The 69,803-nt window shown below is 46.2% G+C and overlaps 7 protein-coding genes and 1 pseudogene across 7 annotated transcripts; all 8 read left to right on the plus strand.

Moving 5' to 3' along the window:
- Nucleotides 1-1,857: 1,857 nt before the first annotated feature.
- On the plus strand, nucleotides 1,858-3,174 carry LOC125342749 (annotated as a pseudogene).
- Nucleotides 3,175-12,341: 9,167 nt separating this feature from the next.
- On the plus strand, nucleotides 12,342-15,794 carry LOC125342750 (taste receptor type 2 member 14-like). Its single transcript, XM_048335060.1, has 4 exons — nucleotides 12,342-12,360; nucleotides 13,970-14,094; nucleotides 14,263-14,386; nucleotides 15,421-15,794. The coding sequence occupies exons 1-4, from the start codon at nucleotides 12,342-12,344 to the stop codon at nucleotides 15,792-15,794; spliced, it is 642 nt and encodes a 213-aa protein (XP_048191017.1).
- Nucleotides 15,795-19,478: 3,684 nt separating this feature from the next.
- Nucleotides 19,479-20,402, plus strand: LOC125342751 (taste receptor type 2 member 125-like). Its single transcript, XM_048335061.1, has one exon. It carries the CDS (start codon nucleotides 19,479-19,481, stop codon nucleotides 20,400-20,402), a length of 924 nt encoding a protein of 307 aa, XP_048191018.1.
- A 3,657-nt stretch (nucleotides 20,403-24,059) lies between these two features.
- On the plus strand, nucleotides 24,060-28,817 carry LOC125342752 (taste receptor type 2 member 14-like). Its single transcript, XM_048335062.1, has 6 exons — nucleotides 24,060-24,097; nucleotides 26,040-26,043; nucleotides 26,337-26,483; nucleotides 26,652-26,775; nucleotides 27,810-27,957; nucleotides 28,793-28,817. The coding sequence occupies exons 1-6, from the start codon at nucleotides 24,060-24,062 to the stop codon at nucleotides 28,815-28,817; spliced, it is 486 nt and encodes a 161-aa protein (XP_048191019.1).
- Nucleotides 28,818-43,434: 14,617 nt separating this feature from the next.
- Nucleotides 43,435-44,358, plus strand: LOC125342753 (taste receptor type 2 member 14-like). Its single transcript, XM_048335063.1, has one exon. It carries the CDS (start codon nucleotides 43,435-43,437, stop codon nucleotides 44,356-44,358), a length of 924 nt encoding a protein of 307 aa, XP_048191020.1.
- A 5,556-nt stretch (nucleotides 44,359-49,914) lies between these two features.
- LOC125342755 (taste receptor type 2 member 19-like) lies at nucleotides 49,915-50,841 on the plus strand. Its single transcript, XM_048335064.1, has one exon. The coding sequence runs from the start codon at nucleotides 49,915-49,917 to the stop codon at nucleotides 50,839-50,841; it is 927 nt and encodes a 308-aa protein (XP_048191021.1).
- A 1,636-nt stretch (nucleotides 50,842-52,477) lies between these two features.
- LOC125342756 (taste receptor type 2 member 7-like) lies at nucleotides 52,478-53,754 on the plus strand. The gene has a single exon (XM_048335065.1). It carries the CDS (start codon nucleotides 52,813-52,815, stop codon nucleotides 53,752-53,754), a length of 942 nt encoding a protein of 313 aa, XP_048191022.1. The 5' UTR covers nucleotides 52,478-52,812.
- Nucleotides 53,755-59,824: 6,070 nt separating this feature from the next.
- Nucleotides 59,825-60,838, plus strand: LOC125342757 (taste receptor type 2 member 117-like). Its single transcript, XM_048335066.1, has one exon. It carries the CDS (start codon nucleotides 59,825-59,827, stop codon nucleotides 60,836-60,838), a length of 1,014 nt encoding a protein of 337 aa, XP_048191023.1.
- The last annotated feature ends 8,965 nt before the right edge of the window (nucleotides 60,839-69,803 follow it).

Consider the following 69,803-nt stretch of genomic DNA (forward strand, 5'->3'; position numbering starts at 1 on the left):
CGCATCCCTGACTCTTATTCTGGATTGGAGCCTGGAAGGATGGGCCGGGAGGAGGTTGCCAATGTCTTTTCTACAGGGTGTGGTGTGTTATCTGTGCAAAGTTTTGGATGAATTTTTTTTGTGGGGGTGGGGGGAGTGTTTTCTTTGTGCTGGGATCTTTCTGCAACGGGTTAAAATGCAATGGGGAAAACTGCCTGAGAGTCTGTGGTGGGCTTCTAATCACTGATGCCTTGCTGTTGAGGAAACAGGTTTTATTCTTACCACTATCCGAGCAGAATTGACCACACACAGTCTGTCCCGGGGACTTGGTAGTGCAGGGGCATGTCTGCCCCTTTTGCGACCAGCCATGGTGTGTTCATTTCCTGTCCATGTTGGATGTAGCATCTTGGGGGTGAGGGGCTGTGTTTGCAGCAGGCCTCCTTCCACTTTTTCTGCTCTATCTGCTCCTCCCTCGATGATCTGGGAACACCGGTGACTTAGCATTTCCCCACCGTGCTAGTCTGGTTTGGTGGTTCATTTTAGTGCAGCTCTGGTGTTAGTTGGGAGGCTGGTTTGGTTGGAGGTGAGACAAGGAAGGCTGTGAGACTGGAAATCCTAGCATCCATCTTTCCTGTGTGGACATTTGGGCTGCCATGTACTACTCTTGTCTGGTCTGAGGATGGTACACTGTCAGATGGTGTGATTCTGGTGCTACCACCAGGATGGCACAATGGTGGATATATTTGGAAGTGGGTGCATTGGCTATATGGAAAGTAGAGACCTTCCTCCTGGACTTACAGATTTTGTGGCAGATATCACATGTGGCTGCTCTGTTGTGGCAGGGCCCTTTGTCTGACACGAAGGTCTCTGATTTTGGCAGGTGTGAGGTGGGAAAGAATTTGGAGATGAGAGGTTCTGGCGGAGGAGTGTGCGCTAGAACATCTATCAGGACAGGAACATTCCAGAGGAAAAACAGGGGTCAGGGTTCAGAGCAGATTTGCTCGTCAGTGTTGGCAGACTCAGGAACAGAGCTTGAAGTGCTTGGTCATCGTGCCAGGAGTGCCTTTGTCTGAGCCCTTTTCATGACCTTCTCAGATTAGATGCATGAGAGAAAATGTCATCCTATGTAAGAAAAATATCACCTGTGAACTCACCAGACACAACCCACGCCTAGGTGAAGGAGGAGCTGAGAGTGAATTCTGGTGGTTTGTAATGGAAGGGCTGACATTGCGTCATGAAGTCTCTGTTCAGGTTCTCAGCACCTGGGGGTTGGGGGGTGGTGAAGCACCTCTCAGTAGTGTGTATATGAAACTTAAATATGCCAACAGAATGCCGGTTTCCACACACTAAAACCTGCTGTGATCTGTATCCATACTTCATGGCTGTCCCCACATTAAAAAAAAAATAATGGTGGATGTGGTTGGCAGGCATGAACGGAACCCACAGCGTCATTAAATGGTTTACAAAATGTGTTGAACACTGAATTATTAATTCCAAGTTACTAACATGGATGAACACAAATCAGAGAGAAGTTAAACACAGGTAAATTGCAAACCATGAAACAGAATATACCTTAATTTGCATACTAGAAAACAAGAATGCAGCATTCAGTTTAGCCATGGCTATGAAGCACATTAGTTGGTGGGCAGGGTGCTTAAGTAAGAATTGATCTGAGCTGCTTTTGGAAGGCTGTTTTCCAGGAGACAGAGTTGAGCTCATTCACTCCCACAGGGCGATGCATGGAGTTTTGTCACAGAAGTTAACAGGTGAGAACTTCATTGCACACTTGTCAGTCCAAGACATGTAAAGCTCTGAGTCAACCCAGGGGAAACCACAGCCTGTGATACTGGGCCTCACTTTTTTCCTGTTTGCCCAGCCATGCTAACTTTCTTACACATTACATTCAGGATAGCAGTGGCAGAATATGTTCTTGGGAATGCTGTGGATGCCTTCATAGCTCTGGGGAACTTCCTTGAGTGGGTCCAGAGATGAAGGATCTCCTCTGTTGATGCAATTCTCACTGCTCTGGCTGTCTCCCAGATTGGCTTGCTCTGAGTCATCATGATATATGAGTCTGTTGTAATGTTCTGTCCCATAGTATGCAGGGGAAAGACCAGACTGGTGTTTGGCATTGCTTGGGCAATAGCCAACCATTTAGCAGCTGGATGGCTACTGTACTCATCATATTTTATTTTCTCAAGATAGCTAACTTTTCCAACTTGACTTTCCTTCACCTAAGGAGACGAGTCCCGCGTGTCATTGTGTTTGGCCTTTTGGGGACTTTGGCGTTTCAATACCCAGAAGAGGCTTTAGAAGGTGACAATGGTTGCGGCCGTACAGGGAATGTTCCTGATCATCTTAGGTCTGGTGTTCCTTGGGGGAAATTTAGGAAATGGATTCCTAGCCTTGGTGAATGGTGTGGATTGGGTCAGGAGGAGAAAGATCTCTTTCACTGATCTCATTCTCCCTACCCTGGAAATCTGTAGAATTGGGATGCTTTCTACAACATTCACAGGTTTGCTGATAGGAACACCAAAGCCGTGGTTGTGGAACATGGAGAAAATATCAAGGACAAACCTTTTAACGTGGGTTGTGACTGATCCTTTCAGCATCTGGCTTGCAAAGAGCCTCAGCACCTTTTTTTTTTTTCAAGATAGACAACGTCTCCAACTCCTTTTTCCTTTATCTAAAGTGGAGAGTTTGAAGAGTGATTTCCTTGATGATTCTGGGCTCTCTCGTCATCTTGTGCATCAATGGTTTTCTGGTGAACACAGCTATCAGCGCTTGGATTGTTGCGTCCAAAGAAACGCGTCTTCTCTTTCCAGTTCAGAGACTTCAGTACTGGTTTCCTCACATGTTTTTATCTGCATCAGCCTTTTCCTTTTTATACCATTTGCCATGTCCTTAATAGCCTTCGTTCTGCTAATCTTCTCTCTGTGGACACACTATAAGAAGATGCAGGACTGTGGCCGGGGTCTTCGAGATGCCAGCACCAAGGCCCATGTGAGAGCCTTGCACACAGTGATTGCCTTCCTCTTTCTGTATAGCATTTTTTTCTTCTGTCTCATCATACTGATTTGGAACCATAAATTTCTGGAAACGGATCATAACATTTGGCCATCTAAAGTGGCTGTCATTGCCTTTCCTTCATTCCATTCTTATGTCTTAATCTTGGGGAAGAGCAAGCTGAACTAGGCCTTCTTGGACATACTTCAGTGGCTTGGGTTCAGGGCCAGAGACCCAGGTACCCCAGGACCACTGAGATGACTTGGGGATATGTTTGAGTCATCTAGACAGCGATCACTTCCTAAGAAATCTGTGTACCTAATCCATGTGTGCTTCCTCCAGATTCCTATGTTCCGTGTAATTCTGAGAATTTACAGATGAAAGGCTTGGGGTTAGCCCTGTTCAATCCCATTACAACTTTCCTGGAATGTATTCATTAATAGTCACTCACAAAATGACTTAACATGCAGTAAGTTTTTATTGTAACCTGATTTTAGTGGGCAGTCATTAACTTCGATGTGATTTGAGAATAATTAGCCTATAAAATAAAAGAAACTCGCATGAGGGGAAACCCTAAAATATGATCACGTCAAGTCATTTCAAGTCTAAAATCGTGCTGAAATGTCAGGTAAGAAATGATGCATAACAGAGTTCAATGCCCCAATTCCATTGCTTCAAATGGAAGAGCTGCCAGCCCAGGTTTTTTAGGCTTTCCTCAGAACCACAAGGTTTTGTAATCTAGCGTCGTGCTGGGTATTGCTAGTTTCCTCATGAAGAATTCCCAGTCCATACATAACAGTAGCACAAAGAAGTAGTCTGTATTTGTGGGCTGGTCATGTTGGTGTTGATGCATATATGTGTGTCAGTGTTTGTGTCTTCTGCACAGTAAAAGATATGTGTAAGCACAAGTGATCTGCACTTATCTTAGCAGGGTCAGTTTTGTGGAACCCTCCAAGAAAATAGAAAATATTCTGAGAAGAAATGTTTGGAAAATGCCGGGCCCCCATTTGCATTCTGTAAGCAGTAACGAGGCAGTCAGATCCACCACAGATAAGCAAGGTGAAGTTGTGCATTTCTGCACAGCTTGTACATTAGGTGTTGAATCTTACAGGCTGGCATTTGAATTTGATAGATTCAAATTATGCAGATTCGATGGGACAAACTAAACACCAAAAGCATGAAAGTGAATATGTGTGCATTTGCATGCTAGCAAATGAGAGTTCGACTTTCCCGTAGACACCAGCTATTAGAGCTGTGACCTTTGCGAGGGATGAGATTCTTGTGGTCCATTGTGGTAATTTAAAGTTCTGCTAGGCATTGTACCCAGAAAATGGAAAACATAGAAGGCTATATTCACTCTAGGAGACGTGAATAATCTCACTTTGTTGCATTGGGGATCTGCCTGTGGGTGGAGACAGTTCTGGAAGATGCAGTGCTCTGATCACAGAGTCTGAGACACCCCCCCCCCCCAGTCCCAAGTCCCCACGGCCATGCTGCCCTCTCCTTGGTAATCATGTCCTCCTTATATCCATGTTGGAGCAATGACAATCTGCAGAGTGAATCATTGCCCTTGCTTTGTCTGGCTGCTGAAACAATCAAGTGATTTGACTCTTACCGTCAAGGAAATAGGAAGTGGAAACAGTACTTCCTGTGATTTCTGAGGCAGGTGAGATGCTGGGTGAAAGAAAGTAATGCTGGCATCATTGAATTCTGCATGGCCAACATAGTTCTTGCTGCTAGGAAATTGGTATGACCATTCTTTCCCCTTTATTGCCAAGTGAGGTACAGAGGGGTTATGGTTTCATATATACGGCAGTGAATACATTTCTTGTTCAACTTGTTGCCACTTCCCTCATTTTTCCTCCTGCCACCCCTTCTCCCCATCCCCCTACCATGAGTTGTACCATTGGTTTACACCAAATGGTTTTGTAAGTGTTGATTTTGGAATCGTTTGTCTTTTTTATCCTTTGTCTCTCGATTTTGATATTCCCTTTCCTTTCCCTATTTCGAATACATGCATATACAGTATCCAGGGTATTCAGATGAGATACAATGATAGCGGGGGTAAAACCAGAGGAAGGGAAAACAAGAGGAACAAAAAAAAGGTACAGTTTCACATGACATGTTGAAAATAATTACAAAAATGATATAACACTTGTATCCACAATGTGGAGTTCATTTCACTTAGCATTATTTTATGTGTTCATAAGTGCCTAGCTATTGGGCTCCTGTGATCCTCTGCTGTGACTAGCCTAAACCTTTACTAATTATTCCCTATGTTGGAAACCAGTATCTGTGTTTCTTTGGGTCTGGCTCACTTCACTTAGTATAATTTTTTGGAAGCCCTTCCATTTCCTTACAAATGGGGCAATGTCATTCATTCTGATAGAGGGTTTGCCATGAGAAATCATGCTTCCAATTTTGAGTTCTACTCGATGGTCCAAGGTTTCACACAAGTTTGTGATCCTAGGACTGTCTCTCGCGAGGAAATGCAGAATGCAAGTGTTATGCCCAAGTCTCGAGATGACCACCAAGAACGACCACCGAGAGCCAGATATTCCGAAATGCAAAAGCAAGGCTTTATTCGGGTGGGCTGCAGCTCGGGCCTCATCTTACACTCTGATGCAGCGGAGGCTAGGAGGAAGTCCCTGTGCTGAAATTTCACACAGCTTATAAAGGCAAAAAACCCACAAAGTTACCACAACCAGGTGTTCAAGCAAGTATAGGATACAGGTACAAATCAGATTGGCTCAGGGCTAGAGACATTCCGGGGCAGTTAGAGTTAAGTATTCCCAGGTGGTTAGAGTTAAGCAGAGAGTTTCCTGACTGGCTGGGCCCTGATAAGCTTGTCCTGTAGATGGAGTAACTGGTGGTCTGGGTTTGCTCACAGGGCCCGATTATCTTAGGCTAGCATAGTCATTTACTGGAATTTATGTGGATCTAAGGTCAGCTATAGTACCTAGTGGAGCCTGACTTCAAAATGGCTTTAGTCTGGCTCTTCACAAGGTGTAGTTCTGGAATGTCAGGGGAGGTCAGAATGGGGAGAAGAGCCGTCCCTGGCACCCAAAGCCTGAAGTTCCAGCCCAAGAAGTTCCAGCAGCTGCAACCACTGCACAGGGCTCTGATTCTAGCCAGGAATGTCTGCTTTTCATGTTTTCTTCTCACTGAGTGTCCCATCTGGAACACTCATAAGTGGCTAGGCCTAGGGATCCTCTGCTTCTACATGGTGCTTGTGCTTCCATCCTATGGGGTTTCTTTTGCATTTATTCACACCTGTGCACTGGTGAGAATTTTTGAGCAACACACACACACACACACACACACACACACACACCCATCCAGAGTTGCTTCAGTGGCTTCAGAGTAAGGTGGCCCACACCTGTCTCTACCATAGCTGGAGTTTTGGGTCCATGATTTTCTGAGGAATAAGGCTCTCCATCACAGTATTAGATAAATCTGGATGGCTTTAGGAAGGACTGTGGGAAGCACAGGGCCAGGCCTGTGTGCAAGCCCAATCTTGAGTTGTCTACGAACCTTCTGTGCTTGCAAGTTCCACAGACTAGTTTTAGACCCTTGCCACCTTCCAGAATTTTGAAATGTTCCTTGTGTAGAATTCAGGCAGCCAGCCAGAATTCAAAAGCAGATATAGGTGGAAAAATCAACAGAAGAATGCAAACGACATGTCTTTATTTGCATGCCAGCCCTCCATGACCATCAGCCAGTGGACATTCTGCGTGTGAGGAGCTCTGCTGTTCACTGGACAGAGCTCAGAGAACTGCCTGGATACACACAGTAGCAGGAGGAACGCGACCACCAAGGCTACTGGAAAATCTTGCTATTTGATATTGTCTGAACACGAAGGATTTAAAAAAAATACATGTTCAAGAAGCAGATAGAGTCTTTCACGCACACGTCTGTGACATGAGAATCGGGGCATCTGGTTTCAGACGATGGCTGTTGTACAGGGCATGTTTACATTCGTTTTCATTGTGGAACTCATCCTGGGCAATGTAGCAAATGGCTTCATAGCACTGGTGAACTGCCTGGACTGGGTCAAAAGGCGGAAGATCTCTTCAGTGGACCACATTCTCACTGCTTTGGCCATCTCCAGAATCGGTCTGCTCTGGTCAGTAGTTCTAAATTTATTTATATTTGTGCTATACCCGGCCAGTGGTACCACTGTATATAAACAAGGAATTACTTTTTTTTTCTGGATAGTCACTAACCACTTTAGCATCTGGCTTGCTACAATCCTCAGCCTCTATTATTTTCTGAAGATAGCCAGTTTTCCTAATTCCATTTTTCTTTACCTAAAGGGGAGAGTAAAAAGCATCATTTTGGGGACATTGCTTTTGTCCATAGTCATCTTGTGCTTGAATTTTGTGGTGATCAACGCAACTCTTGATGAATCTAAGAGAAACGCATCGTATGGATACACTTCACATAACTTTACAGGCTATTTAGTAACTTTCACGGTGTACCTTTCTATGCCCTACACTGTGTCCCTGGTGACGTTTCTCCTGCTGATCTTCTCTCTGTGGAAACATCATCAAACCATGTACCACCATGGCCACGGAGACAGAGATGCCAGCACCATTGCCCACATCAGAGCCTTGCAAATGGTGGTTGCCTTCCTCCTCTTGTATTCCATTTTCATTTTGACTCTTGTGGTACAGTTTTGGAGTGTGGAGCCCATGAAAACACACTCAAGCATCTTATTTTTCCATGCTGTTGGAATGGTGTTTCCTTCAGGCCACTCCTGGGTCCTGGTTCTGGGAAACAGTAAGCTGAGGCGTGCCTCTCAGTCAGTGCTACAGCAGTTACTGTGCAGGCTCAGGCTCACGCCTAAGAACTTGGAATCGCCACAGCCCTAATCCATAACAGGTTTTCTAAACCATACCAGCTTTCCGCTCACTAAATGTGGAGCTCTGCTCCTTGAGCCATACATCCCCTTCCAGCTTTTGGTGGTTACTTGGAGACAGGAGTCTCATGGACTTGCCTGCCCATCTTGTTTTGAACTTCAGTCCTCAAATCTCAGCCTTCTGAGTAGCTGGGATTACAGCTGGAGCACTGCTACTTGGCTCCTAATTACGTATTCAGGAGATTGAGAACTGACTTGTTTCTCAGCACACTTGCTTTTTTTTTTGTTTAATTTTTATTGTCAGACTGATGTACAGAGAAGTTACAGTTTCATACATTAGGCATTGGATACATTTCTTGTACTGTTTGTTCCCTCCTCCCTCACACTTGCTTTTTGTTTAGAAAATCTACTGACTTTTGCATGATGGTTTTGCCATCATAAACACATTGCTAAGAATATTCAGATATAAATGTTTCTAGGTGGATTATCTACAGTCTTCTATGTATAGGGTTATATCATATGCAAATTGAGGTAAGTTGAATATTTCCTTGACTTTCATTTTTCTTTTGTTGTCTCTCTTTTTCACTCACTTGCCTACTGTTCTGGCTAAGAATTTTATCACAATTATTGCATAAGAGGGGACACCCTTTTTCTTATTTCAGAGGAGATGGTCTCAGCCTATCCCCATGTAGTACAATGGTAAGCATTCATTATTCTCTATCATTCTATTATTCTGTTTTATAATCATTTATTTCCTGAAATACACCAGAATTTAATTTAAATATGTGGATTCTCTAGTAATGGTGGAGAGAGTTGTTTCTTATTTTCTTTTTAGATGCCAAGAGGAAAGTTGCATAGCATTTCTACGAAGAAGAGGCCTTAAAGCACACTTCCACCTCAGAAAACCAGGTCCGTTGTCAGAGGCATGTGGAGGAATCATCTGCTTCTAAAATAACCTCCCTTTCTTACTCTGGGCTTTGCTTCTTTCCATTGATGAGAATATAATGATTTTGTTCTCTCTCTATTCCTTGATTCTGTACATGTACGGGAATGTACACCATGTTTAAGTTAGCATGCACTGATGTCTTTTTTATCTGGGAGGTGATTCTGGAATAAAGGGTAAGGGGAACACCCATTCAAAGGGGTCCTAGGTGTTGCTGTGAAACTGTGTTAAGAACCTCCAAGTGACAGCCTCCCTCCACTCAGAAAAATACATGACAGTCGGTATCGCATGCTCATCATTTTATTGGTGAGGAGACACAGACTATGCTGATCTGGGGGACTGGCAATGGAGGATGGTATCTTCTTGAGCCCCCTTTCTGAAAGGAAAGAGGAAAGCCTGTTATGGAAGGCAGGGCAGGAAGGGGGTGTTTCCTGCCTCCAGCATTCACTGTGGTCAGCTTGGCGACCTGTGTCCTCTTTTCCTCTCCTGTCCCCTCCCTGTCCTTCCTCACTTATATTTATTTATGTTTGGCAAAGAATCTACTGCATCCTTTGCTCTAAAACATTGCTTCTAAGATGAAGAAACCTATCTTTCTATTTTGTCCTTTCTGTTTGCAACCCAAAATGTTGGAGACTGTATTTACAAAGGCCTCACAAGGGAGTGTGGCCAGGAGAATCAGGCCCAGAGCACCAGGGTGAGATCTTGACCATGGGAGACACTGGGTCTCCAAGGCCCACAAGTGGGCAGAGCTGGGCTGCCCAGAGCTGCACTAGCCAGGAGCCAGCCATCTTTGTGCAGAGGAAGGACCTGTGGGCCAGTGTTATACAAAATCTCAATTTTCTTCTCTTTTCTTTTGCCCATCCTGGGGCTTGAACTCAGGGCCGAGGCACTATCCCTGAACTTCTTTTTGCTCAAGGCTAGCACTCTACCACTTGAGCCACAGCGCCACTCTTGGCTCTTCCCAAATATGGTGCGGAGGAATCAAACCCAGGGCTTCATGTATGGGAGGAGAGCACTCTACCGCTAAGCCACATTCCCAGCCTTCAAATCACAATTTTCTTGGAGTATTACCTCTTTTTTTTTTTTTTTTAAAGAAATGATCTTTCTGGCCCTAGTATCTCAATAGTCATAAACGTAATGGGAGGCAAGACTATATAAATTCACCATGTTTAAATTGAATTCATAGGGATACTTTCCAAAAGTACAGGCATTAGAGATTTTCCACCAGAGAAAACTTTATCATACCTGATATTGACTTGCGGGTTACTGAGGAAGTTGGCCTTGTGGGGGTCCTTGTTGTTGGGGTCGTTGCTGTGGGGGTCTCTGCTGCTGGCCTCCTTGCTGTGGGGGTCCCTGCTGTGGTGGTCTCTGTTGTTGGGGTCCTTGCTGGCCTCCCTGCTGTGGTGGTGCTTGCTGTGGGGGTCCCTGCTGTTGGGGTCCCTGCTGTGGTGGTCTCTGTTGTTGTGGTCCTTGCTGTGGAGGTCTCTGCTGCTGGCCTCCTTGTTGTGGGGGTCCTTGCTGGCCTCCCTGCTGTGGGGGTCCCTGCTGTGGTGGTCTCTGTTGTTGGGGTCCCTGCTGTGGGGGTCCCTGCTGTGGTGGTCTCTGTTGTTGGGGTCCCTTATGTGGGGGTCCCTGCTGTGGGGGTCCTTGCTGTGGGGGTCCCTGCTGTGGTGGTCTCTGTTGTTGGGGTCCTTGCTGTGGGGGTCTCTGCTGCTGGGCTCCTTGTTCTAGTGGTCCTTGCTGGCCTCCCTGCTGTGGGGGTCCCTGCAGTGGGGGACCTTGCTGTGGTGGTCTCTGTTGTTGGGGTCCCTGCTGCTGGCCTCCCTGCTGTGGGGGTCCCTGCTGTGGTGGTCTCTGTTGCTGGGGTCCCTGATGTGGGGGTCTCTGTTGTTGGGGTCCTTGTTGTGGGGGTCCTTGCTGAGGGGGTCCTTGTTGCTGTTGTGGGGGACCTTGCAGTTGGGGTCCTTGTTGCTGTTGTGGGGGTCCTTGTTGTTGGGGTCCTTGTTGCTGTTGTGGGGGTCCTTGCTGTGGGGGTCCTTGCAGTTGGGGCCTCTGCTGAGGATTGCCCTCACTGGATGCTGGGAATCCTCCAGGAAACACAGAGCCCAGTCCTGGGTTTCCAAATCCTGTGTTTGTACAGCAAGAACCCAAGCGCTCAGGGATGGAAAGCTCATCTCCTCCACTCTCCCCATGGCCTGACCTGTCCCCCACCTCTCCCCGGCTGCCCTGTGGACCCCTCCCCACCTCGCCCCGGTGACCCCCCGCCTGCCACCCCTGCCCTGCAGCCTTCTCCACAGACCAAGGGGACCAAAGACAGAGGGGATTCGAAGCACCTGACTCACTTTCCCCGGACCCTCCTGTCCTCCATCCACTGTGTAATAAAACTAGAGAGGTCTGCTTCCTCCATGACTGCGCCATATGGGATCTTTCTACCAATGGCATCCTTGCCTTGCCATTTCCTTACTCAATGTGTCCAACTGGGCCCAGGTTGCATTTTAGACAGGTATGTCTTCCACTTGCTATATGGAGTCAGCGGTTGCCATTCTCCCGCAAATGCAACAGTCCTGTCTCTTTCTCTCATCTCCCTCTCTCCTGTAAGCTCCCTCCCTGCATGCTAGAGTCCCAGCCCCAGCACCTGTTTCCCCTACCTTGACCTTGACCGTATCTCTGAGCAGAGCTCAGGGCCAGCAGGGCCGCGGTGAGCAGAACCAACTGCATCGTGGAGGAGGCTCTGGAGTTGCTCTGGAGTTTGCGCTGGGAAGCGGGGCTGCTGGCTTTATAAGGAGGAACAGAAGAATGGAGTTTTGAGCTTGGCCTGTGACCTCACGCCTGACAGAGCGGAGGCCTCGCATCCCTGACTCTTATTCTGGATTGGAGCCTGGAAGGATGGGCTGGGAGGAGGTTGCCAATGTTCTTTCTACCGGGTGTGGTGTGTTATTGGTGCAAAGTTTTGAAAGAACTTTTTATTGGGGGGGGGAGTGTTTTCTTTGTGCTAGGGTCTTTCTGCAATGGGTTAAAATGCAATGGGGAAAACTGCCTGAGAGTCTGTGGTGGGCTTCTAATCACTGATGCATTGCTGTTGAGGAAACAGGTTTTATTCTTTACACTATCCCAGCAGAATTGACCACACACAGTCTTCCCCGGGGACTCGGTAGCTCAAGGGCATGTCTTCCCATTTTGCGACCAGCCATGGTGTGATCCTTTCTGGTCCAGGTTGGATGTAGAATCTTTGTGGTGAGGGGCTGTGTTTGCAGCAGGCCTCCCTCCACTTTGTCTGTTCTATCTGCTCCTCCCTCGATGATCTGGGAACACCTGTGACTTAGCATTTCCCCACCGTGCCAGTCTGGTTTCGTGGTTCATTTTAGTGCAGCTCTGGTGTTAGTTGGGAGGCTGGTTTGGTTGGAGGTGAGACAAGGAAGGCCGTGAGACTGGAAATCCTAGCATCCATGTTTCTGGTGTGGACATTTGGGCTGCCATGTACTACTCTTGTCTGGTCTGAGGAAGGTACACTGTCAGATGGTGTGATTCTGGTGCTACCACCAGGATGGCACAATGGTGGACATATTTGGAAGTGGGTGCATTGGCTCTATGGAAAGTAGAGACCTTCCTCCTGGACTTACAGATTTTGTGGCAGATACTACACGTGGCTGCTCTGTTGTGGCAGGTCCCTCTGGCTGACACGAGGGTCTCTGATTTTGGCAGGTGTGAAGTGGGAAAGAATTTGGTGATGAGAGGTTCTGGCGGAGGAGTGTGCGCTAGAACATCTATCAGGATAGGAACGTTCCAGAGGAAAAACAGGGGTCAGGGTTCAGAGCAGATTTGCTCGTCAGTGTTGGCAGACTCAGGAACATAACTTGAAGTGCTTGGTCATCATGTCAGGAGTGCCTTTGTCTGAGCCCTTTTCATGACCTTCTCAGATTAGATGCATGAGAGAAAATGTCGTCTTATGTAAGAAAAATTTCACCTGTGAACTCACCAGACACAACCCACGCCTAGGTGAAGGAGGAGCTGAGAGTGAATTCTGGTGGTTTGTAATGGAAGGGCTGACATTGCGTCATGAAGTCTCTGTTCAGGTTCTCAGCACCTGGGGGTTGTGGGGGTGGTGAAGCACCTCTCAGTAGTGTGTATATGAAACTTAAATATGCCGACAGAATGCAGGTTTCCACACACTAAAACCTGCTTTGATCTGTATCCATTCTTCATGGCTGTCCCACATTAAAAAAAAATAATGGTGGATGTGGTTGGCAGGCATGAATGGAACCCACAGCGTCATTAAATGGTTTACAAAATGTGTTGAGCACTGAATTATTAATTCCAAGTTACTAACATGGATGAACACAAATCAGAGAGAAGTTAAATACAGGTAAATTGCAAACTATGAAACAGAATATACCTTAATTTGCATGCTAGAAAACGAGAATGCAGCATTCAGTTTAGCCATGGCTATGAAGCACATTAGTTGGTGGACAGGGTGCTTAAGTAAGAATTGTTCTGAGCTGCTTTTGGAAGGCTGTTTTCCAGGAAGACAGAGTTGAGCTCATTCACTCCCACAGGGCAATACATGGAGTTTGTCACAGAAGTTAACAGTTGAGAACTTCATTGCACACTTGTCAGTCCAAGACATGTAAAGCTCTGAGTCAACCCAGGGGAAACCACAGCCAGTGATACTGGGCCTCACTTTTTTCCTGTTTTCCCAGCCATGATAACTTTCCTACACATTACATTCAGGATAGTAGTGGCAGAATATGTTCTTGGGAATGCTGTGGATGCCTTCATAGCTCTGGGGAACTTCCTTGAGTGGGTCCAGAGACGAAGGATCTCCTCTGCGGATGCCATTCTCACTGCTCTTGCTGTCTCCCAGATTGGTTTGCTTTGAGTCATCATGGTATATGAGTCTGTTGCAATGTTCGGTCCCATATTGCAGGGGAAAGACCAGACTGGTGTTTGGCATTGGTTGGGCAATAGCCAACTATTTAGCAGCTGGATGGCTACTGTACTCATCATATTTTATTTTCTCAAGATAGCTAACTTTTCCAACTTGACTTTCCTTCACCTAAGGAGACGAGTCCCACATGTCATTGTGTTTGGGCTTTTGGGGACTTTGGCGTTGCATTATCCAGCAGAGGCTTTAGAAGGTGACAATGGTTGCGGCCGTTAGGGAATCTTCCTGATCATCTTAGGTCTGGTGTTCCTTGTGGGAAATTTAGGAAATGGATTCCTAGCCTTGGTGAATGGTGTGGATTGCGTCAGGAGGAGAAAGATCTCTTTCACTGATCTCATTCTCCCTACCCTGGGAATCTGTAGAGTCGGGATGCTTTCTACAACATTCACAGGTTTGCTGATAGGAACACTGAAGCCGGGGTTGTGGAACATGGACAAAATATCAAGGACAATCCTTTTAACGTGGGTTGTGACCAATCATTTCAGCAGTTGGCTTGCCAAGAGCCTCAGCACCTTTTAGTTCTCAAGATAGCCAACTTCTCCAACTCCTTTTTCCTTTCTAAAGTGGAGAGTTCGAAGAGTGATTTCCTTGATGATTCTGGGCTCTCTCGTCATCTTGTGCATCAATGGTTTTCTGGTGAACACAGCTATCAACCGTTGGATTGTTGAGTCCAAAGGAAACACATGTTCCTTTTCCAGGTCAAAGCCTTCAGTACTGGTTTCCACAAATGTTTTTATCTCCATCAGTCTTTTCCTTTGCATAACATTTGCCATATCCTTTTTTTTAATTTTGTGAAATACATTTTTATTTTATTTTATTTTTTGTTGTTGAGGTCTTTTTTATTTTTATTTGTTTATTAATTGAACACAAATTTTTTTTTACAAGGTGTGCAAAAAGGGTACAGTTACATAGTAAGGAATTGTGTACATTTCTTGTGATATCTTACGTCCTGTTTTTCTATCCCTTCTCTAGGTCAGGTAGACATATATACAATATACAGTGTATCAAGAACATATACAGTATTCACAGACTTGGTCTTTACTGTCTCTCCGTCTCCCTTTGTTAATAGTCATATATCAGGGAGATCATGCCCCTTTGTTTTCTGTGTTCTAGGCTTGTCTCGCTCAACATTATTTGTTTGAGTTCTGACCATTTCCCTGCGAATAACAATATTTCACCATTCCTAATCGCTATGTAGTATTCCATTGTGTATAAGTACCATATTTTTTTTGATCTATTCGTCTGTGGAGCGGCATCTGGGTTGTTTCCATATTTTGGCTATTGTGAATTGTGCCGCGATAAACATGGAAGTACAAATGTCTTTTTGATATCTTGGGGTTTGCTGTTTAGGATAGATGCCTAGGAGAGGTATGGCCGGGTCATAGGGTAAGTCTATATTGAGCTTTATGAGAAATCTCCATACTGTTCTCCAAAGTGGTTGTAGTAATTTGCACTCCCACCAACAATAGAGAAGGGTTCCTCTTTCCCCGCACCCCCTCCAGCATTTGTTGTTGCCTGAGTTCAGAGTATAGGCCATTCTAACTGGGGTGAGGTGGTATCTCAGGGTTGTTTTTATTTGCATTTCCTTTACCACCAGGGATGTTGAGCATTTCCTCATGTGTTTCTTTGCCATTTTTATATCTTCTCTTGTGAAGTCTCTCTTTAGCTCCTTTGCCCATTTCCTAATAGTCGCCATATCCTTAATAGGCTTTGTCCTGCTTATCTTCTCTCTGTGGACACAATGTAAGAAGATGCAGTACTGTGGCCAGGGTCTCCGAGATGCCAGCACCACCGCCCACGTGAGGGTCTTGGACACAGTGATTGCCTTCCATTTTCTGTATAGCATTTTTTTCGTCTGTCTCATCCTACGGATTTGGAGCCATAAATTTCTGGAAACGGATCATACCATTTGGCTGTCTGAGGTGGCTGTAATTGCCTTTCCTTCATTCCATTGCTATGTCTTAATCTTGGGGAACAGCAAACTGAACTGGGCCTTCTTGGACATACTTCAGTGGCTTGGGTTCAGGGCCAGAGACCCAGGTACCCCAGGACCACTGAGATGACTTGGGGATATGTTTGAGTCATCTAGACAGTGATCACTTCCTAAGCAATCTGTTTACCTTATCCATGTGTGTTTCCTCCATATTCCTACGTTCCGTGTAATTGTGAGAATTTACAGATGAAATGCTTGGGGTTAGCCTTGTTCAATCCCATTACAACTTTCCTGGAATGTGTTCATTAATAGTCACTCACAAAATGACTTAACATGCAGTACGTTTTTTATTGTAACATGATTTTAGTGGGCAGTCATTAACTTCGATGTGATTTGAGAATAGCCTATAATATAAAAGAAACCTACATGGAGGGAAACCCTAAATTATGTTCACGTCAAGTCATTTCAAATCTAAAAACGTGCTGAAATGTCAGGTAAGAAATGATACATAACAGAGTTAAAATGCCCAAATTCCATTGCTTCAAATGGAAGAGCTACCTGACCAGGTTATTTAGGCTTTCCTCAGAACCACAAGGGTGTTGTAATCCAGCGTCGTGGTGGGTATTGCTAGTTTCCTCATGAAGAATTCCCAGTCCGTACATAACATTAGCATGAAGAAGTAGTCTGTATTTGTGGGCTGGTCATGCCGGTGTTGTCAGTGTTTGTGTCTTATGCACAGTAAAGATACGCGCAAGCACGAGTGATCTGCACTTATTTTAGCAGGGTCAGTTTTGTGGAAACCTCTAAGAAAATAGAAAATATTCTGAGAAGAAATGTTTGGAAGATGCCGGGCCATGCAATTGCATTCTGTAAGCAGTAACGAGGCAGTCAGATCCACCACAGATAAGCAAGGTCAAATTGGGCATTTCTGCACAGCTTGTACATTAGGTGTTGAATCTTACAGGCTGGCATTTGAATTTGATAGATTCAAATCATGCAGATTTGATAGGGCAAATTAAACAGCAAAAGCATGAAAGCGAATATGTGTTCATTTGCATGCTAGCAAATGAGAGTTCGACTTTCCTGTAGACACCAGCTATTAGAGCTGTGACATTTGCGAGGGATGAGATTCTTGGGGTCCATTGTGGTAATTAGAGTTCTGCTAGGCATTGTGCCCAGAAAATGGAAAACATAGAAGGCTATATTCACTCTAGGAGACGTGAATAATCTCACTTTGTTGCATTGGGGATCTGCCTGTGGGTGGAGACAGTTCTGGAAGATGCAGTGCTCTGATCACAGAGTCTGAGATCCCCCAGTCCCAAGTCCCTATGGCCATGCTGCCCTCTCCTTGGTAATCATGTGCTCCTTATATCCATGTTGGAGCAATGACAGTCTGCAGAGTGAATCACTGACCATGCTTTGTCTGGATGCTGAGACAATCAAGTAATTCGACTCTTACCGTCAAGGAAATAGGAAGTGGAGACAGGACTTCCTGTGATTTCTGTGGCAGGTGAGCTGCTGGGTGAAAGAAAGTAATGCTGGCATCATTGAATTGTGCATGGCCACCATAGTTCTTGCTGCTAGGAAATTGGTATGACCATTCTTTCCCCTTTATTGCCAAGTGAGGTACAGAGGGGTAACGGCTTCATATATAAGGCAGTGAATACATTTCTTGTTCAACTTGTTGCCACCTCCCTCATTTTTTCTCCTGTCTCCCACTCTTCCCATCCCCCTACCATGAGTTGTACTGTTCGTTTACTCCAAATGGTTTTGTAAGTGTTGTTTTTGGATCGGTTGTCTTTTTATCCTTTGTCTCTCGATTTTGATATTGCCTTTCCCTTCCCTGGTTCGAATACATGCATAAACAGTATCCAGGGTATTCAGATAAGATACAATGATAGCGGGGGTAAAACCACAGGAAGGGAAAACAAGTGGAACAAACAAAAGGTACAGTTTCACATGGCATGTTGAAAATAATTACAATGATATAACACTTGTATCCATAATGTGGAGTTCATTTCACTTAGCATCATCTTATGTGTTCATAAGGGCCTAGGTATTGTGCTCCTGTGATCCTCTGCTGTAACTAGCATAAACCTTCACTAATTATTCCCTATGCAGGAAACCAGAGTCCATGTTTCTTTGGGTCTGGCTTCACTTAGTATAATTTTTTGGAAGTCCTTCCATTTCCTTACAAATGGGGCAATGTCATTCATTCTGATAGAGGGTTTGCCACGAGAAATCATGCTTCCAGTTTTGAGTTCTACTTGGTGGTCCAAGGCTTCCCACGAGTCTGTGATCCCAGGACTGTCCCTCGCGAGGAAATGCAGAATGCAAGTGTTGTGCCCAAGTCACGAGACGACCACCAAGAAAGACCACCAAGAAGACCACCGAGAGCCAGACATTCTGAAATGCAAAAGCAAGGCTTTATTCGGGCGGACTGCAGCTCGGGCCTCATCCTACACTCTGATGTAGCGGAGGCTAGGAGGAAGGCCCTGAGCTGAAATTTCACACAGCTTATAAAGGCAAAAAACCACAAAGTTACAGCAACCACGTGTTCAAGCAAGATTAGGATGTGGGTACAAATCGGATTGGCTCAGGGCTAAAGACAGTCCGGGGCAGTTAGAGTTAATTATTCCCAGGCAGTTAGAGTTAAGCAGAGAGTTTCCTGACTGGCTGGGCCCTGATAAGCTTGTCCTGTAGATGGAGTAACTGGTGGTCTGGGTTTGCTCACCGGGCCCGCTTTTCTTAGGCTAGCATAGTCATTTACTGGAATTTATGTGGATCTAAGGTCAGCTATAGTACCTAGTGGAGCCTGACTTCAAAATGACTTTAGTCTGGCTCTTCACAAGGTGTATTTCTGGAGTGTCAGGGGAGGTCAGAATGGGGAGAGGAGCCGTCCCTGGCACCCAAAGTCTGAAGTTCCAGCCCATGAAGTTCCAGCAGCTGCAACCACTGCACAGGGCTCAGATTGCGGCCAGGAATGTCTGCTTTTCATGTTTTCTTCTTACTTGCACCCATCTGGGACACTCAGAAGGGGCCTAGGCCTAGCCCAGGCATCCTCTGCTCCTACATGGTGCTTGTGCTTCTATCCTAGGGTGCTTAACGTTTATTCATGCCTGTGCACTGGTGAGAATTTTTGAGCAGTGGTGGGTTTACACACACACACACACACACACACACACAGACACACACACCCATAGTTGCTTCAGTGGATTCAGAGTAAGGTGGCCCACACCTATCTCTACCGTAGGTGGACTTTAGGGTCCATGTTTTTCCTGAAGAATGAGGCTCTCCATCACAGTATTAGATAACCCTGGATGGCTTTAGGAAGGACTGTGGGAAACACAGGCCTAGGCCTGTGTGCAAACCCAATCTTGATATGTCTATGAAACTTCTGTACTTGCAAGTTCCACAGACTAGTTTTAGACCCTCGCCACCTTCCAGAATTTTGAAATGTTCCTTGTCTAGAATTCAGGCAGTCAGCCTGAATTCAAAAGCAGATATAGGTGGAAAAATCAACAGAAGAATGCAAACGACATGTCTTTATTTGCATGCCAGCCCTCCATGACCATCAGCCAGTGGACATTCTGCGTGTGAGGAGCTCTGCTGTTCACTGGACAGAGCTCAGAGAACTGCCTGGATACACACAGTAGCAGGAGGAACTTGACCACCACCGGCTACTGGCAAATCTTGCTATTTGATATGGTCTGAACACGAAGGCTTTTTTTTTTTAATACATGTTCAAGAAGCAGATAGAGTCTTTCAAGCACACGTCAGCGACGTTGAGAATCGGGGCATCTGGTGTCAGACGATGGCTGTTGTAAGGGGCATGTTTACATTCGTTTTCATTGTGGAACTTATCCTGGGCAATGTAGGAAATGGCTTCATAGCACTGGTGAACTGCCTGGACTGGGTCAAAAGGAGGAAGATCTCTTCAGTGGACCACATTCTCACTGCTTTGGCCATCTCCAGAATCGGTCTGCTCTGGTCAGTTGTTCTAAGCGTATTTATATTTGTCCTATACCCGGCCAGAGGTACCGCTGGATATAAACAAGGAATTATTTTTATTATCTGGATAGTCACTAACCACTTTAGCATCTGGCTTGCTACAATCCTCAGCCTCTATTATTTTCTGAAGATAGCCAGTTTTCCTAATTCCATTTTTCTTTACCTAAAGGGGAGAGTGAAAAGCATCGTTTCGGGAACATTGCTTTTGTCCATAGTCATCTTGTGCTTGAATTTTGTGCTGATCAACGCAACTCTTGATGAATCTAAGAGGAACACATCTTATGAATACACTTCACGTAACGTTACAGCCTTTTTAGTAACTTTCACGGTGTACCTTTCCATGCCCTACATTGTGTCCCTGGTGATGTTTCTCCTGCTGATCTTCTCTCTGTGGAAACATCATCAAACCATGTACCACCATGGCTATGGAGACAGAGATGTCAGCACCGTCGCCCACATCAGAGCCTTGCAAATGGTGGTTGCCTTCCTCCTCTTGTATTCCATTTTCATTTTGACTCTTGTGGTACAATATTGGAGCATAGATCCCCTGAAAACATACTGGCACATCTTGTTTTGCCAGGCTGTTGGAATGGTGTTTCCTTCAGGCCACTCCTGGGTCCTTGTTCTGGGAAACAGCAAGCTGAGGCGCGCCTCTCAGTTGGTGCTACGGCAGCTACAGTGCAGTCTCAGGCCCAGGCCCAAGGAGCTGGAACCGCCACGGTCCTAAACCAGCTTTCTTCTCATTAAAGCTGGATCTCTGTCCCTTGAGCCCCACATCCCCTTCCAGCTTTTTGGTGGTTACTTGGAGACAGGAGTCTCCCGGACTTGCCTCACCATCTAGTTTTGAACCTCAGTCCTCAAATCTCAACATCCTGAGCAGCTGGGATTACAGCTGGAGCACTGCTACTTGGTTCCTAATTACTTATTCAGGCTATTGAGAACTGACTTGTTTCTCAGCACATTTGCTTTTTGTTTAGAAAATCTACTAACTTTTGCATGATGGTTTTGCCATCATAAACACATTGCTAAGTATATTCAGATATAAAGGTTTTTAGGTGGATTATCTAAAATCTTTTATTCATAGGGCTATATCATCTGCAAATTGAGATAAGTTGAATATTTCCTTGACTTTCATTTTTCTTTTGTTCTCTCTCTTTTTCACTCACTTGCCTACTGTTCTGGCTAAGAATTTTTATCACAATTATTGCATATGTGGGGACATCCTTTCTCTGATTTCAGAGGAGATGGTTTCAGCCTATCCCCATGTAGTACAATGGTAAGCATTCATTATTCTCTATCATTCTATTATTCTGTTTTATAATCATTTCCTGAAATACACCACAATTTAATTTAAAAGTGTGGATTCTCTGGTAATGGTGGAGAGGTTTTTTTTTTTAGATGCCAAGAGGAAAGTTGCATGCATTTCTATGAAGAAGAGGCCTTGAAGCACACTTGCACGTCAGAAAACCAGGTCCGTTGGGAGAGGCATGTGGAGGAGTCTTCTGCTTCTAAAATGTCCTCCCTTTCTTCCTCTGGGCTTTGCTTCTGTCCATTGATGAGAATATAATGATTTTGTTCTCTCTCTATTCCTTGCTTGTGTACATGTTTGGGAATATACACCATGTTTAAGTTAGCCTGCACGGATGTCTTTTTTATCTGGTCGGTGATTCTGGAAAAAAGGTGTGGGGGACACCCATTCAAAGGGTCCTAGGTGTTGTTGTGAGGCTGTGCCCAGAACCCCCAAGTGACAGCCTCCCTCCACTCAGAAAAACACACGGCAGTTGGAATCACATGCTCATCATTTTATTGGTGAGGAGACACAGACCACGCTGATCTGTGGGATTGGCAACGGAGGATGGTATCTTCTTGTGCCCCCTTTCTGAAAGGAAAGAGGAAAGCCTGTTATGGAAGGCAGGGCAGGAAGGGGGTGTTTCCTGCCTCCAGCATTCACTGTGGTCAGCTTGGCGACCTGTGTCTGCTTTTCCTCTCCTGTCCCCTTCCTATCCTTCCTCACTTATATTTATTTATGTTTGGCAAAGAATCTACTGCATCCTTTGCTCTAATACAGTGCTTCTAAGATGAAGAAACCTATCTTTCTATTTTGTCCTTTCTGTTTGCAACAAAAATGTTGGAGACTGTATTTACAAAGGCCTCACAGGGGAGTGTGGCCAGGAGTATCAGGCCCAGAGCACCAGGGTGTGATCTTGACCATGGGAGACACTGGGTCTCCAAGGCCCACAGGTGGGTGGAGCTGGGCTGCCCAGAGCTGCACTAGCCAGGAGCCAGCCATCTTTGTGCAGAGGAAGGTCCCGCGGGCCAATGTTCTACAAAATCTCAATTTTCTTCTCTTTTCTTTTGCCCATCCTGGGGCTTGAACTCAGGGCCGGGGCACTATCCCTGAACTTCTTTTGGCTCAAGGCTAGCACTCTACCACTTGAGCCACAGCGCCACTTTCGGCTCTTCCCAAATATGGTGCGGAGGAATCAAACCCAGGGCTTCATGTATGGGAGGAGAGCACTCTACCGCTAAGCCACATTCCCAGCCTTCAAATCACAATTTTCTTGGAGTATTACCTCTTTTTTTTTTTTTTAAAGAAATGATCTTTCTGGCCCTAGTATCTCAATAGTCATAAACGTAATGGGAGGCAAGACTATATAAATTCACCATGTTTAAATTGAATTCATAGGGATACTTTCCAAAAGTACAGGCATTAGAGATTTTCCACCAGAGAAAACTTTATCATACCTGATATTGACTTGCGGGTTACTGAGGAAGTTGGCCTTGTGGGGGTCCTTGTTGTTGGGGTCGTTGCTGTGGGGGTCTCTGCTGCTGGCCTCCTTGCTGTGGGGGTCCCTGCTGTGGTGGTCTCTGTTGTTGGGGTCCTTGCTGGCCTCCCTGCTGTGGTGGTGCTTGCTGTGGGGGTCCCTGCTGTTGGGGTCCCTGCTGTGGTGGTCTCTGTTGTTGTGGTCCTTGCTGTGGAGGTCTCTGCTGCTGGCCTCCTTGTTGTGGGGGTCCTTGCTGGCCTCCCTGCTGTGGGGGTCCCTGCTGTGGTGGTCTCTGTTGTTGGGGTCCCTGCTGTGGGGGTCCCTGCTGTGGTGGTCTCTGTTGTTGGTGTCCCTTATGTGGGGGTCCCTGCTGTGGGGGTCCTTGCTGTGGGGGTCCCTGCTGTGGTGGTCTCTGTTGTTGGGGTCCTTGCTGTGGGGGTCTCTGCTGCTGGGCTCCTTGTTCTGGTGGTCCTTGCTGGCCTCCCTGCTGTGGGGGTCCCTGCAGTGGGGGACCTTGCTGTGGTGGTCTCTGTTGTTGGGGTCCCTGCTGCTGGCCTCCCTGCTGTGGGGGTCCCTGCTGTGGTGGTCTCTGTTGCTGGGGTCCCTGATGTGGGGGTCTCTGTTGTTGGGGTCCTTGTTGTGGGGGTCCTTGCTGAGGGGGTCCTTGTTGCTGTTGTGGGGGACCTTGCAGTTGGGGTCCTTGTTGCTGTTGTGGGGGTCCTTGTTGTTGGGGTCCTTGTTGCTGTTGTGGGGGTCCTTGCTGTGGGGGTCCTTGCAGTTGGGGCCTCTGCTGAGGATTGCCCTCACTGGATGCTGGGAATCCTCCAGGAAACACAGAGCCCAGTCCTGGGTTTCCAAATCCTGTGTTTGTACAGCAAGAACCCAAGCGCTCAGGGATGGAAAGCTCATCTCCTCCACTCTCCCCATGGCCTGACCTGTCCCCCACCTCTCCCCGGCTGCCCTGCGGACCCCTCCCCACCTCGCCCCGGTGACCCCCCGCCTGCCACCTCTGCACTGCAGCCTTCTCCACAGACCAAGGGGACCAAAGACAGAGGGGATTCGAAGCACCTGACTCACTTTCCCGGGACCCTCCTGTCCTCCATCCACTGTGTAATAAAACTAGAGAGGTCTGCTTCCTCCATGACTGCGCCATACGGGATCTTTCTACCAATGGCATCCTTGACTTGCCATTTCCTTACTCAATGTGTCCAACTGGGCCCAGGTTGCATTTTAGACAGGTATGTCTTCGACTTGCTATAAGGAGTCAGAGGTTGCCATTCTCCCGCAAATGCAACAGTCCTGTCTCTCTCTCTCATCTCCCTCTCTCCTGTAAGCTCCCTCCCTGCACGCTAGAGTCCCAGCCCCAGCACCTGTTTCCCCTACCTTGACCTTGACCATATCTCTGAGCAGAGCTCAGGGCCAGCAGGGCCGCGGTGAGCAGAACCAACAGCATCGTGGAGGAGGCTCTGGAGTTGCTCTGGAGTCTGCGCTGGGAAGCAGGGCCGCTGGCTTTATAAGGAGGAACAGAAGAATGGAGCTTTGAGCTCGGCCCAGTGATCCACCTGACAGAGCGGAGGCCTCGCATCCCTGACTCTTATTCTGGATTGGAGCCTGGAAGGATGGGCCGGGAGGAGGTTGCCAATGTCCTTTCTACAGGGTATGGTGTGTTATCTGTGCAAAGTTTTGGAAGAATTTTTTTTTGTGGGGGTTAGGGGAGTGTTTTCTTTGTGCTGGGGTCTTTCTGCAACGGGTTAAAATGCAATGGGGAAAACTGCCTGAGAGTCTGTGGTGGGCTTCTAATCACTGATGCCTTGCTGTTGAGGAAACAGATTTTATTCTTTACACTATCCAAGCAGAATTGACCACACACAGTCTGTCCCGGGGACTCGGTAGTGCAGGGGCATGTCTACCCCTTTTGCGACCAGCCATGGTGTGATCATTTCCTGTCCATGTTGGACGTAGCATCTTGGTGGTGAGGGGTTGTGTTTGCAGCAGGCCTCCTTCCACTTTTTCTGCTCTATCTTCTTCTCCCTCGATGATCTGGGAACACCGGTGACTTAGCATTTCCCCACCGTGCTAGTCTGGTTTGGTGGTTCATTTTAGTTCAGCTCTGGTGTTAGTTGGGAGGCTGGTTTGGTTGGAGGTGAGACAAGGAGGGCCGTGAGACTGGAAATCCTAGCATCCATCTTTCTGGTGTGGACATTTGGGCTGCCATGTACTACTCTTGTCCGGTCTGAGGAAGGTACACTGTCAGATGGTGTGATTCTGGTGCTACCACCAGGATGGCACAATGGTGGACATATTTGGAAGTGGGTGCATTGGCTCTATGGAAAGTAGAGACCTTCCTCCTGGACTTACAGATTTTGTGGCAGATACTACACGTGGCTGCTCTGTTGTGGCAGGTCCCTCTGGCTGACACGAGGGTCTCTGATTTTGGCAGGTGTGAAGTGGGAAAGAAATTGGTGATGAGAGGTTCTGGCGGAGGAGTGTGTGCTAGAACATCGATCAGGACAGGAACGTTCCAGAGGAAAAACAGGGGTCAGGGTTCAGAGCAGATTTGCTCGTCAGTGTTGGCAGACTCAGGAACATAACTTGAAGTGCTTGGTCATCGTGCCAGGAGTGCCTTTGTCTGAGCCCTTTTCATGACCTTCTCAGATTAGATGCATGAGAGAAAATGTCATCCTATGTAAGAAAAATATCACCTGTGAACTCACCAGACACAACCCACGCCTAGGTGAAGGAGGAGCTGAGAGTGAATTCTGGTGGTTTGTAATGGAAGGGCTGACATTGCGTCATGAAGTCTCTGTTCAGGTTCTCAGCACCTGGGGGTTGTGGGGGTGGTGAAGCACCTCTCAGTAGTGTGTATATGAAACTTAAATATGCCAACAGAATGCAGGTTTCCACACACTAAAACCTGCTTTGATCTGTATCCATTCTTCATGGCTGTCCCACATTAAAAAAAAATAATGGTGGATGTGGTTGCCAGGCATGAATGGAACCCACAGCGTCATTAAATGGTTTACATAATGTGTTGAGCACTGAATTATTAATTCCAAGTTACTAACATGGATGAACACAAATCAGAGAGAAGTTAAACACAGGTAAATTGCAAACTATGAAACAGAATATACCTTAATTTGCATGCTAGAAAACGAGAATGCAGCATTCAGTTTAGCCATGGCTATGAAGCATATTAGTTGGTGGGCAGGGTGCTTAAGTAAGAATTGATCTGAGCTGCTTTTGGAAGGCTGTTTTCCAGGAAGACAGAGTTGAGCTCATTCACTCCCACAGGGCAATGCATGGAGTTTGTCACAGAAGTTAACAGTTGAGAACTTCATTGCACACTTGTCAGTCCAAGACATGTAAAGCTCTGAGTCAACCCAGGGGAAACCACAGCCTGTGATACTGGGCCTCACTTTTTTCCTGTTTGCCCAGCCATGCTAACTTTCTTACACATTACATTCAGGATAGTAGTGGCAGAATATGTTCTTGGGAATGCTGTGGATGCCTTCATAGCTCTGGGGAACTTCCTTGAGTGGGTCCAGAGACGAAGGATCTCCTCTGCGGATGCCATTCTCACTGCTCTTGCTGTCTCCCAGATTGGTTTGCTTTGAGTCATCATGGTATATGAGTCTGTTGCAATGTTCGGTCCCATATTGCAGGGGAAAGACCAGACTGGTGTTTGGCATTGGTTGGGCAATAGCCAACTATTTAGCAGCTGGATGGCTACTGTACTCATCATATTTTATTTTCTCAAGATAGCTAACTTTTCCAACTTGACTTTCCTTCACCTAAGGAGACGAGTCCCACATGTCATTGTGTTTGGGCTTTTGGGGACTTTGGCGTTGCATTATCCAGCAGAGGCTTTAGAAGGTGACAATGGTTGCGGCCGTTAGGGAATCTTCCTGATCATCTTAGGTCTGGTGTTCCTTGTGGGAAATTTAGGAAATGGATTCCTAGCCTTGGTGAATGGTGTGGATTGCGTCAGGAGGAGAAAGATCTCTTTCACTGATCTCATTCTCCCTACCCTGGGAATCTGTAGAGTCGGGATGCTTTCTACAACATTCACAGGTTTGCTGATAGGAACACTGAAGCCGGGGTTGTGGAACATGGACAAAATATCAAGGACAATCCTTTTAACGTGGGTTGTGACCAATCATTTCAGCAGTTGGCTTGCCAAGAGCCTCAGCACCTTTTAGTTCTCAAGATAGCCAACTTCTCCAACTCCTTTTTCCTTTCTAAAGTGGAGAGTTCGAAGAGTGATTTCCTTGATGATTCTGGGCTCTCTCGTCATCTTGTGCATCAATGGTTTTCTGGTGAACACAGCTATCAACCGTTGGATTGTTGAGTCCAAAGGAAACACATGTTCCTTTTCCAGGTCAAAGCCTTCAGTACTGGTTTCCACAAATGTTTTTATCTCCATCAGTCTTTTCCTTTGCATAACATTTGCCATATCCTTTTTTTTAATTTTGTGAAATACATTTTTATTTTATTTTATTTTTTGTTGTTGAGGTCTTTTTTATTTTTATTTGTTTATTAATTGAACACAAATTTTTTTTTACAAGGTGTGCAAAAAGGGTACAGTTACATAGTAAGGAATTGTGTACATTTCTTGTGATATCTTACGTCCTGTTTTTCTATCCCTTCTCTAGGTCAGGTAGACATATATACAATATACAGTGTATCAAGAACATATACAGTATTCACAGACTTGGTCTTTACTGTCTCTCCGTCTCCCTTTGTTAATAGTCATATATCAGGGAGATCATGCCCCTTTGTTTTCTGTGTTCTAGGCTTGTCTCGCTCAACATTATTTGTTTGAGTTCTGACCATTTCCCTGCGAATAACAATATTTCACCATTCCTAATCGCTATGTAGTATTCCATTGTGTATAAGTACCATATTTTTTTTGATCTATTCGTCTGTGGAGCGGCATCTGGGTTGTTTCCATATTTTGGCTATTGTGAATTGTGCCGCGATAAACATGGAAGTACAAATGTCTTTTTGATATCTTGGGGTTTGCTGTTTAGGATAGATGCCTAGGAGAGGTATGGCCGGGTCATAGGGTAAGTCTATATTGAGCTTTATGAGAAATCTCCATACTGTTCTCCAAAGTGGTTGTAGTAATTTGCACTCCCACCAACAATAGAGAAGGGTTCCTCTTTCCCCGCACCCCCTCCAGCATTTGTTGTTGCCTGAGTTCAGAGTATAGGCCATTCTAACTGGGGTGAGGTGGTATCTCAGGGTTGTTTTTATTTGCATTTCCTTTACCACCAGGGATGTTGAGCATTTCCTCATGTGTTTCTTTGCCATTTTTATATCTTCTCTTGTGAAGTCTCTCTTTAGCTCCTTTGCCCATTTCCTAATAGTCGCCATATCCTTAATAGGCTTTGTCCTGCTTATCTTCTCTCTGTGGACACAATGTAAGAAGATGCAGTACTGTGGCCAGGGTCTCCGAGATGCCAGCACCACCGCCCACGTGAGGGTCTTGGACACAGTGATTGCCTTCCATTTTCTGTATAGCATTTTTTTCGTCTGTCTCATCCTACGGATTTGGAGCCATAAATTTCTGGAAACGGATCATACCATTTGGCTGTCTGAGGTGGCTGTAATTGCCTTTCCTTCATTCCATTGCTATGTCTTAATCTTGGGGAACAGCAAACTGAACTGGGCCTTCTTGGACATACTTCAGTGGCTTGGGTTCAGGGCCAGAGACCCAGGTACCCCAGGACCACTGAGATGACTTGGGGATATGTTTGAGTCATCTAGACAGTGATCACTTCCTAAGCAATCTGTTTACCTTATCCATGTGTGTTTCCTCCATATTCCTACGTTCCGTGTAATTGTGAGAATTTACAGATGAAATGCTTGGGGTTAGCCTTGTTCAATCCCATTACAACTTTCCTGGAATGTGTTCATTAATAGTCACTCACAAAATGACTTAACATGCAGTACGTTTTTTATTGTAACATGATTTTAGTGGGCAGTCATTAACTTCGATGTGATTTGAGAATAGCCTATAATATAAAAGAAACCTACATGGAGGGAAACCCTAAATTATGTTCACGTCAAGTCATTTCAAATCTAAAAACGTGCTGAAATGTCAGGTAAGAAATGATACATAACAGAGTTAAAATGCCCAAATTCCATTGCTTCAAATGGAAGAGCTACCTGACCAGGTTATTTAGGCTTTCCTCAGAACCACAAGGGTGTTGTAATCCAGCGTCGTGGTGGGTATTGCTAGTTTCCTCATGAAGAATTCCCAGTCCGTACATAACATTAGCATGAAGAAGTAGTCTGTATTTGTGGGCTGGTCATGCCGGTGTTGTCAGTGTTTGTGTCTTATGCACAGTAAAGATACGCGCAAGCACGAGTGATCTGCACTTATTTTAGCAGGGTCAGTTTTGTGGAAACCTCTAAGAAAATAGAAAATATTCTGAGAAGAAATGTTTGGAAGATGCCGGGCCATGCAATTGCATTCTGTAAGCAGTAACGAGGCAGTCAGATCCACCACAGATAAGCAAGGTCAAATTGGGCATTTCTGCACAGCTTGTACATTAGGTGTTGAATCTTACAGGCTGGCATTTGAATTTGATAGATTCAAATCATGCAGATTTGATAGGGCAAATTAAACAGCAAAAGCATGAAAGCGAATATGTGTTCATTTGCATGCTAGCAAATGAGAGTTCGACTTTCCTGTAGACACCAGCTATTAGAGCTGTGACATTTGCGAGGGATGAGATTCTTGGGGTCCATTGTGGTAATTAGAGTTCTGCTAGGCATTGTGCCCAGAAAATGGAAAACATAGAAGGCTATATTCACTCTAGGAGACGTGAATAATCTCACTTTGTTGCATTGGGGATCTGCCTGTGGGTGGAGACAGTTCTGGAAGATGCAGTGCTCTGATCACAGAGTCTGAGATCCCCCAGTCCCAAGTCCCTATGGCCATGCTGCCCTCTCCTTGGTAATCATGTGCTCCTTATATCCATGTTGGAGCAATGACAGTCTGCAGAGTGAATCACTGACCATGCTTTGTCTGGATGCTGAGACAATCAAGTAATTCGACTCTTACCGTCAAGGAAATAGGAAGTGGAGACAGGACTTCCTGTGATTTCTGTGGCAGGTGAGCTGCTGGGTGAAAGAAAGTAATGCTGGCATCATTGAATTGTGCATGGCCACCATAGTTCTTGCTGCTAGGAAATTGGTATGACCATTCTTTCCCCTTTATTGCCAAGTGAGGTACAGAGGGGTAACGGCTTCATATATAAGGCAGTGAATACATTTCTTGTTCAACTTGTTGCCACCTCCCTCATTTTTTCTCCTGTCTCCCACTCTTCCCATCCCCCTACCATGAGTTGTACTGTTCGTTTACTCCAAATGGTTTTGTAAGTGTTGTTTTTGGATCGGTTGTCTTTTTATCCTTTGTCTCTCGATTTTGATATTGCCTTTCCCTTCCCTGGTTCGAATACATGCATAAACAGTATCCAGGGTATTCAGATAAGATACAATGATAGCGGGGGTAAAACCACAGGAAGGGAAAACAAGTGGAACAAACAAAAGGTACAGTTTCACATGGCATGTTGAAAATAATTACAATGATATAACACTTGTATCCATAATGTGGAGTTCATTTCACTTAGCATCATCTTATGTGTTCATAAGGGCCTAGGTATTGTGCTCCTGTGATCCTCTGCTGTAACTAGCATAAACCTTCACTAATTATTCCCTATGCAGGAAACCAGAGTCCATGTTTCTTTGGGTCTGGCTTCACTTAGTATAATTTTTTGGAAGTCCTTCCATTTCCTTACAAATGGGGCAATGTCATTCATTCTGATAGAGGGTTTGCCACGAGAAATCATGCTTCCAGTTTTGAGTTCTACTTGGTGGTCCAAGGCTTCCCACGAGTCTGTGATCCCAGGACTGTCCCTCGCGAGGAAATGCAGAATGCAAGTGTTGTGCCCAAGTCACGAGACGACCACCAAGAAAGACCACCAAGAAGACCACCGAGAGCCAGACATTCTGAAATGCAAAAGCAAGGCTTTATTCGGGCGGACTGCAGCTCGGGCCTCATCCTACACTCTGATGTAGCGGAGGCTAGGAGGAAGGCCCTGAGCTGAAATTTCACACAGCTTATAAAGGCAAAAAACCACAAAGTTACAGCAACCACGTGTTCAAGCAAGATTAGGATGTGGGTACAAATCGGATTGGCTCAGGGCTAAAGACAGTCCGGGGCAGTTAGAGTTAATTATTCCCAGGCAGTTAGAGTTAAGCAGAGAGTTTCCTGACTGGCTGGGCCCTGATAAGCTTGTCCTGTAGATGGAGTAACTGGTGGTCTGGGTTTGCTCACCGGGCCCGCTTTTCTTAGGCTAGCATAGTCATTTACTGGAATTTATGTGGATCTAAGGTCAGCTATAGTACCTAGTGGAGCCTGACTTCAAAATGGCTTTAGTCTGGCTCTTCACAAGGTGTAGTTCTGGAGTGTCAGGGGAGGTCAGAATGGGGAGAGGAGCCGTCCCTGGCACCCAAAGTCTGAAGTTCCAGCCCATGAAGTTCCAGCAGCTGCAACCACTGCACAGGGCTCAGATTGCGGCCAGGAATGTCTGCTTTTCATGTTTTCTTCTTACTTGCACCCATCTGGGACACTCAGAAGGGGCCTAGGCCTAGCCCAGGCATCCTCTGCTCCTACATGGTGCTTGTGCTTCTATCCTAGGGTGCTTAACGTTTATTCATGCCTGTGCACTGGTGAGAATTTTTGAGCAGTGGTGGGTTTACACACACACACACACACACACACACACACACAGACACACACACCCATAGTTGCTTCAGTGGATTCAGAGTAAGGTGGCCCACACCTATCTCTACCGTAGGTGGACTTTAGGGTCCATGTTTTTCCTGAAGAATGAGGCTCTCCATCACAGTATTAGATAACCCTGGATGGCTTTAGGAAGGACTGTGGGAAACACAGGCCTAGGCCTGTGTGCAAACCCAATCTTGATATGTCTATGAAACTTCTGTACTTGCAAGTTCCACAGACTAGTTTTAGACCCTCGCCACCTTCCAGAATTTTGAAATGTTCCTTGTCTAGAATTCAGGCAGTCAGCCTGAATTCAAAAGCAGATATAGGTGGAAAAATCAACAGAAGAATGCAAATGACATGTCTTTATTTGCATGCCAGCCCTTCGCGACCATCAGCCAGTGGACATTCTGTGTGTGAGGAGCTCTGCTCTGCACTGGACAGAGCTCAGAGAACTGCCTGGATACACACAGTAGCAGGAGGAACTTGACCACCACGGCTACTGGCAAATCTTGCTATTTGATATGGTCTGAACACGAAGGCTTTTTTTTTTTAATACACGTTCAAGAAGCAGATAGAGTCTTTCAAGCACATGTCAGCGACGTTGAGAATCGGGGCATCTGGTGTCAGAAGATGGCTGTTGTAAGGGGCATGTTTACATTCGTTTTCATTGTGGAACTTATCCTGGGCAATGTAGGAAATGGCTTCATAGCACTGGTGAACTGCCTGGACTGGGTCAAAAGGAGGAAGATCTCTTCAGTGGACCACATTCTCACTGCTTTGGCCATCTCCAGAATCGGTCTGCTCTGGTCAGTTGTTCTAAGCGTATTTATATTTGTCCTATACCCGGCCAGAGGTACCGCTGGATATAAACAAGGAATTATTTTTATTATCTGGATAGTCACTAACCACTTTAGCATCTGGCTTGCTACAATCCTCAGCCTCTATTATTTTCTGAAGATAGCCAGTTTTCCTAATTCCATTTTTCTTTACCTAAAGGGGAGAGTGAAAAGCATCGTTTCGGGAACATTGCTTTTGTCCATAGTCATCTTGTGCTTGAATTTTGTGCTGATCAACGCAACTCTTGATGAATCTAAGAGGAACACATCTTATGAATACACTTCACGTAACGTTACAGCCTTTTTAGTAACTTTCACGGTGTACCTTTCCATGCCCTACATTGTGTCCCTGGTGATGTTTCTCCTGCTGATCTTCTCTCTGTGGAAACATCATCAAACCATGTACCACCATGGCTATGGAGACAGAGATGTCAGCACCGTCGCCCACATCAGAGCCTTGCAAATGGTGGTTGCCTTCCTCCTCTTGTATTCCATTTTCATTTTGACTCTTGTGGTACAATATTGGAGCATAGATCCCCTGAAAACATACTGGCACATCTTGTTTTGCCAGGCTGTTGGAATGGTGTTTCCTTCAGGCCACTCCTGGGTCCTTGTTCTGGGAAACAGCAAGCTGAGGCGCGCCTCTCAGTTGGTGCTACGGCAGCTACAGTGCAGTCTCAGGCCCAGGCCCAAGGAGCTGGAACCGCCACGGTCCTAAACCAGCTTTCTTCTCATTAAAGCTGGATCTCTGTCCCTTGAGCCCCACATCCCCTTCCAGCTTTTTGGTGGTTACTTGGAGACAGGAGTCTCCCGGACTTGCCTCACCATCTAGTTTTGAACCTCAGTCCTCAAATCTCAACATCCTGAGCAGCTGGGATTACAGCTGGAGCACTGCTACTTGGTTCCTAATTACTTATTCAGGCTATTGAGAACTGACTTGTTTCTCAGCACATTTGCTTTTTGTTTAGAAACTCTACTGACTTTTGCATGATGGTTTTGCCATCATAAACACATTGCTAAGTATATTCAGATATAAAGGTTTTTAGGTGGATTATCTAAAATCTTTTATTTATAGGGCTATATCATCTGCAAATTGAGATAAGTTGAATATTTCCTTGACTTTCATTTTTCTTTTGTTCTCTCTCTTTTTCAATCACTTGCCTACTGTTCTGGCTAAGAATTTTTATCACAATTATTGCATATGTGGGGACATCCTTTCTCTGATTTCAGAGGAGATGGTTTCAGCCTATCCCCATGTAGTACAATGGTAAGCATTCATTATTCTCTATCATTCTATTATTCTGTTTTATAATCATTTCCTGAAATACACCACAATTTAATTTAAAAGTGTGGATTCTCTGGTAATGGTGGAGAGGGTTTTTTTTTTTTTTAGATGCCAAGAGGAAAGTTGCATCACGTTTCTATGAAGAAGAGGCCTTGAAGCACACATGCACCTGAGAAAACCAGGTCCGTCGTGAGAGGCATGTGGAGGAGTCTTCTGCTTCTCAAACGTCCTCCCTTTCTTCCTCTGGGCTTTGCTTCTGTCCATTGATGAGAATATAATGATTTTGTTCTCTCTCTATTCCTTGCTTATATACATGTTTGGGAATATACACCATGTTTAAGTTAGCCTGCACGGATGTCTTTTTCATCTGGTCGGTGATTCTGGAAAAAAGGTGTGGGGGACACCCATTCAAAGGGTCCTAGGTGTTGTTGTGAGGCTGTGCCCAGAACCCCCAAGTGACAGCCTCCCTCCACTCAGAAAAACACACGGCAGTTGGAATCACATGCTCATCATTTTATTGGTGAGGAGACACAGACCACGCTGATCTGTGGGATTGGCAACGGAGGATGGTATCTTCTTGTGCCCCCTTTCTGAAAGGAAAGAGGAAAGCCTGTTATGGAAGGCAGGGCAGGAAGGGGGTGTTTCCTGCCTCCAGCATTCACTGTGGTCAGCTTGGCGACCTGTGTCTGCTTTTCCTCTCCTATCCCCTTCCTATCATTCCTCACTTATATTTATTTATGTTTTGCAAAGAATCTACTGCATCCTTTGCTCTAATACAGTGCTTCTAAGATGAAGAAACCTATCTTTCTATTTTGTCCTTTCTGTTTGCAACAAAAATGTTGGAGACTGTATTTACAAAGGCCTCACAGGGGAGTGTGGCCAGGAGTATCAGGCCCAGAGCACCAGGGTGTGATCTTGACCATGGGTTACACTGGGTCTCCAAGGCCCACAGGTGGGTGGAGCTGGGCTGCCCAGAGCTGCACTAGCCAGGAGCCAGCCATCTTTGTGCAGAGGAAGGTCTCCGGGGCCAAGGTTCTACAAAATCTCAATTTTCTTCTCTTTTCTTTTGCCCGTCCTGGGGCTTGAACTCAGGGCCGGGGCACTATCCCTGAACTTCTTTTGGCTCAAGGCTAGCACTCTACCACTTGAGCCACAGCGCCACTTTCGGCTCTTCCCAAATATGGTGCGGAGGAATCAAACCCAGGGCTTCATGTATGGGAGGAGAGCACTCTACCGCTAAGCCACATTCCCAGCCTTCAAATCACAATTTTCTTGGAGTATTACCTCTTTTTTTTTTTTTTTTTAAAGAAATGATCTTTCTGGCCCTAGTATCTCAATAGTCATAAACGTAATGGGAGGCAAGACTATATAAATTCACCATGTTTAAATTGAATTCATAGGGATACTTTCCAAAAGTACAGGCATTAGAGATTTTCCACCAGAGAAAACTTTATCATACCTGATATTGACTTGCGGGTTACTGAGGAAGTTGGCCTTGTGGGGGTCCTTGTTGTTGGGGTCGTTGCTGTGGGGGTCTCTGCTGCTGGCCTCCTTGCTGTGGGGGTCCCTGCTGTGGTGGTCTCTGTTGTTGGGGTCCTTGCTGGCCTCCCTGCTGTGGTGGTGCTTGCTGTGGGGGTCCCTGCTGTTGGGGTCCCTGCTGTGGTGGTCTCTGTTGTTGTGGTCCTTGCTGTGGAGGTCTCTGCTGCTGGCCTCCTTGTTGTGGGGGTCCTTGCTGGCCTCCCTGCTGTGGGGGTCCCTGCTGTGGTGGTCTCTGTTGTTGGGGTCCCTGCTGTGGGGGTCCCTGCTGTGGTGGTCTCTGTTGTTGGTGTCCCTTATGTGGGGGTCCCTGCTGTGGGGGTCCTTGCTGTGGGGGTCCCTGCTGTGGTGGTCTCTGTTGTTGGGGTCCTTGCTGTGGGGGTCTCTGCTGCTGGGCTCCTTGTTCTGGTGGTCCTTGCTGGCCTCCCTGCTGTGGGGGTCCCTGCAGTGGGGGACCTTGCTGTGGTGGTCTCTGTTGTTGGGGTCCCTGCTGCTGGCCTCCCTGCTGTGGGGGTCCCTGCTGTGGTGGTCTCTGTTGTTGGGGTCCCTGCTGCTGGCCTCCCTGCTGTGGGGGTCCCTGCTGTGGTGGTCTCTGTTGCTGGGGTCCCTGATGTGGGGGTCTCTGTTGTTGGGGTCCTTGTTGTGGGGGTCCTTGCTGAGGGGGTCCTTGTTGCTGTTGTGGGGGTCCTTGTTGTTGGGGTCCTTGTTGCTGTTGTGGGGGTCCTTGTTGTTGGGGTCCTTGTTGCTGTTGTGGGGGTCCTTGCTGTGGGGGTCCTTGAGGTTGGGGTCTCTGCTGAGGATTGCCCTCACTGGATGCTGGGAATCCTCCAGGAAACACAGAGCCCAGTCCTGGGTTTCCAAATCCTGTGTTTGTACAGCAAGAACCCAAGCGCTCAGGGATGGAAAGCTCATCTCCTCCACTCTCCCCATGGCCTGACCTGTCCCCCATCTCTCCCCGGCTGCCCTGCGGACCCCTCCCCACCTCATCCCGGTGACCCCCCGCCTGCCACCTCTGCACTGCAGCCTTCTCCACAGACCAAGGGGACCAAAGACAGAGGGGATTTGAAGCACCTGACTCACTTTCCCGGGACCCTCCTGTCCCCCATCCATTGTGTAATAAAACTAGAGAGGTCTGCTTCCTCCATGACTGCGCCATACGGGATCTTTCTACCAATGGCATCCTGGCCTTGCCATTTCCTTACTCAATGTGTCCAACTGGGCCCAGGTTGCATTTTAGACAGGTATGTCTTCCACTTGCTATATGGAGTCAGCGGTTGCCATTCTCCCGCAAATGCAACAGTCCTGTCTCTTTCTCTCATCTCCCTCTCTCCTGTAAGCTCCCTCCCTGCATGCTAGAGTCCCAGCCCCAGCACCTGTTTCCCCTACCTTGACCTTGACCATATCTCTGAGCAGAGCTCAGGGCCAGCAGGGCCGCGGTGAGCAGAACCAACAGCATCGTGGAGGAGGCTCTGGAGTTGCTCTGGAGTCTGCGCTGGGAAGCAGGGCCGCTGGCTTTATAAGGAGGAACAGAAGAATGGAGCTTTGAGCTCGGCCCAGTGATCCACCTGACAGAGCAGAGGCCTCGCATCCCTGACTCTTATTCTGGATTGGAGCCTGGAAGGATGGGCCGGGAGGAGGTTGCCAATGTCCTTTCTACAGGGTATGGTGTGTTATCTGTGCAAAGTTTTGGAAGAATTTTTTTTTGTGGGGGTTAGGGGAGTGTTTTCTTTGTGCTGGGGTCTTTCTGCAACGGGTTAAAATGCAATGGGGAAAACTGCCTGAGAGTCTGTGGTGGGCTTCTAATCACTGATGCCTTGCTGTTGAGGAAACAGATTTTATTCTTTACACTATCCAAGCAGAATTGACCACACACAGTCTGTCCCGGGGACTCGGTAGTGCAGGGGCATGTCTACCCCTTTTGCGACCAGCCATGGTGTGATCATTTCCTGTCCATGTTGGACGTAGCATCTTGGTGGTGAGGGGTTGTGTTTGCAGCAGGCCTCCTTCCACTTTTTCTGCTCTATCTTCTTCTCCCTCGATGATCTGGGAACACCGGTGACTTAGCATTTCCCCACCGTGCTAGTCTGGTTTGGTGGTTCATTTTAGTTCAGCTCTGGTGTTAGTTGGGAGGCTGGTTTGGTTGGAGGTGAGACAAGGAGGGCCGTGAGACTGGAAATCCTAGCATCCATCTTTCTGGTGTGGACATTTGGGCTGCCATGTACTACTCTTGTCCGGTCTGAGGAAGGTACACTGTCAGATGGTGTGATTCTGGTGCTACCACCAGGATGGCACAATGGTGGACATATTTGGAAGTGGGTGCATTGGCTCTATGGAAAGTAGAGACCTTCCTCCTGGACTTACAGATTTTGTGGCAGATACTACACGTGGCTGCTCTGTTGTGGCAGGTCCCTCTGGCTGACACGAGGGTCTCTGATTTTGGCAGGTGTGAAGTGGGAAAGAAATTGGTGATGAGAGGTTCTGGCGGAGGAGTGTGTGCTAGAACATCGATCAGGACAGGAACGTTCCAGAGGAAAAACAGGGGTCAGGGTTCAGAGCAGATTTGCTCGTCAGTGTTGGCAGACTCAGGAACATAACTTGAAGTGCTTGGTCATCGTGCCAGGAGTGCCTTTGTCTGAGCCCTTTTCATGACCTTCTCAGATTAGATGCATGAGAGAAAATGTCATCCTATGTAAGAAAAATATCACCTGTGAACTCACCAGACACAACCCACGCCTAGGTGAAGGAGGAGCTGAGAGTGAATTCTGGTGGTTTGTAATGGAAGGGCTGACATTGCGTCATGAAGTCTCTGTTCAGGTTCTCAGCACCTGGGGGTTGTGGGGGTGGTGAAGCACCTCTCAGTAGTGTGTATATGAAACTTAAATATGCCAACAGAATGCAGGTTTCCACACACTAAAACCTGCTTTGATCTGTATCCATTCTTCATGGCTGTCCCACATTAAAAAAAAATAATGGTGGATGTGGTTGCCAGGCATGAATGGAACCCACAGCGTCATTAAATGGTTTACATAATGTGTTGAGCACTGAATTATTAATTCCAAGTTACTAACATGGATGAACACAAATCAGAGAGAAGTTAAACACAGGTAAATTGCAAACTATGAAACAGAATATACCTTAATTTGCATGCTAGAAAACGAGAATGCAGCATTCAGTTTAGCCATGGCTATGAAGCATATTAGTTGGTGGGCAGGGTGCTTAAGTAAGAATTGATCTGAGCTGCTTTTGGAAGGCTGTTTTCCAGGAAGACAGAGTTGAGCTCATTCACTCCCACAGGGCAATGCATGGAGTTTGTCACAGAAGTTAACAGGTGAGAACTTCATTGCACACTTGTCAGTCCAAGACATGTAAAGCTCTGAGTCAACCCAGGGGAAACCACAGCCTGTGATACTGGGCCTCACTTTTTTCCTGTTTGCCCAGCCATGCTAACTTTCTTACACATTACATTCAGGATAGCAGTGGCAGAATATGTTCTTGGGAATGCTGTGGATGCCTTCATAGCTCTGGGGAACTTCCTTGAGTGGGTCCAGAGATGAAGGATCTCCTCTGTTGATGCAATTCTCACTGCTCTGGCTGTCTCCCAGATTGGCTTGCTCTGAGTCATCATGATATATGAGTCTGTTGTAATGTTCTGTCCCATAGTATGCAGGGGAAAGACCAGACTGGTGTTTGGCATTGCTTGGGCAATAGCCAACCATTTAGCAGCTGGATGGCTACTGTACTCATCATATTTTATTTTCTCAAGATAGCTAACTTTTCCAACTTGACTTTCCTTCACCTAAGGAGACGAGTCCCGCGTGTCATTGTGTTTGGCCTTTTGGGGACTTTGGCGTTTCAATACCCAGAAGAGGCTTTAGAAGGTGACAATGGTTGCGGCCGTACAGGGAATGTTCCTGATCATCTTAGGTCTGGTGTTCCTTGGGGGAAATTTAGGAAATGGATTCCTAGCCTTGGTGAATGGTGTGGATTGGGTCAGGAGGAGAAAGATCTCTTTCACTGATCTCATTCTCCCTACCCTGGAAATCTGTAGAATTGGGATGCTTTCTACAACATTCACAGGTTTGCTGATAGGAACACCAAAGCCGTGGTTGTGGAACATGGAGAAAATATCAAGGACAAACCTTTTAACGTGGGTTGTGACTGATCCTTTCAGCATCTGGCTTGCAAAGAGCCTCAGCACCTTTTTTTTTTTTTCAAGATAGACAACGTCTCCAACTCCTTTTTCCTTTATCTAAAGTGGAGAGTTTGAAGAGTGATTTCCTTGATGATTCTGGGCTCTCTCGTCATCTTGTGCATCAATGGTTTTCTGGTGAACACAGCTATCAGCGCTTGGATTGTTGCGTCCAAAGAAACGCGTCTTCTCTTTCCAGTTCAGAGACTTCAGTACTGGTTTCCTCACATGTTTTTATCTGCATCAGCCTTTTCCTTTTTATACCATTTGCCATGTCCTTAATAGCCTTCGTTCTGCTAATCTTCTCTCTGTGGACACACTATAAGAAGATGCAGGACTGTGGCCGGGGTCTTCGAGATGCCAGCACCAAGGCCCATGTGAGAGCCTTGCACACAGTGATTGCCTTCCTCTTTCTGTATAGCATTTTTTTCTTCTGTCTCATCATACTGATTTGGAACCATAAATTTCTGGAAACGGATCATAACATTTGGCCATCTAAAGTGGCTGTCATTGCCTTTCCTTCATTCCATTCTTATGTCTTAATCTTGGGGAAGAGCAAGCTGAACTAGGCCTTCTTGGACATACTTCAGTGGCTTGGGTTCAGGGCCAGAGACCCAGGTACCCCAGGACCACTGAGATGACTTGGGGATATGTTTGAGTCATCTAGACAGCGATCACTTCCTAAGAAATCTGTGTACCTAATCCATGTGTGCTTCCTCCAGATTCCTATGTTCCGTGTAATTCTGAGAATTTACAGATGAAAGGCTTGGGGTTAGCCCTGTTCAATCCCATTACAACTTTCCTGGAATGTATTCATTAATAGTCACTCACAAAATGACTTAACATGCAGTAAGTTTTTATTGTAACCTGATTTTAGTGGGCAGTCATTAACTTCGATGTGATTTGAGAATAATTAGCCTATAAAATAAAAGAAACTCGCATGAGGGGAAACCCTAAAATATGATCACGTCAAGTCATTTCAAGTCTAAAATCGTGCTGAAATGTCAGGTAAGAAATGATGCATAACAGAGTTCAATGCCCCAATTCCATTGCTTCAAATGGAAGAGCTGCCAGCCCAGGTTTTTTAGGCTTTCCTCAGAACCACAAGGTTTTGTAATCTAGCGTCGTGCTGGGTATTGCTAGTTTCCTCATGAAGAATTCCCAGTCCATACATAACAGTAGCACAAAGAAGTAGTCTGTATTTGTGGGCTGGTCATGTTGGTGTTGATGCATATATGTGTGTCAGTGTTTGTGTCTTCTGCACAGTAAAAGATATGTGTAAGCACAAGTGATCTGCACTTATCTTAGCAGGGTCAGTTTTGTGGAACCCTCCAAGAAAATAGAAAATATTCTGAGAAGAAATGTTTGGAAAATGCCGGGCCCCCATTTGCATTCTGTAAGCAGTAACGAGGCAGTCAGATCCACCACAGATAAGCAAGGTGAAGTTGTGCATTTCTGCACAGCTTGTACATTAGGTGTTGAATCTTACAGGCTGGCATTTGAATTTGATAGATTCAAATTATGCAGATTCGATGGGACAAACTAAACACCAAAAGCATGAAAGTGAATATGTGTGCATTTGCATGCTAGCAAATGAGAGTTCGACTTTCCCGTAGACACCAGCTATTAGAGCTGTGACCTTTGCGAGGGATGAGATTCTTGTGGTCCATTGTGGTAATTTAAAGTTCTGCTAGGCATTGTACCCAGAAAATGGAAAACATAGAAGGCTATATTCACTCTAGGAGACGTGAATAATCTCACTTTGTTGCATTGGGGATCTGCCTGTGGGTGGAGACAGTTCTGGAAGATGCAGTGCTCTGATCACAGAGTCTGAGACACCCCCCCCCCCCCAGTCCCAAGTCCCCACGGCCATGCTGCCCTCTCCTTGGTAATCATGTCCTCCTTATATCCATGTTGGAGCAATGACAATCTGCAGAGTGAATCATTGCCCTTGCTTTGTCTGGCTGCTGAAACAATCAAGTGATTTGACTCTTACCGTCAAGGAAATAGGAAGTGGAAACAGTACTTCCTGTGATTTCTGAGGCAGGTGAGATGCTGGGTGAAAGAAAGTAATGCTGGCATCATTGAATTCTGCATGGCCAACATAGTTCTTGCTGCTAGGAAATTGGTATGACCATTCTTTCCCCTTTATTGCCAAGTGAGGTACAGAGGGGTTATGGTTTCATATATACGGCAGTGAATACATTTCTTGTTCAACTTGTTGCCACTTCCCTCATTTTTCCTCCTGCCACCCCTTCTCCCCATCCCCCTACCATGAGTTGTACCATTGGTTTACACCAAATGGTTTTGTAAGTGTTGATTTTGGAATCGTTTGTCTTTTTTATCCTTTGTCTCTCGATTTTGATATTCCCTTTCCTTTCCCTATTTCGAATACATGCATATACAGTATCCAGGGTATTCAGATGAGATACAATGATAGCGGGGGTAAAACCAGAGGAAGGGAAAACAAGAGGAACAAAAAAAAGGTACAGTTTCACATGACATGTTGAAAATAATTACAAAAATGATATAACACTTGTATCCACAATGTGGAGTTCATTTCACTTAGCATTATTTTATGTGTTCATAAGTGCCTAGCTATTGGGCTCCTGTGATCCTCTGCTGTGACTAGCCTAAACCTTTACTAATTATTCCCTATGTTGGAAACCAGTATCTGTGTTTCTTTGGGTCTGGCTCACTTCACTTAGTATAATTTTTTGGAAGCCCTTCCATTTCCTTACAAATGGGGCAATGTCATTCATTCTGATAGAGGGTTTGCCATGAGAAATCATGCTTCCAATTTTGAGTTCTACTCGATGGTCCAAGGTTTCACACAAGTTTGTGATCCTAGGACTGTCTCTCGCGAGGAAATGCAGAATGCAAGTGTTATGCCCAAGTCTCGAGATGACCACCAAGAACGACCACCGAGAGCCAGATATTCCGAAATGCAAAAGCAAGGCTTTATTCGGGTGGGCTGCAGCTCGGGCCTCATCTTACACTCTGATGCAGCGGAGGCTAGGAGGAAGTCCCTGAGCTGAAATTTCACACAGCTTATAAAGGCAAAAAAACCACAAAGTTACCACAACCAGGTGTTCAAGCAAGTATAGGATACAGGTACAAATCAGATTGGCTCAGGGCTAGAGACATTCCGGGGCAGTTAGAGTTAAGTATTCCCAGGTGGTTAGAGTTAAGCAGAGAGTTTCCTGACTGGCTGGGCCCTGATAAGCTTGTCCTGTAGATGGGGTAACTGGTGGTCTGGGTTTGCTCACAGGGCCCACTTTTCTTAGGCTAGCATAGTCATTTACTGGAATTTATGTGGATCTAAGGTCAGCTATAGTACCTAGTGGAGCCTGACTTCAAAATGGCTTTAGTCTGGCTCTTCACAAGGTGTAGTTCTGGAGTGTCAGGGGAGGTCAGAATGGGGAGAGGAGCCGTCCCTGGCACCCAAAGTCTGAAGTTCCTGCCCATGAAGTTGCAATAGCTGCAACCACTGCATGGGGCTCTGATTCTGGCCAGGAATGTCTGCTTTTCATGTTTTCTTCTTACTTGCACCCATCTGGGACACTCAGAAGGGGCTAGGCCTAGGCATCCTCTGCTTCTACACAGTGCTTGTTCTTCTATCCTATGGGGCTTAACATTTATTCATGCCTGTGTACTGGTGAGAATTTTTGAGCAGTTCTGGGTTTACACACACATACACAAACACACATACACAAACAGCAACACATACACCCATAGTTGCTTCATTGGATTCAGAGTAAGGTGGCCCACACCTGTCTCTACCGTAGCTGGACTTTAGGGTCCATGTTTTTCCTGAGGAATGAGGCTCTCCATCACAGTATTAGATAACCCTGGATGGCTTTAGGAAGGACTGTGGGAAGCACAGGCCCAGGCCTGTGTGCAAACCCAATCTTGAGTTGTCTATGAAACTTCTGTGCTTGCAAATCCCACAGACAAGTTTTAGACCCTTGCCACCTTCCAGAATTTTGAAATGTTCCTTGTGTAGAATTCAGGCAGCCAGCCAGAATTCAAAAGCAGATATAGGTGGAAAAATCAACAGAAGAATGCAAATGACATGTCTTTATTTGCATGCCAGCCCTTCGCGACCATCAGCCAGTGGACATTCTGTGTGTGAGGAGCTCTGCTCTGCACTGGACAGAGCTCAGAGAACTGCCTGGATACACACAGTAGCAGGAGGAACGCAACCACCACCGCTACTGGCAAATCTTGCTATTTGATATGGTCTGAACACGAAGGCTTTTTTTTTTTTAATACATGTTCAAGAACAGATAGAGTCTTTCAAGCACATGTCAGCGACATTGAGAATCGGGGCATCTGGTTTCAGACCATGGCTGTTGTACGGGGCATGTTTACATTCGTTTTCATTGTGGAACTCATCCTGGGCCATGTAGGAAATGGCTTCATAGCACTGGTGAACTGCCTGGACTGGGTCAAAAGGAGGAAGATCTCTTCAGTGGACTACATTCTCACTGCTTTGGCCATCTCCAGAATCGGTCTGCTCTGGTCAGTAGTTCTAAATTTATTTATATTTGTGCTATACCCAGCCAGAGGTACCACTGAAAATAAACAAGGAATTACTTTTTTTTTCTGGATAGTCACTAACCACTTTAGCATCTGGCTTGCTACAATCCTCAGCCTCTATTATTTTCTGAAGGTCGCCAATTTTCCTAACTCCATTTTTCATTACCTAAAGGAGAGAGTGAAAAGCATCCTTTTGGGGACATTGTTTTTGTCCATCCTCAGCTTGTGCTTGAATTTTTTGCTGATCAACGCAACTCTTGATGAATCTAAGAGAAACTCATCTTATGAATACATTTCACGTAACTTTACAGACTTTTTATTAACTTTCACGGTGTACCTTTCCATGCCGTACATTGTGTCCCTGGTGACGTTTCTCCTGCTGATCTTCTCTCTGTGGAAACATCATCAAACCATGTACCACCATGGCCACGGAGACAGAGATGCCAGCACCATTGCCCACGTCAGAGCCTTGCAAATGGTGGTCGCCTTCCTCCTCTTGTATTCCATTTTCATTTTGACTCTTGTGGTACAATTTTGGGGCTCAGATTCCCTGAAAACATACCCAGGCATCTTGTTTTGCCCTGCTGTTGCAATGGTGTTTCCTTCAGGCCACTCCTGGGTCCTGGTTCTGGGAAACAGTAAGCTGAGGCGCGCCTCTCAGTCAGTGCTACAGCAGCTATGGTGCAGGCTCAGGCTCACGCCTAAGACCTTGGAATCGCCACGGCCCTAAACCATAACAGCTTTCCCTAAACCATACCAGCTTTCCGCTCACTTAAGGTGGAGCTCTGCTCCTTGAGCCATACATCCCCTTCTAGCTTTTTGGTGGATACTTGGAGACAAGAGTGTCATGGACTTGCCTGCCCATCTTGTTTTGAACTTCAGTCCTCAAATCTCAACATCCTGAGTAGCTGGGATTACAGCTGGAGCACTGCTACGTGGCTCCTAATTACGTATTCAGGAGATTGAGAACTGACTTGTTTCTCAGCACATTTGCTTTTTGTTTAGAAAATCTACTGACTTTTGCATGATGGTTTTGCCATCATAAACACATTGCTAAGAATATTCAGATATAAATGTTTCTAGGTGGATTATCTACAGTCTTCTATGTATAGGGTTATATCATCTGCAAATTGAGATAAGTTGAATATTTCTTTGACTTTCATTTCACTTTTATTGTCTCTCTTTTTCACTCACTTGCCTACAGTTCTGGCTAAGAATTTTATCACAATTATTGCATAAGAGGGGACACCCTTTTTCTTATTTCAGAGGAGATGGTCTCAGCCTATCCCCATGTAGTACAATGGTAAGCATTCATTATTCTCTATCATTCTATTATTCTGTTTTATAATCATTTCCTGAAATACACCAGAATTTAATTTAAATATGTGGATTCTCTGGTAATGGTGGAGAGAGTTGTTTTTTGTTTTTTGTTTTTTGATGCCAGGAGGAAAGTTGCATCGCGTTTCTATGAAGAAGAGTCCTTGAAGCACACTTCCACCTCAGAAAACCAGGTCTGTTGTGAGAGGCATGTGGAGGAACCATCTGCTTCTAAAATGTCCTCCCTTTCTTCCTCTGGGCTTTGCTTCTGTCCATTGATGAGAATATAATGATTTTGTTCTCTATTCCTTGCTTCTGTACATGTATGGGAATGTACACCATGTTTAAGTTAGCATGCACGGATGTCTTTTTTACGTGGGAGGTGATTCTGGAATAAAGGGTTAGGGGAACACCCATTCAAAGGGGTCCTAGGTGTTTCTGTGAGACTGTGTTAAGAACCCCCAAGTGACAGCCTCCCTCCACTCAGAAAAACACACAACAGTCGGTATCACATGCTCATCATTTTATTGGTGAGGAGACACAGACCGTGCTGATCTGGGGAATTGGCAATGGAGGATGGTATCTTCTTGCGCCCCCTTTCTGAAAGGAAAGAGGAAAGCCTGTTATGGAAGGCAGGGCAGGAAGGGGGTGTTTCCTGCCTCCAGCATTCACTGTGGTCAGCTTGGTGAGCTGTGTCTGCTTTTCCTCTCCTGTCCCCTCCCTGTCCTTCCTCACTTATATTTATTTATGTTTGGCAAAGAATCTACTGCATCCTTTGCTCTAAAACATTGCTTCTAAGATGAAGAAACCTATCTTTCTATTTTGTCCTTTCTGTTTGCAACCCGAAATGTTGGCGACTGTATTTACAAAGGCCTCACAGGGGAGTGTGGCCAGGAGTATCAGGCCCGGAGCACCAGGGTGAGATCTTGACCATGGGGGACACTGGGTCTCCAAGGCCCACAGGTGGGTGGAGCTGGGCTGCCCAGAGCTGCACTAGCCAGGAGCCAGCCATCTTTGTGCAGAGGAAGGTCCCCCGGGCCAAGGTTCTACAAAATCTCAATTTTCTTCTCTTTTCTTTTGCCCGTCCTGGGGCTTGAACTCAGGGCCGGGGCACTATCCCTGAACTTCTTTTGGCTCAAGGCTAGCACTCTACCACTTGAGCCACAGCGCCACTTTCGGCTCTTCCCATATATGGTGCCGAGGAATCAAACCCAGGGCTTCATGTATGGGAGGAGAGCACTCTACCACTAAGCCACATTCCCAGCCCTCAAATCACAATTTTCTTGGAGTATTACCTCTTTTTTTGTTTTTCAAGAAATGTTCTTACTGGCCCAAGTATCTCACTAGTCATAATCAGAATGGGAGCCAAGACTATATAAATTCAACATGTTTATATTGGATTCATGGGATACTTTCTAAAAGTACAGGCATTAGAGATTTTCCAGGAGAGAAAACTTTAAATCATACCTGATATTGACTTGTGGGTTACTGAGGAAGTTGGCCTTGTGGGGGTCCTAGTTGTTGGGGCCCCTGCTCTGGTGGTCTCTGTTGTGGGGGTCCCTGCTGTGGGGGTCCCTGCTGTGGTGGTCTCTGTTGTTGGGGTCCCTGCTGTGGGGGTCCCTGCTGTGGTGGTCTCTGTTGTTGGGGTCCTTGCTTTCCTCCCTGCTGTGGGGGTGCCTGTTGTGATGGTCCCTGCTGTGGTGGTCTCTGTTGTTGGGGTCCCTGCTGTGAGGGCCCCTGCTGTGGGGTCCCTGATCTGGAGGGCTCTGTTGTTGGGGTTCCTGCTGTGGGCCTCGGAGATGTGGGGGTCCCTGCTGTGGGGGTCCCTGCTGTGGGGGTCTCTGTTGTTGGGGTCCTTGTTGTGAGGGTCCTTGCAGTTGGGGTCCTTGTTGCTGTTGTGGGGGTCCTTGTAGTTGGGGTCCTTGTTGCTGTTGTGGGGGTCCTTGTAGTTGGGGTCCTTGTTGCTGTTGTGGGGGACCTTGCAGTTGGGGTCCTTGTTGCTGTTGTGGGGGTCTTTGTTGTTGAGGTCCTTGTTGCTGTTGTGGGGGTCCTTGTTGTTGGGGTCCTTGTTGCTGTTGTGGGGGTCCTTCCTGTGGGGGTCCTTGAGGTTGGGGTCTCTGCTGAGGATTGCCCTCACTGGATGCTGGGAATCCTCCAGGAAACACAGAGCCCAGTCCTGGGTTTCCAAATCCTGTGTTTGTACAGCAAGAACCCAAGCGCTCAGGGATGGAAAGCTCATCTCCTCCGTTCTCCCCGTGGCCTGACCTGTCCCCCACCTCTCCCCGGCTGCCCTGCGGACCCCTCCCCACCTCGCCCCGGTGACCCCCCGCCTGCCACCCCTGCCCTGCAGCCTTCTCCCCAGACCAAGGGGACCAAAGACAGAGGGGATTTGAAGCACCTGACTCACTTTCCCGGGACCCTCCTGTCCCCCATCCATTGTGTAATAAAACTACGGAGGTCTGCTTCCTCCATGACTGCGCCAGATGGGATCTTTCTACTAATGGAGTCCTCGCCTTGCCATTTCCTTACTCAATGTGTCCAGCTGCGCCCAGGTTGCATTTTAGACAGGTATGTCTTTGACTTGCTGTAAGGAGTCAGCGGTTGCCGTTCTCCTGCGAATGCAACAGCCCTGTCTCTCTCTGTCTCATGTCCCTTTCTCCTGTGAGCTCTCCCTGCACGCTAGAGTCCCAGCCCCAGCACCTGTTTCCCCTACCTTGACCTTGACCGTATCTCTGAGCAGAGCTCAGGGCCAGCAGGGCCGCGGTGAGCAGAACCAGCAGCATCATCGAGGAGGCTCTGGAGTTGCTCTGGAGTCTGCGCTGGGAAGCGGGGCCACTGGCTTTATAAGGAGGAACAGAAGAATGGAGCTTTGAGCTCGGCCCAGTGATCCACCTGACAGAGCAGAGGCCTTGCATCCCTGACTCTTATTCTGGATTGGAGCCATGAAGGATGGCCTGGGAGGAGGTTGCCAATGTCCTTTCTACAGGGTGTGGTGTGTTATCGATGCAAAGTTTTGAAAGAACTTTTTTTTTCCGCGGGGTGGCGGGAGTGTTTTCTTTGTGCTGGGGTCTTTCTGCAACGGGTTAAAATGCAATGGGGAAAACTGCCTGAGAGTCTGTGGTGGGCTTCTAATCACTGATGCATTGCTGTTGAGGAAACAGATTTTATTCTTTACACTATCCAAGCAGAACTGACCACACACAGTCTTCCCCAGGGACTCGGTAGGGGCATGTCTACCCCTTTTGCGACCAGCCATGGTGTGATCATTTCCTGTCCATGTTGGACGTAGCATCTTGGTGGTGAGGGGTTGTGTTTGCAGCAGGCCTCCTTCCACTTTTTCTGCTCTATCTTCTTCTCTCTCGATGATCTGGGAACACCGGTGACTTAGCATTTCCCCACCGTGCTAGTCTGGTTTGGTGGTTCATTTTAGTTCAGCTCTGGTGTTAGTTGGGAGGCTGGTTTGGTTGGAGGTGAGACAAGGAGGGCCGTGAGACTGGAAATCCTAGCATCCATCTTTCCTGTGTGGACATTTGGGCTGCCATGTACTACTCTTGTCCGGTCTGAGGAAGGTACACTGTCAGATGGTGTGATTCTGGTGCTACCACCAGGATGGCACAATGGTGGACATATTTGGAAGTGGGTGCATTGGCTCTATGGAAAGTAGAGACCTTCCTCCTGGACTTACAGATTTTGTGGCAGATACTACACGTGGCTGCTCTGTTGTGGCAGGTCCCTCTGGCTGACACGAGGGTCTCTGATTTTGGCAGGTGTGAAGTGGGAAAGAAATTGGTGATGAGAGGTTCTGGCGGAGGAGTGTGTGCTAGAACATCGATCAGGACAGGAATGTTCCAGAGGAAAAACAGGGGTCATGGTTCAGTGCAGACTTGCTCTCCAGTGTTGGCACATACTCGAAGTGCTTGGTCATCGTGCCAGGAGTGCCTTTGTCTGAGCCCTTTTCATGACCTTCTCAGATTAGATGCATGAGAGAAAGTGGCATCTTATGTAAGAAAAATTTCACCTGTGAACTCACCAGACACAACCCACGCCTAGGTGAAGGAGGAGCTGAGAGTGAATTCTGGTGGTTTATAATGGAAGGGCTGACATTGCGTCATGAAGTCTCTGTTCAGTGTATGATCACCTGGGGGTTGTCGGGGTGTTGAAGCGCCTCTCAGTAGTGTGTATATGAAACTTAAATATGCCAATAGAATGCCAGTTTCCACACAGTAAAACTTGCTGTGATCTGTATCCATTCTTCATGGCTGTACCCCCATTCAAAAAAAGAAAATGGTCGGGCTGGGGATATGGCCTAGTTGCAAGAGTGCTTGCCTAGTATACATGAGGCCCTGGGTTCAATTCCCCAGCACCACATATGCAGAAAACGGCCAGAAGGGGCGCTGTGGCTCAAGTGGCAGAGTGCTAGCCTTGAGCAAAAAGAAGCCAGGGCCAGTGCTCAGGCCCTGACTTCAAGCCCCCAGGACTGGCCAAAAAAAAAAAAAAAAAAAAAAATGGTGGATGTGGTTGACAGGCATGAACGAAACCCACAGCTTCATTAAATGGTTTACATAATGTGTTGAGCTCTGAAATGTTTAATTCCAAGCTACTGACGTGGTTGAACACAAATCACGGAGTGGTTAAACAAAGGCAAATTGCAAACTATGAAACAGAATATACCTTAATTTGAATACTGAATGCAGCATTCAGTTTATCCATGGCTATGATGCACATTAGTTGGTGGGTTAGGGTGCTTAAGTAAGAATTGATCTGAGCTGCTTTTGGAAGGCTGTTTTCCAGGAAGACTGTGTTGAGCTCATTCACTCCCACAGGGCGATGCATGGAGTTTGTCACAGAAGTTAACAGGTGAGAACTTCATTGCACACTGGTTAGTTTAAGACTTGTAAAGCTCTGAGTCAACCCAGGGGAAACCACAGCCAGTGATACTGGGCCTCACTTTTTTCCTGTTTGCCCAGCCATGACAACTTTCCTACGTGTTATGTTCAGCATAGGAGTGGCAGAATTTGTTCTTGGGAATTTTGCGAATGCCTTCATAGCTCTGGTGAACTTCATTGACTGGGTCCAGAGACGAAGGATCACCTCCGCTGATGCCATTCTCACTGCTCTGGCTGTCTCCCGGATTAGCTTGCTCTGGGTCATCATGGTATATGAGTTTGTTATAAGGTTTGGTCCCACTTTATACAGGGGCAAGACCAGACTGGTGTTTGGCATTGCTTGGGCAATAACCAACCATTTTAGCAGCTGGACGGCTACTCTACTCATTATATTTTATTTTCTCAAGATAGCCAACTTTTCCAACTTGACTTTCCTTCACCTAAGGAGACGAGTCACACGTGTCATGGTGCTTGTGCTGTTGGGGACTTCGGTGTTTCTGTGTGCTGACATTGCATTGCTGCACGTGTGTGGGGAAATGCGGATGGAGGGTTGTGAAGGAAATGCAACTTGGAACAAGGAAGTGAGGGACACCCTAAAGCTCTCCACGTCGGCCTTGGTCATGCTAATGGCCTTCATTCCCTTTGTCACCTCCCTGGTCTGTGTTCTGCTGCTCATCTACTCTCTGTGCAGGCATCTCAAGAGGATGGAGTGTCACACAGACAGGTCCCGAGACGGCAGCACCTCTGTCCATGTGAAAGCGTTGTGTACAATGATCTCCTTCCTCTTGCTGTTCACCATGAACTCCCTGCTCATCATTGCCGCCAGCTGGCGTTCCTATATGCCACTGGATGCGTGGATCCAACTGCTGTTGCAGACCTTTGCCCTCTTCTACCCTTCAAGTCACTCGTATGTCCTGATCTGGGGAAACAGGAAGCTGAAGCAGGCCTTTCTCTTGGTGCTGGGGCAGGTGAGGCTTTGGCTGAGAGACTGGAAACCATTCAGGCTGTAGGTCAATGGCAGGACCGTGGTGGGATTTCTCATCTAAACCAGATTGATGGAGTGTACTGTTGCATTTTGTGTTTCCTACCACCGTGTCCGTACTGTCTTCCTCAGATTAATTTCTAAAGATCGTCTCACACACTCTTTTATCTAACCTTATGAAATAAGAGGATGTATGCTTTTGTATGTTTTGTGTGCACCACGGAATGACACCCAAGAACACTATGAACTAGCCTGGCCAAACTCACATGTGTCCTTGGCTCTGTTCCTCATGACAGAGCCATTCTATTTATGGACTTCTCAGCTGGGACAGCTAGCTTATCTCCAGGATCCATTGCTATTATTCTGTTGTTCGTTGTATCCCTTGTCAGCTTGAATCCTCATCTTTTTTTTGGGTTGTTAAGTTTGTTTGAACTAGACTTAAGTTCTTTAAGAATTCTTACTTTTTTTTGTTGTTGTTGTTGGTCTTGGGACTTGAACTCAGGATCTGGGCACTGTTGCTGAGCTTTTTCTGTTCAAGACTAGTGCTTCTACCACTTTGAACCAAAACACCACTTGCTTATGTCATTCTTTTTTTTAAAAAATAAAATTAACAGAATTGAAATTAGAAAATATTCACCCATTGAAATATAAGAGTAACAGACATCTTTGGAGTAGGTTTAGTAAGAAGAATATTAGGTTGAAAATATCTCTCTTAGCCAAGGCATGACCTGATTCAATGCAATTGGCTACATTTCTGTACAGTTTGAAACTACTTTTGCACACTTCCAGAAATAAGGGTGAGCATTTTTTTTTTTTGCCATTCGTGGGCCTTGAACTCAGGGCCTGAGCTCTGTTTCTTGCTTCTTTTTGCTCAAAGCTAGTGCTCTACCACTTGAGCCACAGCACCAGTTCTGGCCTTTTCTATATATGTGGTGCTGAGGAATCGAACCCAGGGGTTCGTGTATAAGAAGCAAGCACTCTACTACTAGGCCATATTCCCAGCCCGAGGGTGAGCAATTTGGACTTGAAATTTGACTTAAGTATCTGGCAGTATTCCTAAGGCCCATCTGGACACATTTCCTTCATTTTTCCCATGTTAAACTATGCTCGCTATAAAGCAAGACAGAAGTCATGTGATTGATTGACTTTTCTGTAGATACTCATACGGCATGCATACGATCTAGATGACAGTTGTAAGGATTTCTTATGAGTTTTTCTTAGCTGGTTTAGTATGATCTTGTGTAAAACGTGACGAGGAAAGAAAGTGTCATAATTCATTACATGATCTAACCATTTACTTTTTCAGATACTTGTTTTGTAAATACATTTTACCTGCAAAATAAAATGGTTTGCTATTATTTGCTTAACACCTCCCCACCCCCCCCCCCCCCGACCTTGATTGTCCTGATTCAAGGACAGGAGGCAGAGTCCACAAGTCCATATGAGAAGTGCCATGTACTCTGAGAGCAATAACCTAGGAAGTAGTCTTGCTCTGCTTGCTAAGCTTTAGGTATCTGCGGTGGATAGCGTGTGTGGCTGAGGTTGTGGGTGGTAATGAAGACTCATGCAGATCACATTTGATGGATTGTCTTATGCGGACCTAAGGTTCTCAGCTCTCGGATGATGCCTAGGTCAATGAATAGAATATAATAGAAATGAATAGATTATAAGGAAATCATAAGACTGGAAAATTCTAAGAGAAATAGTATCTCAGTTGTCCATGTTTGCAAATGGGGATTCAAATTCCAATGCAAAACCTTTGTATGTAAACTGTGACCAATGCTCGTAGCAGAAGGCAACAGAATGCCTACCCTGAAAATCCACTGTGAGTGTCTTTAGAAAAGCAGGCGAGGTTCCCTGGTTTAATTGATTGGGGATTTGTTTGGGGATTTCTTCAGGGCCTTCCTGACGACTCTAACCGTGGTCATCTATAAGAGAGGAAGGAGACATTCTTTGGACATCCCAGTGTTGAAGCAGGTCTTGTCTGTGAGCAGCCGTCATGTCTTACATGCTAGAGGCTTTGCCTGTGTTGGTTTGTGCTATGGAATTCACGCTGGGGATGGTCGGGAACGGATTCATCGTGTTAACCAACAGCGCTGCCTGGGTCAGTTCCCGAAAGTTCTCCCTGATCGACGTTATCCTCACCTGCTTGGCTGTCTCGCGGATCTGCTTTCTGGGGGTGACCATGTTAATGCTTCCCTTTAAGATAACCCGCCAAGACATGTTTCACTTGAAGAGTCGAGTGGTGGGTTTTGACATGCTGTGGACCGGATCCAACTACTTCTCCTCAGCCTGCAGCACCTGCCTCAGCATGTTCTACTTCTTCAGGATTGCCCGCTTCACCAGCCCCGTGTTCCTCTGGGTGAAATGGAGAATCCGCAAGGTGCTTCGTGTGGTCGTTCTGGCAGCAATCGCCTCTTACTCTGTGTTTCTCATTTTTGTGAAGACATTAGTGAAGAACTTAGCCCAAGGATGGGCACCGAGGGGAACAAACCTGACATTCAATGTCATGGGAAGAAGCATCAGGAACTTCGTAACCCAACACATTCTCCTCAACTTGATGCTCCTTTTCTTTTTTGTGGTGTCGCTGGTCTCTTTACTGCTTTTGACCCTTTCCTTGTGGCAACACAGTAGGCGGATGAAGCAACAGGGCCTCCATCGGAGTGACTTCAGCACCAAGGCCCACGTGAGGGCCTTGAAAACCATTATTTCTTTCCTGTTCTTCTTTATTGTGCATCATGTTGCCAAAGCGACAGTCCTGGCTGGTTCTATTTCTGACAATGCTGGGACAAATCGTTTTGCTTGTATGCTAATATTTTTGAACCCCTCGGTGCATCCGTTTCTTCTGATTTTATGGAACAGCAAATTGAAGCAGGCGTGGTTGCACGTCCTGAGGATGCTGAGAGGGGAAATAACCGCTCGCTTCTACAAACATTCCTGATTTGCTGTATGAGGGGGAAAACTGGAAGCAAAAGACCATTGTGATGGTATGTTCCCTGAGCTCCTGGTCCCTGCAGGCTGGGATAGGGGTCCACGTAGTGAGAATTTATACAGTCTATAAGACCTAGATAGTCTAGAAGAACTAGAAAGTCTACATATCCAGTTTGGATTGTAATTACGTAGAATATACTAAAGATGAAAGCCATAAAGGATTGCAACATGTAGGTATGTGTATCAATGTATATGCATGAACAGCTTAGAAGAATGTGGATCTATTTTTTTTTTTTGCCAGTCCTATGGCTTGAATTCAGGGCCTGAGCACTGTCCCTGGCTTCTTTTTGCTCAAGGCTAGCACTCTACCACTTGAGCCACAGTGCCACTTCTGGCTTTTTCTATCTATGTGGTGCTGAGGAATCGAACCCAGGGCTTCATGTATACGAGGCAAACACTCTACCACTAGGCCACATTCCCAGCCAAGAATGTTGATCTAGTGGCTACCTAATCCTAGAACTCAAATTAAAAATGGTAAATAGAGCCTGATGATTGATTGCAGCCTTATTTCTGTGTTTTGTTTTTTTTTTTTGTCAGTCCTGGGCCTTGGACTCAGGGCCTGAGCACTGTCCCTGGCTTCTTTTTGCTCAAGGCTAGCACTCTACCACTTGAGCCACAGCGCCACTTCTGGCCGTTTTCTATATATGTGGTGCTGGGGAATTGAACCCAGGGCTTCAGGTATACGAGGCAAGCACTTTTGCCACTAGGCCATATTCCCAGCCCAGCAGCCTTATTTCTGAATGCAAAAATATAAGTCACTTTGAAGGTAAATGTTACTATTTTTAATTTCGAAATTTGAACTCTGGTTTGCATTTCCAGTAAAAAAAACAAAAACAAAAAATGGTTAACAATGGCTATCAAGAAGTGTCAGAATCAACAGCTTCCCGCTCTCAAATATGAATCTTTTGAGGAAAAGTTAAATTGTAATTAATTGGGTAATTGTATGATAATGGCAGGGATGAGTATTTGAAAATGAGTTCAATTTTAGGAGATGGTAACAGTAAATACAGGATCTTCCTTCATGAAAGCTACAACCAAGAAAGAAAAGAAAGACACATAAGAAAGTAAGAGGAAATGGAATGTCTCAAAAGAATAACCAAGTAGAGACAGTGATCCGGATTACAGGATTAGACTGAATGAATGGGACTCACCTTCAAGAATACAGACACTGTGTCATAACAGAGCACAGCGCCACCTAGCCTCTGTGAGGCCCTGGCTCCAATCTTTAGCACTTTAAAAAGAAAGTTAGGTAGTATGTCACAAAAAACACATGTCACAGGGCAAGAACTGAGAGTCAGAGGCTGAAATCCATAGTCCTGGGCTCTCTCCCGCCTGGGCGGTGGCAGGGAGAGGCCAGAGGTCACCAAAGCCGCTCACGTCCACAAATGTATTTTTGCCAAACATAGAACTTCACCGTGAACAAGAACTCTCCGTAAGTACGGAAGAATTGCTGTTAACGTATACCCTCTTCGCATGATTAAGTGGCACTGTAACAAAATCACGAAAATAACAGCAGTAATTATCAGTGAGCACAGGAAGTAAATCTCTGTGCAATTCAATCACAGGCTAAAGGAAACAAAAATAACATTTGGCCAGATTGAGGTGAATCCCAAAACAAAAATGAAGACACAATGTTATATAAGTCAAAGCACGAAAATTCCAGTCAAATCCAGTGAATTCATATCAGTGATGGCACGGATTGCTTGATTGATTTTTGCCTGTCCTGGGGCTTGAACTCAGGGCCTGGGTATTGACCCTGAGCTTTTTTTTTTTTTTTTTTTTTGGTTCTAGGCTGTTGTTCTACCACTTGAGCTACAGTACCACTTCCAGCTTTTTCTAAGTAGTTTATTGGATTACTCCAAATTGTCACCTCTAATTTCACTAATCTCTTTCCAGTTCCATTCTACAATCCTTTTAGATTCTTGTAATGTATTCAGAAATTTTACCTACCATGAGCTCAAACTAGGAAACAGAAAGCTGCCCTTATTTGAATCTGCAACGATTAGATATCCTTGTCTGGCTCAGAAGGAAGGAATAAACATTTGCTAAAATGGAAATTGCTAGGCTGGGTCACTGGAATTTGATAGCTAGGATTTCATTGAGACTGGTGTGGCTCTATACTACAATAGCAGCAGTCTTAAAAAAAAACCCACCAAGATGGAAGAGTAGCAGAATAGTGCTGAGACCACAAATATGAGCTATTAGTCATCACCTTATATAGATCCATACATTAAAAATAAGCAATTGTGGGCTGGGGATATAGCCTAGTGGCAAGAGTGCCTGCCTCGGATACACGAGGCCCTAGGTTCGATTCCCCAGCACCACATATACAGAAAACGGCCAGAAGCGGCGCTGTGGCTCAAGTGGCAGAGTGCTAGCCTTGAGTGGGAAGAAGCCAGGGACAGTGCTCAGGCCCTGAGTCCAAGGCCCAGGACTGGCCAAAAAATAAATAAATAAATAAATAAAAAATAAGCAATTGTTATTGGATTTGAGCAGCCACATTCAAAGAAGGCCGTTTGGGAGAAGATTCTCATAGCTGATGAGTGACATCTCTCCTTGTCTCCTGAGCTTTCTTCTTGTACTCCCAACTCCATTTCTGTGGGATTTCTTCTCTCACCTTCCTAAGCACCAGTAAACTGGGAAGAATGGGTTTTCGTGGGTTTCTGATGTATTTACCTATTTTAGGTCCTCTTAGATATTTGTTTTGTTTCTTAATTCTTTGCCTCATTTTTTCTCTCTTTGGGTATGGCCTTTGGAACTACAAAGAGTGTGATAGTCAAGACCTTCTTTCATTTCTTTTGTGATATCTAATTTATTTCTATGCCATGTTAAAAAAAATATATATCTATTCCTGGAATAGGGTTTTAGTGCAACTGTTTTCAAAATTGTAAACTCAGAGGCACAATGACATTTTGTTGTGTATTTAATTTTATGATGTATTAAGATTTCATTGTTTATTTAAGCAAGCTACCATTTATAGGTGGAGCGTCTCAGATCAGAAGCTCTGTGGGTATCCAGAGAGAGGTGCAAGGAGACAGTATTGCCACCCATACTGCATTGTCACTGAAACACCAGTTTGGAAGACACATCTGACTGTCCAGTTTAAGCTGACTTTATCCCATGAACATAGGCATTTACAAGAAGTAGCTCCAGTTGTATCACTCGTTTACAGATCAGATGAGATTGCTGCTCCCTGGCTTTGACTGATCAAGGATTGGACAGGTCTTCACTGTACTTAAATACCTTGTCCTGACTGTATGGTCAGCCCAACTCTTCCTAAAGCTGGTGCTTTATCATTACTTATCATTATCTGCATCAGCAGGAAATTCAGTCTTTCCCAGCCTGAGTGTTAAGTATTCATTAGCTAGTAATCCTACTGCATGCTGGTCTCTCTATACACACATATCATCATGTCTTCAAAAATGAACATGACAGAGGTATAATTAATGTGTAGTATGTTGAAATATCATCCTGGACATTTTAGTAAGGGGTTTGGTGATGGATACGTGTACGTTGTCAGCTCCTATTTCTGTAATTTCCTAGGCCCATAGACACAGAATATGCACTGCTGTGCATGAGATTTCTCAGAATTACACAATGCCTCTGAGATTCAGCCATCCTGCACTTTCCAGAAGGGGCCCAAAGCTCCAACCTAACAAACAAATATATCACGACGAATATATATATATATATATATATATATATATATATATATATATATATATATTTTTTTTTTTTTTTTGGCCAGTCTGGGGCTTGGACTCAGGGCCTGAGCACTGTCCCTGGCTTCTTCTTGCTCAAGGCTGGCACTCTGCCACTTGAGCCACAGCGCCGCTTCTGGCCATTTTCTGTATATGTGGTGCTGGGGAATCGAACCCAGGGCCTCATGTATACGAGGCAAGCACTCTTGCCACTAGGCCATATCCCCAGCCCACGACGAATATATTTTAAGGAAAGGATGATCCAGGAAGATTAGAAAAGAAAATGTATCTCTCTTGGTTTGCATGTCAGCAAAATAGAGATTCAAATCCCAAATGCAAAACGTTATGTATGTAAAGTATAACCAGAGTCTGTAGCAGTGACGGATATAATCTCTGCATGAAAGTGGTTCGTGGATAGCCCTAAAGTCAGCAGGTGTGAGTTCAGACAGGTAAGATCTGAACTGGAGGCGCTCTACCAGTGGTCCTCAATAGAAGGGAAGATGCTCTTGTGCAGGTTAGCTTAGGGCATCTTAAGCTCGCCCCATGCAAATCAAATCCATCGTTGGAAGCTGAGATTGTCACAGATGGCAATGCTATCCCGGTTGGAGACTTTGCTCCTGCTGGTTTGTCTAGCAGAGTTCATGTTAAGGATTTTTAGAAACAGAGTCCTTGTGCTGGAAAACTTCACTGATTGGGTGCAGACTAGGAAAATCTCCATGGTGGATGCTTTCCTCACCTGCTAGGCAGTCTCTTGGATCTGTTTTCTGTGGACAACAATATCTGTTCTATCTCTTTCCTCATGGCCCACGAGAGCATATTTAACCAGAAGCATCCACTGATGACTTCAGAAATTCCTGTGGGCAGGATCCGGCTATTTCTACAGTGTAGTGACCGGAACACAGAAGGCCCACGTGAGAGCCATGAACACTACCATTTCATTTCTATTCCTCGATTTGATTCCTCACACTATTTTAGGAATAGCATGCCATTTTTTCCACCCATACCATTCTCAACAGTGCTGTGGCAGAGTTTTTTTTTTTTTTTTTTTGCTCATGTTCAGATACTTTTGTACCCATCCGTGCATCCATCCCTTTTGATTTTATGGGACAGCAAATTGAAGCAGGACTTGCTCTGGGCTCTGAAGAAGCTGAAGTATGCCAGAGAGGATACAATCTCTCATTCCCACCAACACACTTGCTTGAACTCCGGGCCTGGGCGTTGTCCCTGAGCTCTTTTGCTCAAGGCTGGTGCTCTACCAATTTGAGCCACAGCTCCACTTCCAGTTTTCTGGTGGTTCATTGGAGATGAGAGTCTCAGGGACTTTCCTGCCTAGGCTGAATTTGAACCTGGATCCTCAGAGCTCAGCCTCCTGAGTAGCTGGTATTACAGGTATGAGCCACTGGCACCTGGCAATGTTTGCTTGCTTTAAGGAAAGTATTTTTCTTTTCTTTGCCATTTATATAATATATCTCTATATAGACTATAGACTTATATGTAATTGAAAATTTATAATATGTTGAGAATATATTTTATATTTGACACTGTAAAATACAATGTTTCATTTTAAATCTGATTAACATAGTAGATAAGTATTAGAATACATAGACCTGAAGTGCAAAAAGGATTGTGATATGTGTTTCCAAGCATTAACATATCAATGTAAAACAGGCATGCAGGTATATATGCATACACATGTAGAGATTTTAGTTCTCAGATGAGCTTTAAAATGGTAAATGTCAAAAGGTTGATTAGTTGATCCCTTAAAACTTTAAAAAGCTAGGTGCCAGTACCTCTTGCCTATAATCCTAGCACTCAAGAGGCTGAGGTCTTAGGAGTCCAGTTTGAAGCCAGCCCACATAGGAAAGTCCTCGAGACTCTTATCTCTTATTAACCACCAAAAAGCCAAAAGTGGAGCTGTGGTTCAAGTGAAGAGCGCTAGCCTTAGGAAGATTCTTGTTGATTTCCATTATGTTGTAGAGCTCAGACAGCCCGATTAAAACATACAGACCAGGGAAAACAGCAAAGCAATGCAAATAAACACCTCTGCTTGCATGTTAGCACAGGAGACTTCAGCGGCTCATGGTCATTGGAGAAGATACATCGATCTGGGTAAAGAAATCTGCACGAAGTTCAACGGGGTAGAGAGGAAAAGCTTACAAAGGGGTCATCGGAAAACCTGGAGACCTTCTGGTTTGACATTGCATGTGTGTTGAATATGGAAAGCCTGATTGAACAGGCCCGAATGTGATCTATACAGCGATTTAGATGACTTCACAAAGACACCCTTAGCAGTGATCTTGGTTCGTTGGCTTACAGAAAATGGCCAGTCTCCTCCTGTGCACACTTACTGCGGTTTTAAGTATGGAATTCCTGGTTGGAAATGTAGGAAATGGGTTTGTGGTCCTGGTGAACTGCAGGGCGTGGCTCGGGAGAAGAAAGATGTCGGCCGTGGACCAAATCCTCACCACTTTGGCAATCTCCAGAATTGGCATGCTGGGGGTGACCTTCCTCAACTATTGGGTCACATTATGCGACCCCTCTGTACTGATGAATGCAAACATATTAAGAACGATTTATATTCCATGGGCGATCGTCAACCATTTCAGCCTCTGGCTTGCCACAAGTCTCAGCATCTATTATTTTCTCAGGATAGCTAATTTTTCCAATGCCTTCTTCCTCTATCTGAAGTACAGAGTTAAGATGGTGGTCTCTGGGACACTGCTGGTCTCTCTGGCTCTCTTGTTGGCGAACACGGTGCTGATGAACTTGTACATCGATGTCTGGATTCACAGCTCTGAAACAAATGCGTCTTCCACGCCCAGAGGGGACTTTGCCAAACTTCTTTTAACCCCCAGTTTCATCTTCTCCATCCTCCCTTTCTTGATCTCTCTGGCAGCGTTCTTGCTGCTCATTGTCTCACTATGGAAACACGGGAGGCGCATGCTGGCCCACAGATCGGCACCCAAGGGTGGGCCAGCACTCAGGGGTCCACCTGCACCCAGGGACTCACGCACCGCAGCCCACATCTGGGCTCTAAGCAGCGTGATCGCCTTCCTCCTCCTTTACACCCTCTTCTTCCTTGCCTTTCTCTTGCAGATCTGCAAGTTCGAATTCCTGGAGAAGAGTCTGATCATTTTGTTTTGCCAAGTCATGGCACTTGCTTTTCCGATGGGTCACTCCATTGTTCTCATCCTGGGGACCAGAAAACTGCGGGGGGCCGCTCTGTCTGCACTGGGGGGCTGTGGGGTTGTGGGGCACTGCAGGAGGCCGGGAGGCCTCGGGTCCCTAGAACCTGCTGCTGGTTCTGGGAGAAACACGGTCCCCGGGAAATAATAGTTATCAGTGTATTTTCCAAGCAGGCTACTGTATGTGCCCTGTGAATTTTGCAAAAGTATATTTGGATTACTCATTGCTCTGGCATATTAACACCTTAGCATGTACACACTCGGATCTGTGTGTTCTCTCTGTCTCTCTCTCTCACACACTCACGCAGGAAAGAAAATCAGTGCAGACAACTCACTCACAAAAAATAAGCTCTTTATAAAATGTTAAGCCTTGTTCATGTTTTTAAGACTTAAAGTGAAGAGTGTGGAAAATAGTGATGTATGGAGGTGAGTCACAATCGCTACACGCAGCCCTGTATCATCTGATGAAATGCATGTGCAAGTTGCTCGTGTAGAAAGCGTTCCTCGTGACGGTTGCCATACACTTTACACCAGCTTTTGTCACGTTAATATGGTATGAAGTCCTTCTCTTCCTCCTCCCCTTTTTCCTCCTCCTCCCCCTTCCTCCTCCTCTTCCTCCCCTCTCCTCTCCTCCTCCTCCTACCTTTCTTCTTCCTCCTCCTCCCCATCTTCTTCCCCCTCCTCTTCCTCCTCCCTTTCTTCCTCCTCCTCCCCTCCTCCTCCTCCTCCTCCTCCTCCTCCTCCTCCTCCTCCTCCTCCTCCTCCTCCTCCTCCTCCTCCTCCTCCTCCTCCTCCTCCTCCTCCTCCTCCTCCTCCTCCTCCTCCTCCTCCTCCTCCTCCTCCTCCTCCTCCTCCTCCTCCTCCTCCTCCGTTTGCCTCAGATCGAAACCCTCCTGTAGAGCCCGGGCTTGAGATCTGCACCGTCCCTTCCAGGCTGTGCATTGGTTTGTGTTTGCTAACTGTTTTCCTGGGTTACCCTGGATCCCTGCCTTCTGATTAGCTAGGATTATAGGTATGTGTGTACCACTATACCCAGAAAACCACTTGATTAACTTACATTTGTTCCTTTCTTATAAAACTGGTGATTAAAAGTATAAGTATCTATTTCTATTTAATAAAGTGATTATACATTCCTCCTCTTTTAGGTAGATAAAATATGGTCCATATTAGTAGTTAGACACAAGACAAAACACACTGGTATATATTTTAAGAAATAATGATCCTCAGAGGGAAATTGAAATTCAGAAAGGACTCACTAATAACCATCTGAGGAAATAACCAATTTGTATTTTAATGTAGATTAAAAAATTCATACTTGGAAGCAATCTGTTACTATTTCAAAGTCTCAAAAAGTGTAAGTATAGTTTTCCCACCTAGATTGTGTCCTCTGGGGTTCAATTGTTTAATACCATCGAGTGTTGGAGCGCTAACCACCATGTCTGCCCCTGGTCCTGTAGCTCGAGGGTCCATAAGAGCAGAAGGGTGAGTGACAAGCCAGTAAGTGAGGTCTCATCAGAGCCCCACTCTGCCAGGCCCCAGGCTCCAGAACTCTCAAGAAATAAAGTTCTGTGTTCAAAATCATCCCGCCTACAGTGTTTTCATGTGGATGCCTGGGCAGAGACAACATAGCTTTGGTGGATAGTAATCTTGAGGTGTGTGGGTAAAACCTAAGAACCTCATAGTTTCCTGGGACGTTTAAACTGTCTATTATCAGCTCAGTAGTAGACTGTTGGCCCACCATGCACAAAGTCTTCCATTCAACCCCAGCACCACAAACAAGAAGACATTGTCCACCGGGGGATTGGAGGCGTGCAAGTGTGCGAGGGAGCTCCCTGCAAGGCACAGACCCTCTGGGAGCCAGGAGAGAGGCGGCCTCTAAAGAGATGATTCTGCTGCTACCTACGTCCTGGATTTGTGGCTTCAAAGCCTGTGTGAAAAGGAACTATTTTATGTGCCGCCCTGTCTGTCGGACTTCCTGTCGGCCACAGGAAGACCGGGCACAGAGGACTGTAGGCTGTGGAAGTCAAGAATTCTATTGGTGGGCATGTGAAGTTTAGGAAACATGTCATTCGGCAGATGGATTTCTCAAGCACTACCACACAGGACGAGCAGCCCAGGAGCCTGCCCTGCTCTGGCCCAGGCTTCCATCCCAACCCTCCTCACCACAGATCCTTGGCAGATCTTCCATAAACGGTTCCCGGGTGACATTTTTCTTTGCTAATAAGACACTAATCTCGTTCACACGCTGCTGACACTGGAGAAGGGCAGAGGAAGGGCTGGGGCTGGGTGATATTTTGTAACCGGTTGGTGTCTGGTTAGTTCTGAGGTGGCATTTGTCTTTTATGATACACTAATCTCTTTCACCTGTTGCTGGCACCAAAGAAGGTGGAGGAAGGGCTGGAGTGGAGTGATCTTTGGCAGATCCATCTGCTCTGTTCTGGGACCCACCAGGCCAAGGGTGAGGCTGGTGTTTCTTGTGCCACGGGTACCACATCCCACAGGATGTATACTACCGTGTGGGATGGCAACTCCTCTGTACACCTCCTTAAAGAGAAAAATAAAATATGAATACTTTTTTGTGTGATATAGGACTCTAGTGACACGTGTCAGCTTGCTAATCGATAGAGAAAATGGCATTGTGAAAACCTAGTTCCCGTCCTTCCTACCATCATTCTGGTTTTTCAGTGTATTTTCAAAATAACCTTGGCTTTATTGCCATGTGGTAGACTTAGATTAGAGCAAAAAAGACAAAAATGGTGCAATTTGGTGACTGCCCTAGCCCAGCACTTCTAAAACCTAAGAGTGACACCCATGTTCACAGAGCGGGTCTAGGGCAGACTTGCAGAGTGCACAGGGAAACTGAGGCAAGAGAGGGAGAGGGCAGGGTGCTACACACAACGGTAGGAGAGTCAGGGTTCAGACCCAGTGCTAGTCCCCGGAAGTCGCACTTAATCTTCTAAGCTGCTTCTCTGTCTTCTCTCTCTCATTGGCCAGGGTTTACCCAAATCAGACCCAGTGTCTCTGCTTTTCTGCCTTACATGGTTCAAACCCTCGGTGGCCATTGGGGAAGATTCTGCAAACTTGAGGATTCAACTGTGCATGGTGACAGTGGCCTGTGTTCCCAGGGAAGTCTTGCTTGTGGCTTCGCCCCATCGTTCCTAAACACCAGATTCCCACCTGGCTCCTCCATCACTCATGTTTTCACTGTATCTGGTGAGCTGTTGGATGATGGTTTTCTCTTTCATGCATGGCTGGCGTTGGAGAAGGCCGAGGGAAAGGCTGGAGCTGAGGTAGGTTTGACACGATCAACTGCTCCGTGCCAGGGCCTATCAGACCCAAGACTCTATGTGAACTTCATCTTCCATGTTGGCAAGTTGGCCTGTTACCCTGCTCAGCTCCCTGACCTTCCTTTGTCTTAAGAAGGTCCACCATAATTCATCAGTCAGGACCACTCCTTTTCTGGTCCTTTCTTTGAACTGTCTGCAGAAAGCAAGAGACCTTTCTGGCAATAAATAGAGAAATGGGATGGGATCCAGCCACCCATCTCCTTGCCCATAAATCTCCAAAGTCTGGAAGAGCTGGGTATCAGCCAGCCTCCTTACTCGGGAGGCTGAGCCTCAAGGATTGTGGCGTGAAGCCATCTTGGGCAGAAAAAGTCCCTCAAACTCCACCGTAGAGCACCAGCGGTGAGGAAAATCCAGGCAAGAGTTGGAGACTCTGGGTCCAGGCCCCAGCCCTAGCCCAAGCACAGCAAAGCAGAGAGCAAAACCCAAACCAGGACCAACTTCCAGTCTTCATGTATCAGGGAAGACTTTCCAGTTCCTAAGATATCCCCTGTCACCGGTAATGATAGCAAGGGAAACCTAGCTACACCATTGTCACCCCTGTGGAGGAAGCCTTCCTTAACCTTTTCTAACCTCCGTCAGGAAAGGCCAGAAGACGCTGGTAAAGGCACAGATCACCTGATTACCCACCCTGGACAAGGGCTCTGACTGTGCGGCCCCTTCCTGCCTTATCTCCATCCCTGACCCTCAAGCGCCACTGGCAATGAGTTTAACCAAGAGAGCAAGGAAGAATGTGCGAGAGAAAATGTCCACTCTGGAGGCAAAAGCAGAGCACCTGACTGCAAACCACAGCACGAATTCTTTCAGACTCTGGAAGAGGTGGCCAGCTGACTTATGATACGAGTGCAAGACTGAAGCCTATGAATACTTCATCATTGTGACAAAAAATAACTCCTAGAAGACATAAGGCCAAGCCCAATCTTCTAGAATATTCCAGAATATTCTAAGATATTCCTAAGATAGGATCCTAGGAGAAGATGATTGAAGTGCTAGGAGAGGTGAAATAGCACGGCTTGTTAGGGAATTGAGTGCATACTACGCTGGTGAGATCTCCATCTCATGCAAAAGCTTAGCTAAATGTCACACGCAAACATATATGTCTATTATGATGGATGATGTTCATATCCAATGATAACACTCCATGTGTGGACCATCTCCAGTAGATTCATGATAAAAAACATAAATACACCTGCCCCACCCAGTCACCCCATATAGTACCACCAGTCTCATTAAATAGATGGAAATTCATATAGTGATATGTGTGGATTGATGGTGTGGGTCTGGAACCTCCATATCTTTGCCCAAAGTCCTATGTGGTGTATTTCAAGAACAAAATAGCTGGGCGCTGGTGGCTCATGCTTGTCATCCTAGCTACTCAGGAGGCTGAGCTCTGAGGATTGTGGTTCAAAGCCAGCCCAAGCAGAAAAGTCCCCGTGAGACTCTTATCTCCAACCAACCACCCAAAAATCAGAAGTGGAGCTGTGGCTCAAGTGGTAGCGTGCTAGCCTTGGGCACAAAGAGGCTCAGGGACAGCGCCCAGACCCTGAGTTCAAGCCCCAGCAATGACCAAAAAAAAAAAGGGGGAGGGGGAAGAACAAAAAAAATCCTGACAACTTCTTCCCGGCCCATCCTACCAGGCTCAAGTCCAGAATAAGAGTCAGGGATGCGAGGCGTCCGCTCTGTCAGGCGTGAGGTCACAGGCCGAGCTCAAAGCTCCATTCTTCTGTTCCTCCTTATAAAGCCAGCGGCCCCGCTTCCCAGCGCAGACTCCAGAGCAACTCCAGAGCCTCCTCCACGATGCTGGCGGTCCTGCTCACCGCGGCCCTGCTGGCCCTGAGCTCTGCTCAGAGATACGGTCAAGGTACGAGAAACGGGTGCTGGGATTCGACCTAGGAACTCAGAGACAACCACCCTGGGAAGAAAGGAGATGGAATGAGCTGTTAGGATGTAGGATGGAAGTGTGGCCAGTTTTCATTGCATGTCAAAGACTGAGATATATGTCTACATATCTATATATTATATTACATATAATATATAGTATAATATATAGTATGTATAATAATATATAGTATAATATAATATATAGTATAATATGATATATAATATAATACATTATATATTATATATATTAAGATAGAATTAGAGCTATTGGGCTGTATGCACCACAATTATTAAAGGTCCACCGAGCAGCGGGGTTATTAGGTACTACTTGCATTGGTGGAAATACCCTAAGGAGAGAAGAAGACTGACAGACAGATGGGGAAATAGCTGCGAAGACAGCATGGAAGTTAAAGGCGGCAGTGCAGGGTGGAGGGCTCGCTGCCCTGTGCACTCAGGCGCATGAAGGAGAGAAAGGCACGTGACGGCCATTTCTGGGAGTGCAGTCCCATGACTACATGGAAACTCCCGTGTTAGTCAGTGATTCTGACACCTGTGAGGGCGACAGCTAGAAATGCTCCAACCAAGACCTTGACGGCTTTTCCCAGATGCTCAGGGGTGAGCGATTCCACATAGCAAGTGAATGGATGAGGGTTTCCTTAGGAGCACACAGAGGTCACAGGGACGGCTGGCACCGGAGAGGCAGATCTGGGAGGAAGAGGCCGGGCAAGAGGGTCACAGAGGTAAAAAGAGAAGGGAGTCTTCCCTCCCTGAGCGCTTGTGTTCTTTCTGTACAAACACAGGATTTGGGAACCCAGGCCAGGGCCCTGCTCTGACACTCTTTCCTGGAGGATTCCCTCCATCCAGGGAGGGTGGTCTTCAGCAGAGACCCCAACCACAAGGACCCCCACAACAGCAACAAGGGCCCTCACAACAAGGACCCCAACAACAAGGACCCCAACAAGGACCCCAACAACAAGGACCGCAACAGCAAGGACCCCCTCAACAACAACAAGGACCCCAACAACAAGGACCCCACAGACCCCAAGGCCCCCCACGAGGACCCCCACAGCAGAGACCCCAAGGCCCCCCACGAGGACCCCCACAGCAGAGACCCCAAGGACCCCCACAGCAGAGACCCCAAGGACCCCCACAGCAGAGACCCCAAGGACCCCCACAGCAGGGAGGCCCACAGCAGAGACCCCAAGGACCCCCACAGCAGGGAGGCCTACAGCAGAGACCCCAAGGACCCCCACAGCAGGGAGGCCCACAGCAGAGACCCCAAGGACCCCCACAGCAGGGAGGCCCACAGCAGAGACCCCAAGGACCCCCACAGCAGAGACCCCAAGGACCTCCACAGCAGGGAGGCCCACAGCAGAGACCCCAAGGACCCCCACAGCAGGGAGGCCCACAGCAGAGACCCCAAGGACCCCCACAGCAGGGAGGCCCACAACAGAGACCCCAAGGACCCCCACAGCAGGGAGGCCCACAGCAGGGAGGCCCACAGCAGGGAGGCCCACAGCAGGGACCCCCACAACAAGGAGGCCAACAGCAGGGAGGCCCACAGCAGGGAGGCCCACAGCAGGGACCCCCTCAACAAGGAGGCCCACAGCAGGGACCCCTTCAAGGCCAAAATTTTCAGTAATCCACAAGTCAATATCAGGTAAGATTTAAGCATATTCTCTACAAAAATCCTCCACTTCTGGAACTCACTCTGCTGTCATTCCCTTTTTATGGATAACAGCCCCAAACTGCCTTGTGTTCTGTGCTCCTCTGTCTGTCTGTCTGTCTGTCTGTGCTGCTTTGTGAAGAGCAGGGCTCTCCCTCTGGCCTCGCTTCCTTCCCAGGCCCAATGGCGTCCCTCCTGCCGTTCCTCTAGGCCACTCTGTCCTGCCCTGCCTCGAAGCAGCGAGTGTCTTAGTTCTAGCATCTCTGCTCCATTTTACCTTGATACAAGGCTGCTAAACATTAGTTGTTGTTGTTTTTTCACCAGTACTTTCAAATGAGTACATGCTCAGGATAAAAACACGTGTACCTAAACAGAAAGGCATAAGACTAAAACGAAAAGCACCAGGAGTAATCGTCTTGGCTGATTTCTCAGGAATATTTTTGGACATACCTGTGCACAGTCGTTTCCCACAAACACTGCATTCTATGTTACAAATCTGTGTTATATGTATTTTCAATAATATACTTCTTTAAAAAAAATCCCCAACAGTATACAGAGATACACTGGTCTCTTCAGTTAATGGTTTTCTTGATTATATGGTGGCCTTTTCTGTGTTCTCCTCTGCTTGGCTTGATTGCGTACTGTTCCATTGTGTGGCTCTCCCGTGAGTGTTTCTACCTTGTGTGTGGACTTTTGGTCTCGTGTCAGCACCCTATACAGGAACTCAGTCATGCACCAGATAAACAAACTACAGAAATATTTTTCTCCATCTTATTAGTTATGACTTAGAACGTATTATGCGCTAGGTGGGTAGCAAGAGTAACCAGAAAGAAAGGAAAAAAAGAAACAGGTAGAAAAAAAGAGAAAGGGGAGCTGGGAATGTGGCTTAGCGTTAGAATGTTTGCCTTGCATGCAGGAAGCCCTGGGTTCGATTCCTCAGCACCACATACACAGAAAAAGCCGGTAGTGGTGCTGTGGCTCAAGGGGTAGAGTGGTAGCCTTGAGCAAAAGGAAGCCAGGGACAGTGCCCAGGCCCTGAGTTCAAGACCCAGGACTGGCAAAAAAAAAAAAATAGAGAAAGGGGAAGAAGACATGAGCTGTCACCCCCACCCCCAAATCCAGCAAGTGATCTGAAGCCAGTGGCACCCCCACAACCCCCTGTAACCTGGCTCTCTTGTTTCTTTGTTTCAGAAAGTGGAGATGTTCAGAGGTCATTCCATCGGAAGCGTGTGACCACACGACAACTTCACTAAGTTAATAAAACAATAAGCATGTGACTTGTGACTGCCATCGATTTTATTTATTACCATCAGTTAGTTGGACAGGGGGAATTCTGTTCCATTGCTGTAGACAGCTCACACTGAAGATTCACCCCTCCTGTTTCTCCCTCTTCCTCTGCCCCCTTACATCGCTCTTTGATTTGTGGCTGAGAGTGGCCATTGCCTGTCTGTGATTCCTTCAGCCAGCACTTTGTCGGAGCCCTGCAGCGGTAGTGCTAGCTCTGGACTCCCTGTTTGCTAACATAATAAGCATGGTTATAGCCAGAGATATAAACATGCCAGAGCGTTTGCACAACTTAAAGAACAACTACACAGAGCTGTACACCTCAAAGCAAACAACTTTTCTTTTCTTCTCTGTAAGTTTGGCATTACCCCAAGTCCTAATTAGATTTTATGTGGAGATAGAATTCCTTTGTGCGATTCCAAGAGACCCAAGAAATCTCCTAATATTAGTTCTAGCGGAAAAACACTTCATTTTATTTGGGAAGGTTATCAAAACAATGAATGGCTTAAATACATAAGTAAATAAAACCACAGCTCATTGTGAAACAGTTACCAAAGTCACTAAATGTCATAAAGCCAATACACGAGATTACAGGTTTCAAAAGAAACAGAAGTGTTAAACATTGAGAAAATGTCCTTTTCTTGCACGACAAGGAGTTAACCAAGGAGAACGTGCAGTACAGTACCTTTGTTTCTTGAGTGATTTAGTTGATCAATACTCAAAAATAATGGTGATTTATGAGCAATATTCCAAGGAAATTACCACCTGACCCAAGTCTGCACTTTTGTACAAGGTCATTTTGCTGTTAAGAGCCATCATTGGAAAAGCCACTGATAAGTAAACCATTGAAATCTTATTTGGCTTAATGACACATATGGAATCTCCTTTTTCCCCCTGCTTGGTGGGGGTCGAGTTGGTCTCTGACCTTAGCACAGCAA

The sequence above is a fragment of the Perognathus longimembris genome, chromosome 27, assembly GCF_023159225.1.
Source record: "Perognathus longimembris pacificus isolate PPM17 chromosome 27, ASM2315922v1, whole genome shotgun sequence".
NCBI lineage: Eukaryota > Metazoa > Chordata > Mammalia > Rodentia > Heteromyidae > Perognathus > Perognathus longimembris.

Excerpts from the sequence above, each read along its gene's own strand:
- LOC125342752 (XM_048335062.1), top strand. The coding sequence starts at position 24,060 with ATGGGCCGGGAGGAGGTTGCCAATGTCCTTTCTACAGG. Across the intron at positions 26,776-27,809 it reads GGTGAACACAGCTATCAACC|TCGCCATATCCTTAATAGGC; the intron begins GTTGGATTGTTG and ends ATTTCCTAATAG. Across the intron at positions 27,958-28,792 it reads GTGATTGCCTTCCATTTTCT|TAAAGATACGCGCAAGCACG; the intron begins GTATAGCATTTT and ends TCTTATGCACAG.
- LOC125342755 (XM_048335064.1), top strand. The coding sequence starts at position 49,915 with ATGACAACTTTCCTACGTGTTATGTTCAGCATAGGAGTGGCAGAATTT.
- LOC125342757 (XM_048335066.1), top strand. The coding sequence starts at position 59,825 with ATGGCCAGTCTCCTCCTGTGCACACTTACTGCGGTTTTAAGTATGGAA.
- LOC125342753 (XM_048335063.1), top strand. The coding sequence starts at position 43,435 with ATGGCTGTTGTACGGGGCATGTTTACATTCGTTTTCATTGTGGAACTC.
- LOC125342751 (XM_048335061.1), top strand. The coding sequence starts at position 19,479 with ATGGCTGTTGTAAGGGGCATGTTTACATTCGTTTTCATTGTGGAACTT.
- LOC125342750 (XM_048335060.1), top strand. Across the intron at positions 14,095-14,262 it reads CTACCCTGGGAATCTGTAGA|CCAACTTCTCCAACTCCTTT; the intron begins GTCGGGATGCTT and ends TTCTCAAGATAG. Across the intron at positions 14,387-15,420 it reads GGTGAACACAGCTATCAACC|TCGCCATATCCTTAATAGGC; the intron begins GTTGGATTGTTG and ends ATTTCCTAATAG.
- LOC125342756 (XM_048335065.1), top strand. The coding sequence starts at position 52,813 with ATGTCTTACATGCTAGAGGCTTTGCCTGTGTTGGTTTGTGCTATGGAA.